This window comes from Scyliorhinus canicula, chromosome 12 (assembly GCF_902713615.1).
Source record: "Scyliorhinus canicula chromosome 12, sScyCan1.1, whole genome shotgun sequence".
In the NCBI taxonomy this organism is placed as follows: Eukaryota; Metazoa; Chordata; class Chondrichthyes; order Carcharhiniformes; family Scyliorhinidae; genus Scyliorhinus; species Scyliorhinus canicula.
Genome location: NC_052157.1, coordinates 74,754,823 through 74,826,911, shown reverse-complemented (window position 1 = coordinate 74,826,911; position 72,089 = coordinate 74,754,823). Strand labels below are relative to the sequence as shown.

The window sequence follows — 72,089 nt, the reverse complement described above, 5'->3', positions numbered from 1 at the left end:
CCTGTGGAACCCACCTCCCACCAAGCACTGGGTGGCAAGCCTTGCGCCCCATCTCTTTGCCTGTGAGCAAAGATTACTACCCACCTCCTCGGTTCCCCACATAAGCACTTCTGCCAGGTTCATTTTTCTGAAAAGGACTATTAATCGGCTCCAGCGTGAGTACTTGCTGGAGAGGCCATTGAATGATGGGAGTACGTTGGATATGGGGTCGATCTCGTTAATTGTATGGAAATGAGGCTTAAGTGCTGATAATTGTTTTCTCGCCACGCTACAGCGAGATCCCGATTTCACCGACGGGAGCGGGCCAGTTGCATCGCAAACTGTTTGGCATTTGGCGTGAATCTCATTTTTGGCCTCTCCCGCTATTCACCAGCCTCGTTACGCATGAGCGAGAGCATAACGAGGCCAGAGAATCAAGCTCTTTATCTCACATTTCCACTATCTCACCCTGTCTCTCTGTCAACTGTCTCTATCTCATGCTTCCTCGATTTCATCCTCTCGCTGTTGCACTCTCTATCTCGCCCTGTATCGATCTCATTATCTCAACCTATCTCTATCTGAATCCCTCTATTTCGGCCTGTCCCTATCTCACCCTCTATCTATCTCGCCTGCTTCCTAACTCAGCCTCTTTCCATCACTCCCTCTAGCTCCTTCTCACCCTCTCTGTATCACGTCCGTTTTCGATCTCGCCTTCACTCTATCACGCCCTCGCTCTATCTTGCCTTCTCTCTATTTTTTCCCTATTTATCTTGCCTTCTCTCTAACTCGTCACCTCTCCAACTTGCCCTCTCTCACTCAGTTTCTAACTCACCCTCTTTTTTACCGCACATTATCTCATCCTCTCTCTCTCTCTATCTCACCCTCTCTCTATCTCACCACTAGCTTGCCCACTATCTATCACGCCCCTTCTGTAACTCGCCCCCCTCCCCCCCCCTGCATTTCATCTGGTCTCTAACTCAGCAGCTCTCCATGTTACTCTCTCTCTATCTCAACTGCTCTCTTTCTCAGCTGCTCGTTATCTTACCCACCCTCTATCTCACCTGCTTTTTTTCTCACGCTCTATCTCACCTTCTTGTTTCCTCACCCTCTCTTTTCCTCACCTTCTCTCTTCCTTGCCCTCTCTCTATTTCAACCCCTTACATCTTACCGTTTCTCTCCTGCTTCCTTATTTGACCACTCCCTATCACTTTCCCTCAACCTTGCCTGCTCCCTTTCTTGCCTTGACTGACTCCCTCTATTGCTCTCTCATGCACTATAATGCCATATCTTCAACCCAATATCTTCATATCTCACCCACTCTATCTCACCTGTTCTGTATCTCACCTGCTCTCGAACTCACCCACTCTCTATTTTGCCCGCTTTCTATCTCATGCCCGCTCTGTCTCGCCTGCGCTCTATCCCTCTATCTATTTGCCCTCTTTCTATCCTGCACCCTCTCTATCTCACACTCTATATACCTCTCTAAATCACATTCTCTCAATTCCCCCCCCCCCTCCATCCCACCCTCTCTCTCTCCTGCTCTCTTTTTGCTCTTTATCACACCCCCACTATCTCGCCTGCTCTCTATCTTGCATTGTCTCTCTCTCACCCTCGCTCTCTTAAACTGTCTCTATCTTGTCTTCTCTGTCTCACCTACTACCCCTTTTCTTACCCTCTCTCTATATCGCCGGCTCTCTAACAAGCCCTAATCATGCCATTTTGCTCCGTCTCTATCCTGCCATCTCTCACTCTCTCTGTCTCTTATGTTCTCTCTCTATCACACCCATTCTCTATATCTGATGTGGAGATGCCAGTGTTGGACTGGGCTGGGCACATTAAGAAGTCTTATAACACCAGGTTAAAGTCCAAGAGGTTTTGTTTCAAATCACTAGCTTTCGGAGCACAGCTCCTTCTTCAGTTGAGTCTCATCACCCAATGAAGGAGCTGTGCTCCGAAAGATTATGATTCAAAACAAACCTGTTGGACTTTAATCTGGTGCTGTAAGACTTCTTACTGATTCTCGATCTCATCCTCTCTTTCACCCTTGTTCTCTCTCGCCATCTCTCTATCTCACCCTATCCCTATTCTACCCTCTCTCTCTTGCTCCCCATCATCTTCTCTTTTTCTCCCCCTCACCCTCTCTCTTGCCCTCTATCTCACCCGCTCACCATCACACCCTCTCTCACTTTTGCCCTTGCTCTCTATCACCCTTCCTCTCTCTTGCCCACTCACTATCTCACCCTCTCTCACTCACTCTCTCTTCCCATCTATTTATTTCTCCATCTCTCTATCTTGCCCTCACCCTATCTCACCCACTTTCTTGCTCACTCTCTCGTTTGCCCTCTCTGCCCTATCTCTTTCGTTCTCTATCTCACCCTCTCTCTATCTCAGCCCCTCTCTATCTCACCCTCTCACTCTCTATCTATCATGTCCCCTCTGCATCTTGCCCCCTCTCTAGTTTGACCGGTCTCTATCTGGAACATAGAACATAGAGCGATACAGCGCAATACAGGCCCTTCGGCCCATGATGTTGCACCGACATGGGAAGTCAAAAACTAAAGGTCATCTAACCTACACTATGCCATTATCATCCATATGCTTATCCAATAAACTTTTAAATGCCCTCAATGTTGGCGAGTTCACTACTGTTGCAGGTAGGACATTCCACGGCCTCACCACTCTTTGTGTAAAAAACCTACCTCTGACCTCTGTCCTATATCTATTACCCCTCAATTTAAAGCTATGTCCCCTCGTGCTAGCCACCTCCATCCGTGGGAGAAGGCTCTCACTGTCCACCCTATCTAACCCTCTGATCATTTTGTATGCCTCTATTAAGTTATCTCTTAACCTTCTTCTCTCTAACGAAAACAACCTCAAGTCCATCAGCCTTTCCTCATAAGATTTTCCCTCCATACCAGGCAACATCCTGGTAAATCTCCTCTGCACCCGTTCCAAAGCTTCCACGTCCTTCCTATAATGAGGCGACCAGAACTGTACGCAATACTCCAAATGCGGCCGTACCAGAGTTTTGTACAGCTGCAACATGACCTCATGGCTCCGGAACTCAATCCCTCTACCAATAAAGGCCAACACACCATAGGCCTTCTTCACAACCCTATCAACCTGGGTGGCAACTTTCAGGGATCTATGTACATGGACACAGAGATCCCTCTGCTCATCCACACTGCCAAGAATTTTACCATTAGCCAAATATTCCGCATTCCTGTTATTCTTTCCAAAGTGAATCACCTCACACTTCTCTACATTAAACTCCATTTGCCACCTCTCAGCCCAGCTCTGCAGCTTATCTATGTCCCTCTGTAACCTGCAACATCCTTCCACACTGTCTACAACTCCACCGACTTTAGTGTCGTCTGCAAATTTACTCACCCAACCTTCTGTGCCCTCCTCTAGTTCATTTATAAAAATGACAAACAGCAACGGCCCCAGAACAGATCCTTGTGGTACGCCACTCGTAACTGAACTCCATTCTGAACATTTGCCATCAACCACCACCCTCTGTCTTCTTTCAACTAGCCAATTTCTGATCCACATCTCTAAATCACCCTCAATCCCCAGCCTCCGTATTTTCTGCAATAGCCGACCATGGGGAACCTTACCAAACGCTTTACTGAAATCCATATACACCACATCAACTGCTCTACCCTCGTCTACCTGTTCAGTCACCTTCTCAAAGAACTCGATAAGGTTTGTGAGGCATGACCTACCCTTCACAAAACCATGCTGACTATCCCTAATCATATTATTCCTATCTAGATGATTATAAATCGTATCTCTTATAATCCTCTCCAAGACTTTACCCACAACAGACGTGAGGCTCACCGGCCTATAGTTACCGGGGTTATCTCTACTCCCCTTCTTGAACAAAGGGACCACATTTGCTACCCTCCAGTCCTCTGGCACTATTCCTGTAGCCAATGATGACATAAAAATCAAAGCCAAAGGCTCAGCAATCTCTTCCCTGGCTTCCCAGAGAATCCTAGGATAAATCCCATCAGGTTTATCTATTTTCGCCTTGTCCAGAATTGCCAACGCTTCTTCCCTACGCACCTCAATGTCATCTATTCTAATAGCCTGGGTCTCAGCATTCTCCTCCACAACATTATCTTTTTCCTGAGTGAATACTGACAAAAAGTATTCATTTAGTATCTCGCTTATCTCCTCAGCCTCCACACACAACTTCCCACCACTGTCCTTGACTGGCCCTACTCTTACCCTAGTCATTCTTTTATTCCTGACATACCGATAGAAAGCTTTTGGGTTTTCCTTGATCCTACCTGCCAAAGACTTTTCATGTCCCCTCCTTGCTCGTTTTAGCTCTCTCTTTAGATCCTTCCTCGCTTCCTTGTAACTATTAAGCGCCCCAACTGAAACTTCATGCCTCATCTTCACATAGGCCTCCTTCTTCCTCTTAACAAGAGATTCCACTTCTTTGGTAAACCACGGTTCCCTCGCTCTACCCCTTCCTCCCTGCCTGACTGGTACGTACTTATCAAGAACACGCAATAGCTGTTCCTTGAACAAGCTCCACATATCCAGTGTGCCCAACCCTTGCAGCCTACTTCTCCAACCTACACATCCTAAGTCATGTCTAATGGCATCATAATTGCCCTTCCCCCAGCTATAACTCTTGCCCTGCGGGGTATACTTATCCCTTTCCATCACTAACGTAAAGGTCACCGAATTGTGGTCACTGTTTCCAAAGTGCTCACCTACCTCCAGATCTAACACCTGGCCTGGTTCATTACCCAAAACCAAATCCAATGTGGCCTCGCCTCTTGTTGGCCTGTCAACATATTGTGTCAGGAAACCCTGCTGCACACATTGTACAAAGAACGACCCATCCAATGTACTCGAACTATATCTTTTCCAGTCAATATTTGGAAAGTTAAAGTCTCCCATAACAACTACCCTGTTACTTTCGCTCTTTTCCAGAATCATCTTTGCCATCCTTTCCTCTACGTCCCTAGAACTATTAGGTGGCCTATAGAAAACTCCCAACAGGGTGACCTCTCCTTTCCTGTTTCTAACCTCAGCCCATACTACCTTGGAAGAAGAGTCCCCATCTAGCATCCTTTCCGCCATCGTAATACTGTCCTTGACTAGCAGCGCCACACCTCCCCCATCTTTTGCCCCCTTCTCTGAGCTTACTAAAACACGTAAACCCCGGAACCTACAACAACCATTCCTGTCCCTGCTCTATCCATGTCTCTGAAATGGCCACAACATCGAAGTCCCAGGTACCAACCCATGCTGCCAGTTCCCCTACCTTATTTCGTATACTCCTGGCATTGAAGTAGACACACTTCAAACCACCTACCTGAACACTGGCACCCTCCTGCGAAGTCAAATCTGTGCTCCTGACCTCTATACTCTCAATCTCCCATACCCCAAAACTACATTCCAGGTTCCCATGCCCCTGCTGAATTAGTTTAAACCCCCCCAAAGAGCACTAACAAATCTCCCCCCCAGGATATTGGTGCCCCTCAGGTTCAGATGTAGACCATCCTGTCTATAGATGTCCCACCTTCCCCCAGAAAAAGCCCCAGTTATCCAGAAATCTGAATCCCTCCCGCCTGCACCATCCCTGTAGCCACGTGTTTAATTGCTCTCTCTCCCTATTCCTCGTCTCACTATCACGTGGCACGGGGAACAACCCAGAGATAACAACTCTGTTTGTTCTCGCTCTGAGCTTCCATCCTAGCTCCCTAAAGGCCTGCCTGACATCCTTGTCCCCTTTCCTAACTATGTCGTTAGTGCCAATGTGGACTACGACTTGGGGCTGCTCCCCCTCCCCCTTAAGGACCCGGAAAACACGATCTGAGACATCACGTACCCTTGCACCTGGGAGGCAACATACCAAATGTGAGTCTCTCTCGCTCCCACAAAATCTCCTATCTGTGCCCCTGACTATTGAGTCCCCAATTACTAATGCTCTGCTCCTCTCTTCCCCCCTTCCCTTCTGAGCAACAGGGACAGACTCCGTGCCAGAGTCCCGTACCCCATGGCTTACCCCTGGTAAGTCGTCCCCCCCACAAGTATCCAAAACGGTATACTTGTTACTCAGGGGAACGACCTCAGGGGATCCCTGCACTGACTGCTTCTTCCCAGTCCCTCTTACAGTTACCCATCTATCTCCAGTCTTTGGTGTAACTACGTCCCTGAAGCTCCTATCTATGACCCCCTCTGCCTCCCGAATGATCCGAAGTTCATCCAGCTCAAGCTCCAGGTCCCTAACACGGTTTTTGAGGAGCTGGAGTTGGGTGCACTTCCCACTGATGAAATCAGCAGGGACACTGACGGCGTCCCTCACCTCAAACATTCTCCCACTATCTAACATGGCCCCTCTGTATCTTGCCCCCCTCTATATCCCACCTGTTCACTAGCTCACCTACTCTCTATCTCACTCATTTTCTAACTCACCCTCTCTTTTCCTCATCTCCTAGATTATTTTCCTGTTCTGTATTTAACCTCTCTTCATATTGCCGTCTGTCCTAATCTCCATCTTGACCTCTCTTTATCGCATCCCTTCTATCTCACCCTCTCTCTATCTCACCCACACTGTAGCCTGCCCTGTGTCTCTCATTCCTCCTCTCCCTTGCCCTATCTCTCTTGCCCTCTCTTTATCTCGCCCACTCTCTCTGACTCCCTCATTGACTCCCTCATGTGCAGAAGTGATCTCAGCTCAGCTCACCCTCTGACATCACTTCAGTAATATAAACTGCTCCATTTCTTGAAGGTACATTGCTTAAACATCCATTTCTTAAAGGTTCTCTCACATGACACCTCCCCCCACGAAAAAATAATAAACCATCAACTTCAAGATAGTTTCATTTTTCACTTTTGCACCATCCACCAAGAAATGTACACAGTAAATGTACTTTCTCATTTCACAAAAAAACAACACATGCAAACAGACAAGTCCATCTTTCCCTTACTCCTTCCTCCAACCAAAATCCTTCCATTTATCACATTCATGACAAAGCATCGGCTATCACATTTTCCCGTCATGCCACATGCACTATTTTAAAATGAAATGGCTGTAACAACAAACTCCAGCGAAACAGCCTTGAATTGTTATTCTGGAATCCCTCCAAAAACATCAAAGGATTATGATCAGCATATATAATGGTGTCAGATGGATTGCTGGTCACATAAATGTGAAAATGTTGCAAAGCCAGCACCAAACTCAAAGTCTCCTTCTCAATCGTCGAATACTTTTTCTGGTGAGAATTCAATTTCTTTGAAAAATAACCAACAGGCCACTCTTGGCCTTAGTCGTCGTCTTGCAGAAGCACCGCACCTACGCCCACATCACTTGCATCAACATCCACTTTGAATGGTTTGGTATAATTTGGGATGACTAATGCAGGATCAGTGGTTAACAGAGCGTTCAGGCCGTCAAATGCCTGCTGACACTCTGGAACTGGAATTTGTTACGCTTCTTGAGCAAGTCCGTCAGTGGAGCGAGCACACTGCCAAAATCTGGTGCAAATTTCCGGTAAAATCCACTCATACCAAGAAACCGCACTATTTCTCGTTGTGTCAAGGGTATCGGAAACTTCCCAATAACTTTCGTTTTCACATCTCGTGTGACCATTCGACCCTGTCCGATTGTATGGCCAAGGAAAGTGACTTGGGCTTTTCCAAATTCACTTTTGGTTAGCTTTATCACCAAACCCGCCTCCTGAAGTCGATCAAATAACTCCGTCAGATGTTTTAAATGTTCTTTCCATGTCTGGCTGAACACGACCAGATTGTCGATCTATACCGCACAATTGGGTAATCCTGAAACAACTGTATTAGTTAACCGTTGAAATGTTGCTGGGGCGTTTTTCATGCCAAATAGCATAACTTTGAATGGGTATATGCCATCTGGAGTCAGAAAAGCTGAAATTTCCTTCGCCCTTTCAGATAAAGGCTGAAAGTATCCTTTCAGTAAATCCAGTTTGGAAATAAAAGCGGATTGTCCCACTTTCTCAATGCAATCCTCCAAATGTGGGATAGGATAAGAGTCCTTTTTGTAACTGCATTCACCTTTCGATAGTCCACACACAACCGTTGGGTACCGTCTGGTTTAGGTACCATCACTTTGGATGAGCTCCATTGACTGCAACCCACTTCAATTATGCCATTTTTCAGCATACTCTCAATCTCTCTGTTAACCTGTGCCAATTTTAAAGGATTAAGTCTATATGGATGTTGTTTGATAGGAACAGCATTTCCCACATCTACATCATGTATAGCCATTTTAGTACGTCCCAATTTATCTCTACAAACTTGCCCATGTAATATCAATAACTCTTTCAGGTCAGTTCATTTTTCCTCTGGAAGGTAACTTAACAATTCATCCCAATTTTTAAGAATATCCTCATTTTCCAATTTAATTTGAGGTATGCCAAATTCACAGTCATCTCGATTTGGTTCGTCACTTTGAGTTAGAATCATTAAAACTTCATTTTTCTCTCCTTCTCTTTCAAAGTACCTTTTAAGCATATTCACATGACACGCTCAGTGAGTCTTCCTTCTGTCTGGTGTTTTTACCACATAATTCACCTCACTTAATTTCCTTTCAATCTGATATGGTCCACAAAACCTAGCTTTTAAAGGCTCACCTACCACTGGTAACAGCACTAAAACTTTATCCTCACTGACAAAACTATGAACTTTGGATTTCTTGTCCGTGTAGCCACCTGGGATGGCCACGTCCCGATTACAAAATGGACACTTTGCAAAGAATGCAGGGAAAATGGATAATATTAAGAAAGCAAGCAGGTGCAAGGTTTGTCTGTTGATTGGAGTTGTAGCTCCCAGACAAGACTGATCCTGCAAAGCCATTACCATACTAATGAGCAATCTCCAGGGACAAAAGAGTAACATTTAGGTAACCAATACTAAGGCAGACATCCCGGCGCCAGAGGAGACTAGAAAAAAGCAGGCCAATGGCCACCGAGGACACGCCGAGCAATCAGGGCACCCACACCTTTATTGGAGGAAATCGATAGAAATGATCAAGATGTGGTCCAATTAATTGGGGCCAAGTTCAAGGCCCACCCAAAAGCGCGCAAAGCCCCTTTTGGATAGAAGAAGGATCTCCCCAAGAGAAAATCACTCTTTTGGCCTTGGCTATCAGTGAGGAGAGACCTGCCTAGCAGCTGCACCAGAACAAGTAAGTCCAAAGTCAACACACGCTACGAGATAGACGCTGCTAGCTACTATTCCGTAGCAGCTCGACCCCAGCAGCCTCAGAACCGGACAATGTCCATTGTTCCTCTGACTCAGTGGGCACCCAAAGCTAAGCATAGGCTTTATTAGTAGTGATAGATTAGTTGGTTTAGTTTTGTGCATGAGTATATTTGACTGTGTGGAAATAAATGAGCATTGATTTCAAACTTATTAACTAGTGTATCGAGTCATTGATCAGTATTCGGTTTTGAACCTTGTGGCGATATCGAAAGATACCTGGTGACTCTTGAGCAAACGTAATTAGAATTAAGGAAGGCGATCATATTAACCGCCATAAACAGAACCAATTAAAGAGAGAACACAACGAGCAACATTTACTGGCGACATCTGGTGGGACCCGATTTAGAAGTGGCCTTACCACTCCGAGAGAACCCAAATTTGAACTGAGAATCCAATTAGAAACAGAAAAATCACAAGCATTAGAACAATACTGCTCAAGCCTCCGAGATTTGGAAGTGTGTTAATGCATGCGTACTGACAGGGATATAAGGTAAACCTGAGAGATTTTGTTTCGTAAAACTGTCGGGCGTTTTGTAGGTGGGAAAATAGCATAAGCCGTACCCGTGTTCACAGTACCACTTTATCACCCCCTGTTCCAAATTCAGTAGAGAACCTAGATAGAGAAGATGGCAATGAAGGCAATGGAACGCCTTATGAACCCCCAGGAATTCGAAGTTGCAGCGACCAGTAGATTAGGTCAGTGTGCCGTATGGGAAGATGAGATCAGGAAATATCTCAAAGGGAAAGGATGGCCCCTTTGGAGTGAATTCTGCGCCAATGCAGAAACAGGTCCCGGGAGTATAGGACGTACTTGGTGGGAGAACCTGTCAGAGATCCACAAGAAGAGCTCAGGGAAAGCACGCAAGCCGATGGCAATTGTGTCCTGCTTGGCACAATTGTGAGGCACAGAGGAGGTCGTTAGGATGCTCTGTAAAGAGATTGAGGAGAGATACAGAAATAGTGAGATAGATGTGAGCGAATTTGAGAAGGAGAATAAGGATTTAAGAGAGAAGTTAGCAGCGAGGGACAGAGAGGTAGATGATGCCAAGAGGGCACACCAGTCTTGTCTCGCGCATTTGAGTAGTTTGCCGACCAAGTATGATAAGGCCTACCAGGACACGCAACATGCAGGTCTACAATATAAGCGATTGCTGCCAGTTCTGCTGCCTGTGACCCTAAGTGTCCTGGCAACTTTAGTGAAATGTCAACTAGGGCGCGTCCCTGCACGTCCTCTACATAAAAAACCTTGCACCTGCTTGCTTTCTCAGTATTGTCCATTTTCCCTGCATTCTTTGCAAAGTGTCCATTTTGTAATCGGGATGTGGCCATCCCAGATGGCTGCACTCCCTCCTTGTGATCCTCAACGCGAAGCGTGAAGGATCACATTACGGCGTCGTCTTTGTTCTTGGACCAAGCAAGCTCTACACTGCTCGATCCTATGAAACACAATTTTACCTAAAATCATTTGAAATACATACATTATTATAAAACTCTATGGGGCACTATGACATTCAGTCATGCATTACAAAGTTAAAAAAACTGGAACCTTTAACTATCCTTAATAAACTATCCTCACTCAAACTCTATAACATCTTAAACTGTACAAATAGCAGCACAGAAATTTCTCTGGCTTGGAAGTCAAGCACAGAGTTTACATTTCTTTGGTGTATTGAGTCTTCGATCAGTATTCGGTTTTGAACCTAGTGGCGGTATCGAATGATACCTGCCAACTCTTGAGCAAACGTAATTAGAATTAAGGAAGGCGATCATATTATCCACCATAAACAGAGCCAATTAAAGAGCGAACACAATGGGCAACAGCCGCTACCCGTTACATCATATTTTGTGCAACTTTCAAATGTTGTCTAGCCAATTCACCTGCTCTATTTAATCGTTCCCTAAATTTTGACACGTAATCCAATAATGTAATTTCCGATTTCTCACCCACCATTTGTTCCTTAATCAATTTAAATGGTCCTCTTATCTCATGACCAAAAATTAGTTCAAAAGGACTAAATTTGGTAGACTCATTAGGTGCATCCCTAATTGGAAACAATACGAATGGAATTCCTTTATCCCAATCCTCTGGATAATCTTGACAATACGCCCTCAACATTGTCTTTAATGTCTGATGCCACCTTTCTAATGCTCCCTGCGATTCTGGATGATACACAGTTGATTTAAATTGTTATATTCCTAAACTATCCATAACTTCTTTGAATAACTTTGAAGTAAAATTTGATCCTTGATCCGATTGAATTTCTGTGGGTAGTCCATGTCTAGTAAAGAATTTAAATAACTCCTCCACAATCCGTTCAGCTGTAATATTACGGACTGGAGTGGCCTCTGGAAACTTAGTAGACATATACATTATAGTCAAAAGATATTGATTCACACTTTTTGTTTTAGGAAGCGGTCCGACACAATCAATTAGGACCCTCCTAAAAGGTTCCTCAAATGCTGGAATGGGGATTAAGGGTGCTGATTGTATCACATGTTTGACGTTTACCTATCACTTGACATCTATGAAATGATTGACAAAATCTGACTGCATATTTTTGTAGTCCAGGCCAATAAAAATGTTTCTGGATTTTAGCTTGAGTTTTCCTGATTCCCAAATGACCTCCCACTGGTACCTCATGTGCAGCTCACAACACCTCCTTTCTATACCCCACCGGCAATACTACTTGATGAACTTCTGCCCACTTTTCATCTGTCTGCATATGTACAAGTCTCCATATTCTCATCAAGACATCACATTTACGTCAATAACACTCTGGTATACTCTCAGATCCCTCTTCTGTATTTCCTTTCTGATATATCTGTTTTATTTCTACATCTTTCTGTTGTAACTCCGCCAATTTTCTTGAACTAAAATTATCCGTCTCATCCTCCACCTGTTCTTGTTCTTTTTCAACCATCTGATCAAAAATCGTATAATTCCACTTCAATCTTTGATTTCTTCACTCTTTGATTTCTCCTCTTGTCTTAACCTGTGACTTTGCGACCGTGTAACTACACAATCCGGAAAAATCCGAGGATATTCATCCGTCAACGCTTCAGTTGTCTGATTTTCCATTGGCTTATCAACCACTGTAGGCATCACTCCCACCTGCGATCCAGCTATATCATTACCCAAGATAAACTGTATTCCTAGACAATATAGTTTCTCTATTACTCCTACTACCACTTCACCACTCTTCACTGGACTTTCCAACCTTACCTTATATAATGGAACTCTACTCCTCTCACCCTGAATTCCACATATCACCACCTTTTCTGGCAACATTCTTCCCAAACTAATTCCTCATCTCTCACTATTAAAGATTGACTAGCCCCTGTATCTCATAAAATTGTGACTTCTTTACATGCTCCTCCTGATACGCATGAGTAAACTTTACCCACACAAGTAAATTCTTAAAAAACATCTGGCACCTTCTTCACAATTACTTCTTGAACAGGCTGCACAATCGTTTGCACCTCCTTCATTTCCCTTGGGCTTTCCTTTACCACTCGAACAAATCCCACTGTCTTATCCTGTTTTACCACATCAGTCTTCCAGTGCTTTTCCTCAACCACCAACACTATGACTTTACATGGCCTAGTTTATTACAGTGAAAACATTTGAAACTTTTCATCTCTTTTCCACCCTCCTGGATTTCTCTTTTAATCTGAGGTACACTCTCTTTATTGTCTCCCATCAAATCACTTTACCTTTACCACTTGAGTATTTCTCATGTCCCCAGTTTCTATCCCTCACCGGCAGAAACTGATGTCGGAAACCAATCTTTGATTCATGAACTAATTCATAATCATCTGCCATTTCTGCTGCTAATCTCGCAGTTTTAACCCTCTGTTCTTCCACATGAGTTCTCACTACATCAGGAATTGAATTTTTAAACTCCTCCAAAAGTATAATTTCTCTGAGAGCTTCATACGTTTGATATATTTTCAAAGCCCTTATCCACCTATCAAAATTACTCTGAGCCTTTCAAACTCCATGTATGTTTGACCAAATTCATTCCTTAAATTTCAAAACCTTTGTCTGTAAGCTTCAGACACTAGCTCATATGCACTTAAGATGGATTTGTTCACCTCCTCATACGTTCCAGATACCTCCTCTGGTAGTGATTCAAACACTTCACAAGCTCTACCGACCAGCTTTGTTTGAATCAGTAATATCCAAATGTCCTGTGGCCGTTTCACTTGTTTAGCTACCTTGTCAGATGAAATGAAAAAGGCTTCCACTTCCTTCTCGTCAAACTTTGGCAATGCTTGGACATATTTAAATAGATTCCCACCAAGCCTTCGACTATAACACTCCGTCTCACTATCCTCATCACTATCATCCAACTGTACGTTTCCCTTTATGTCTGCCAATTTTAATTGAATTTCATGTTTCATGGCCATTTCTGAAGTTCAAACTCCCTCTCTTTATATTTTTCCCTGATCTGTATGTCCCTCTCTTTTTCGTTTTGTTCTGCTAGGGCTATTCTTTATTTTCTCCTTTCTTCTCTCTCATTTTCTTTTTCCTCTCTCTTTTTCTCTTTCCTCTCTCTCTCTTTGTTTTTCCTCTCTTTCTCTCTCTTTCGTATATAAACCGCTTTAATTCTTTCTCATGTTCCATTTGTTTAATTTGCAACTGAATTTTTGCCACTTCCAATGAGTCAGACTCTATCTCAGGCAACTCTAAATGCTTAACCACCGTCATAATTCCCTCATCTTTTCATATTTTGTCAGGTAATGTTAACTGCAATGTTTTTGCCAAAAGTAATAGTCTACTTTTCGTCTCTGTCCATAAGGTACTGCATGTGACATTCTCCACCCCTAAAAACACCTGAGCCTCTGAAAGAGCCATTGTCCACAACACCCTCCCCACTTAAACTAAAACACCACACGGGAAAAGCAACAATCCTTCACTGTCTTCAAGTTCACAAAAGCCAATCCAATAGATAAACTTTTATCCCCCTCGAGCCCCTAATTGTTATGGGAACGGCATTTTCAGAACCTCAAAATGTATCATGGAGTTCAACCAATCACTCCCTTTAATATATTGTTGCTTTTGAAGCACACGGCTTGGACACCAGGTGTGGTGTTACAATTATGAACACATGGGTTTTTAAACACAAAACAATGTTTATTCCATGAATTCGACTTAACCTTTTGACATAAACATTGGATCCCTTAACACCTCTTACTTTAAAGATAACCCCAAAAATAATACAACACTAAATAATTCTTCATTCAAACTGCCAAAAGACTTAACAGCTTTAAACAGAAACACATCAGGTTAGAGTCATTACTCTTATGAGTTTAAATCACCCAAATGATTCAGAGATAGTCTTTGCTGGCAGAGATCACTGCAGATCCAGCTCACTGCAAAACACAGGCACACCCAAGCTCTGTTCCTCAAAACTGAAACCAAAACACTGCAAAAAGCAGAAGTGATCTCAGCTCAGCTCCCCCCTCCGACATCACTTCAGAAATATGAGCTGCTCTATTTCTTAAAGGTACATTGCTTAGACATCCATTTCTTAAAGATGCTCTCACATTACACTGTCATCTCATCGAATAAGATATCATTATCTGTAAATTAACTCCTGTCAAAACCAGGAGCCTAACCATATTGGACACTCTAGCACAGTCCAGTAACCTAAATGCCAACACAGATTGTGGAAATTCCAGGTGGTATTTGTGTATCCTTCTGTATAGTCTTCCAAATTCCATTATATAGTCCTCAATATAGGTATGCTCTGTTTTCTGGAATTTGTTGAATTCTGACCAGGCTTCATATGCACTTAACAAGTCATCCATTTGATAAATCATAAAACCGAAAAGGGTCTCCAGACCTGATTCTGAGGGGAATTGTTCCAATTCCAGTTCAGAAAACACTTTGCTTCGGATTTTAAGACCATAAGACCATAAGACATAGGAGTGGAAGTAAGGCCATTCGGCCCATCGAGTCCACTCCGCCATTCAATCATGGCTGATGGGCATTTCAACTCCACCTACCAGCATTCTCCCCGTAGCCCTTAATTCCTCGCGACATCAAGAATTTATCTATCTCTGCCTTGAAGCCATTTAGCGTCCCGGCCTCCACTGCACTCCGCGGCAATGAATTCCACAGGCCCACCACTCTCTGGCTGAAGAAATGTCTCCGCATTTCTGTTCTGAATTTACCCCCTCTAATTCTAAGGCTGTGCCCACGGGTCCTCGTCTCCTCGCCTAACGGAAACAGTTTCTTTGCGTCCACCCTTTCTAAGCCATGTATTATCTTGTAAGTTTCTATTAGATCTCCCCTTAACCTTCTAAACTCCAATGAATACAATCCCAGGATCCTCAGCCGTTCATCATATGTTAGACCCGCCATTCCAGGGATCATCCGTGTGAATCTCCGCTGGACACGCTCCAGTGCCAGTATGTCCTTCCTGAGATGTGGGGCCCAAAACTGGACACAGTACTCCAAATGGGGCCTAACCAGAGCTTTATAAAGGCTCAGTAGCACATCGCTGCTTTTATATTCCAACCCTCTTGAGATAAATGACAACATTGCATTCGCTTTCTTAATCACAGATTCAACCTGCATGTTTACCTTTAGGGAATCCTCGACTAGCACTCCCAGATCCCTTTGTACTTTGGCATTATGAATTTTCTCACCGTTTAGAAAGTAGTCTATGCTTGGATTCTATTTTCCAAAGTGCAAGACCTCATATTTTCTCACGTTGAATTGCATCAGCCATTTCCTGCACCACTCTCCCAAACTGTCTAGATTTTTCTGCAGCCTCCCCACTTCCTCAGCACTACCTGCCTGACCACCTAACTTCGTATCATCGGCAAACTTCGCTAGAATGCCCCCAGTCCCTTCATCCAGATCATTAATATATATGGTGAACAGCTGCGGCCCCAACACTGAACCCTGTGGGACACCGCTGGTCACTGGCTGCCATTCCGAAAAAGAACCTTTTATCCCAACTCTCTGCCTTCTGTCAGACAGCCAATCCTCAACCCATGCCAGTAGCTCACCTCGAACACCATGGGCCCTCACCTTACTCAGCAGACTCCTGTGTGGCACCTTATCAAAGGCCTTTTGGAAATCCAGATAGACCACGTCCACTGGGTTTCCCTGGTCTAACCTACTTGTCACCTCCTCAAAGAATTCTAACAGGTTCGTCAGGCACGACCTCCCCTTACTAAATCCATGTTGACTCATAAGGTAGAGAAAGAGCCAGTGCCAGACCCTGTTTCCTCTTTCCCAAGGCAGTTGTAGCCACCTGGGTTGGCCACTTCCTAACACAAAATGGAAGAACGCAAAGGTTACAGGGAAAAATGGACAGTGGCAAAGAGACAAGCAGTTTGCAGAATCCCCTGTATTCTAGCTGCTAAAGAAACCAGACAGCATTGCAACTGACAAGCTGCGCATATTAAGTGAGCGATTCCCGGTGATTCCCAGGCACAATGGACACAACAATTAGAAGGGAATGAAACATTCTATAGAAGGTCAGACATCCCGGCACCAGTGGAGTCTGAAACAAAGGACACAAATAAGGTGGAAAGAACTGCCCAGTGATCGAGGAACAGCTCCGTTATTGGAGAAATTCAAATCAATCGATTGGGAAGAGACCCAATCGATTGCAAGTTTATAGAGGGTCTGCCCAGAAGGGCGCGAAGCCCCTAGGACCTATAAAAGTCAGGTCCCAGGACTGATTCTTTCTTCTTGACCAGCCGGCCCTCCCAGCAGAACACCTTTGCAGCAGAAGACCTTGAGAAGGAGAGGCCTGGTCAGCAGCCGCCATCAAGTAAGTGTCATACAACGCACGCTACGAGAGTAGACACTCCTGGCCCCTTTAGTCCACACCAACTGGAAGCCTGTGGATCCAGGACAAAGCAAGAGGCCATTGTTCCCTGATCCAGCAGTTCCCTTATTCCAGATAGGTATTGGCCTGTTAGTGGTAGGAATAGGCTAGTCTTTTAGTGTTATATGCATGAGTAGTAAATAACTGTGTTTTAATAAACGTGTCTTGTTTTGAACTTACGAACTGGTGTATTGAGTCATTGGTCTGAACTTGAGCTTGAATCTTGTGGCGGTATCATAAGGATACCTGGCGACTCTAGAGCTAAGGAATAAAACAGAGCCAATTGAGTGTAAAGCACACTCACCTAGAACGAGCAACATTTAGTGGCGAACTCCGCCGGGACTCGACTAGAAGTGGCCCCCCCACTCCGAGAGAACCCAGAAATTTGAATCAGAAATCCAATTAGAAAAAGGAAAAACCACAAGTGTTCAAGTAGTTCACATCAATCCTCATAATTCGGAAGTGTGTTTTTGCATGTGTAACTAACAGGGTTATAAGGTAAAACCGAGAGATTTTTGTTGCGACAAACTGTCGGGAGTTTATAATTCGGAAAATAGCGATAGCCTTACCCGTATTTTATAACACCGCCTTAATATCCCTCGTTCCAAATTTAAAAGAGATCATAAGATAGAAGAGATGGCCATGCAGGCAATGGAATGCCTCATGAACGCAGAGCAGTTCGTGGTCGCAGTGACCAGCAGCAGTAGTGTAGGTCAGTGTCCCATTTGGGAGCTGGAACTCAGGAAGTACATCAAAGGGAAAGGATGGCCACTTTGGAGTGAGTTTTGTTCGAATGAGGAGACAGGTCCCGGGAGTATAGGGCATACTTGGTGGGAGAACCTGTCTGAAATTCATAAGAAAGGTTTGAGTAAGGCACCTAAGCCGATGGCAATTGTGTCCTGCTTGGCACAATTGCGAGGCACAGAGGAGGTCGTCAGGACGCTCCGAGCAGATTTAGAGGAGAGAAATAGAATGAACAAAGTGGATGTCAGGGACATCGAAAGAGAGAATTTAGAATTAAGGCAAAAGTTGGCAGATAAGGATAGAGAGGTGGATGATGCCAAGAGGGCATACCAGTCTTGTCTAGCCCATCTGAGCAGTTCCCAGGTACAATACGAAAAAGCCTATCAGGATGTGCAGCGTGCAGTCTTGATAAGACAAGAATCAGAGAAGCAGGTAGAGACACTGAAAAAGCAGTGTCGTGACCTGAAGGCAGCTTTAAGGGCACTCCATGCTGCCACCACTGGGCAAAGGCAAAGCACAGTGGACCATGCTAAGTGTAGGAAGCAGATTGCGGAACTGCAATCTCTGCTTTCTGTGCAGAATGGCTTCCAAGAAACCTTTGGAACGCAATTAGAGGAAGAGAATGCCCCAGATTGGCAGGGGTTAAGCGAGACAGCGCAGCGATATGTTCAGGGAACATGTGCGCTAGAATCGCAGCAGAAAAGGAAAGCGCCCCAACCCCCCACAGATCAGATAGCACCCGCACCAATGAACCCAGTCACCACCCAACGAAAAGCAACCACAGACGCGCACCCGAGATCACTTACACCACCCCCTTAACCGTGACTTAACTAAGGGACGCGTGTGAGAAAATCACCCGGTTCCTCCCCACGTCAGACCCCCACCAATTCTTTGCAAGAGTTAAACAGCAGGCGACCATGTACGGCCTTGATGCGCGAGAGCAGGTTAAGCTCACAGTTTTGAGTTTAGACTCATCAATAGTAGCAGCCCTCGTCGACCCACAGAACGTTGGAGGAGGCACCATCGAAGAAATGCATACAGCTATTTTGGGTGCGATAGTGTATAACAGAGGAGACCCAGTTGAAGGCCTAAACAAGTGTAGGCAGAAAAAGACCGAGCACCCCACAGCATTTGCAGGAAGGCTGTGGATTCACTTCACTGCAGTTTTCGGTGAATTAGACCGCGCACATTTGACCCAAGGTAACATGGTTAAATGGACCCGCACTATTATCTCCCACACCACAGAGGCAGGACAGAAAGCCTGCTCCAATTACGACCCCTCAGAAGAGGCCCATAATGAAAAATGGGTCTTGAAAAGATTGTCCCGCGCTTGGGAGCAATCTGTGCATAATAAGACAGTATTTAAGAAGCCCGAGGAGGCGCAAACCGAGGCAGTCATCCAAGCAGTAAGAGCGCACCAAAACCCCGCATGGGTAAATGAGGGACAGAACAGCCCCCCACAGAAGTCACAGGAATGTTTTAACTGCGGACAGTTAGGGCATTTTGCTAGGGAATGCAATGCACCACAGAAATCACAGAGAAGCCAACAGACAAGCACTCTGAACAGGAATAGAGCAAAGCCTGTTCACAGTATAGGGACGCAGTCAGGACAGACCAATATGGACGGAACGGACTGTCGGTGTTCAGACTCCCCCACTTGAGTCTGTGACACCCTCTGGGACAGATCCGGACAACCGGTAGTCACAGCGAAAATTTGGGGACAGCCCATAGAATTACTCTGGGACACAGGAGGGTCCCGCATGACCATTAATTCCTCCACTACACCACAGGCAAACACGTGGCCCACTACAGCCACAATAACACTCAGCGGCTTTACAGGACACTCACAGCAAGGAACCATTACAGCCCCTGTACCAATTCAGCTAGGGAATATCTCCACCAGATACCCCGTTGTTTTAGCTGATCTGCCCCGCACAGCAGAACACATACTCGGCATTGATTTTATGAATGCACACAGCCTGTCGTTCGACCCAGTCAATCAGTGTGTCTGGCGAATGGTAAGGTCTGAAAGAGCACCCGCAATGCTCACAGTAGGTGAGTATGAAAATAGGATTAGCGCAGTCGGCGACTATTGTTTTGACCCAACCACGCTCAGCACGGGCAAACAGGTTAGGGCAGTCTTAAAACATAGAACATAGAACAGTACAGCACAGAACAGGCCCTTCGGCACTCGATGTTGTGCCGAGCAATGATCACCCTACTCAAACCCACGTATCCACCCTATACCCGTAACTCAACACCCCCCCCCTCTTAACCATACTTTTTAGGACACTACGGGCAATTTAGCATAGCCAATCCACCTAACCCGCACATCTTTGGACTGTCTTACATCTGTCACATCTTAAACAAACACAGGACAGCATTTTCCAGTCACAGGCACGGCTGTGGCAGGATGACTGGACAAGTTAAGATTACAGGACCTGACCCGAGACCACAAAGACAGTATAGATTTCCCCTGGAAGCGGAGGGAGAAATCGGAAAGGTAATAGAGAGCTTATAAGAGCTGGGCGTACTAAGGACAGTAGCCTCCACTAATAATAGCCCTTTTTGGCCAGTGAGGAAGCCCGACGGATCATGGCGCCTGACCATTGATTATCGGGAACTCAACAAAGTTACCCCAGCAGCAGTCCCCACGGTAGCAACAAGTCCCGAGACCATGCTCAAGCAGGGACTCAACTCCAAGTATTTTACCATTTTGGACATTAGCAACACCTTCTGGTCAATCCCATTGGCGAAGGCGTGCCAGTACAAATTCGCATTCAGTTTTAAATGTCAGCAGTACACGTGGACATGCCTCCCACAAGGATTCCACAACTCCCCCTCCATTTTCCACCGACAGCTGGCAAATGGACTAGCAAATTTTCCCGACCCGAATGTCTGGTACAGTATGTGGACGACCTATTACTGCAGAGCACATCACGCTTCTATCTGAACTCCTGGAACTTCTGAAAACAATCGGATGTGAAGTAAACCCCAGAAAGGCCCAACTATTGGAGAATAAAGTGATGTATTTGGGTACAGTCATCACACACGGCAAACGTGAGCTCGCGTTCAAAAGAATTGACTCAATCGTCAAATTGCCCCTTCCCCAAAATGTTTCAGCCCTCCGGTCGTTTTTATGATTAGTTGGGTATTGTCAGAACCATATCGATGGTTTTGCGACAAAGGCAGCCCCACTTTCAGACCTCCTTAAGAAAGGAGCCCCTTGGGAATGGCTTCCGCAGCATACAGAGGTGTGGACGATTTAAAGAGAGCCCTTAGCGGAGCCCCTGCACTACAAGTTCCAGACCCACTTTCCCCCTATGCAATTGAGGTAGCAAGCACAGATCTGACCCTCTCGGCCGTGCTCCATCAGGAATGGCACGAGCAGCTACGACCAGTGGCTTATGCCTCCCGACTTTTAGACCCAGTAGAGCAAGGATTTTCAGCCTGCAAAAGGCACCTACTCGCAGTATTCTGGGCAGTACAGTACTTTTCGTACATTACCCGACTAAACCCCATAACGATTCTGACCGAACACACCCCCACACAGCTTCTATTGGACGGACGATTGAAGGACGGTTCAGTTAGCCAAATTAGAGCAGCTAGGTGGACACTTCTTTTACAAGGATGGAACATCACAGTTAAACGGACTAAGACACACACCTTTTTAGCAGACAACCTCCAATACCCAGGACAACCCCATGATTGCGAGATAGTAGCCCCCCTCCACAACACAGGACCTTTCATTGCAAAGACGCCCCCCAGGAAGATAGGAAATTCAACTCAAAGCCCCAGCACACAGACACGTGTGCCCCCTTGAAGATTTATGTGGATGGTTCATCCAGTGTTTTAAATGGTGAGCGCATAAACAGGATGCGGCATCTATGTAGAGGATGCGCAGGGACGCGCATTAGAAGAGATATCTTTAAAGTTACCCGGTCACTTAGGCACGCAGGCAGCAGAGCTCGTGGCCATAGCTTACATAGTGGACCACCCAGATTCGTTCCCCAGCCCAGCAGATATATATTCTGAGGTTTTGTTTCCGCAGATGGAAAGCCCCTTCCATCAGCCCCATTGCTCCGCCATATCCTAGAACAGGCAAAGGATAGGATTTACGCAATAATTAAAGTAAGAAGTCATCATCGGTCATCCCCTCCTGGAAATGTGAAAGCCGACGCACTGGCAAAAGCAGGTTCCAGGCTCGGACATTTTTGGACACCCCCAGCTAGCGCCCCTGTGAGTTCACTTCAGGTCTCACAGACAAACATTGAGGACCTAGTACAGACACAAAGACAGGACAGCAATCTCAGGGGGATTAGTAGAGGAAAGTTTTTGGCCCCATATGACAAGTTTAAACACGCTCTGACCACACACGATGGTGTGGTTCTCAAAGATAAACTGTATGTGGTTCCTGAGAAGGACAGGAATCAAATGATTGCCTTATTCCATGACAGTCATGGACATCAAGGGATAGACCCCACCACAGCCCACCTGAGACAGCTCTGTTGGTGGCCAGATTTGAGAGAGGATGTAACACATTACATCGAAAATTGTTTGATTTGTGCACAGAATAACCCGGAGAGGTATTCGAAGAAGGCACAGCTCAGTCACACTGGCCCCGTTAATGGCCCCTGGACAACCTCCAGATCGATTTTATAGGTCCATTGCCCCCTTGCAGGGATGGTTATAAATACGTTTTGGTGGTCATTGATACATTTACGAAATGGGTAGAGGCATTCCCATCTCGAACTAACACGGCCAAAACAACCGCAAAGATCCTGACCCACCACATCTTTACTAAATGGGGACTCCCCAGAAGTATTGAGTCGGACCAGGGATCTCATTTTACAGGACGGGTCATGAAGAACGTCCTGACCATATTCGGCATTAAACAAAATTTCCACATTGCGTACCACCCCCAGTCCAGCGGTATAGTGGAACGCATGAATCGGACTCTAAAATCGACCCTTAGAAAGATGGTCCAGGAAAACAATACCACTTGGGATGCTCCCATTCGCACTTATGTTTTTAAGGAATACTGTTTCAGCTTCAACAGGTTTCACCCCGCACACACTCATGACCGGATGCCCCATGAAAGGTTCTGAATTCCTTTTAGGACTCGACATGACCAGCCCAGAAGTGACGGCCCTCACACACAAGACATCAGTCAAACAATTAGTGGAAAATGTAAGATCGGCTCAGTTAACAGCCTTAGTTAAATTGGGAAAGAAAAAGAAACAGAGCAAGACTTGTTTCGACAGAACAGTACATTCCACAGAGTTTCACGTTGGACAACAGGTGATGTTGTCGGTATATAATCCCAGCACGTTTTTGGCACCAAAATTTTCAGGTCCGTACTCAATTGCGGACAAAGTCAGCCCTTCAGTATATAAAATAAAGTAGCCCAACGGGAAGACTGCCTGGTTCCATATCAACCAGTTAACGGCATATGGAACTCAGTCCAACCACGCAGACCATGTCCTGCTGGACGCAGCAGAACACCACGCCCCGCCCACTTGAGACGCCTTTCCACCCTCCCCCTCACAGACCAGCACCTCATCGGACTCGACCTCGACTCCGCCCATTGACTTCAGACCACACCCCGAAACGCCCACAAGCTGCCACAGCAGAGACAGCGACTGTGACTTTGACGACAGCCACAGCATGCCTCTCTACTGCCCTGATACACCAGACCCCACAAACACCAACTACGACCCCGACTCCAGTGATTTGGAGATCACTTACATTCAGACACCAGGCCCACACCCAGACCTACCGCCCAACTATGACGACCCCGACAACGTTCACACAAATTTGGACAAGACCACATGGCACCCAGACAACTCTTACAGGCTCGTCCGGAATGACGAGAGAGACCCTCGGTCACACAACTCACTCATAGCATGCCTGATCCATACAAGGGTATGGGATCTGGGAGAAGAGGATGACTTTAAGTCTGACTCCCGACACGGCAACCCCTTTGCGACCCTGTTCGCAGAAGATAATGATTGAGGTGTCCAGATGATGGAAAAAGAGGAACCGTTTGAGAGATAAACGGTGTCCTTTTCTGATGGAACCTACAGTATGTTTCTTTCATGTTTGTTTGTTTCATGTTTGTCTTTGGATCAGTTCAGAATGACAAGGAGGATTGGCCACAAGACTTTCAGCTGAAAAGTTTGTGACCATCTCACATTTCGTCACTGTTCTTCTGTAGTGAAGATGTTTTGTTCCCGAGACTTTCTCATACCTGCTCTTCTGTTTGGAGGACAGAAGAGACAACCCCCATGATGACTACATTCTTGCCCGTTCGTTACAGGTCGCTCAGGCAGTGGAGAAACGGCATTGAGGACCCGCCCAGTCTGAGGACCACCCCACTGGTCAACTAAACTCGGGTACAGCACAGCACGCCCTACCCAGGGATTCCACCCAAATCTTACCCGTCGCGGCCCATACGCAACTCATTTGAAAGTCTTATTTCTAAAAGGTTTGGTTTTGTTTCCTTTGTTTTAGGTAGCCCTTTGGTTGCCATTCCAGATGCTATTTACATCCAGGAACATTGGGATGGTAAATTGCAAAGCCTGCGAGACGGCTCGCAGTGGTACAGTATTTGAGTATATACCTGCTCCTAAAATTCGTTTTGAAAAAAAAATGAGGGGAGTCACAGGGAGTGACTTGACCATTCATAAAGGGGAAATTGGCACAAGAGGACAGATATACTATCATCCGAGTATTAAGCAGAACACTAACAGACACTATGTTTGATCCCATAGCTTTCGGACATTCGAAGGAGGGACCAAAGCAGGATCAGAGCAAGATCAAAGCACTAAAATAGAACAGGAAGAGAAGAGAGAAGGAAGATGACAGCGCCTATTGTATTTTTCACAGTCATGTGTACATTTTTGCGCGCGAACGCAAACCCCCTTTCACTTATGACCCCGGCCGTTAATGTTTCCCAGACACAGACCACTCAAAGCCCAGTAAACGGCAACAGTACCCCGACCTGGTGTACCAGATTTCTAACTTGGTACTCCTTGTCATATGTCGTAGAATCGCTTTTGGCACTGGCGATTGTCTGCAGCATAGTTCAGACCCTTCGGATAAGGAAATGGCGAAGGAGAGCCTACCGCTCTCACGCCTTGACAGTATATAGAATGCAATCCCCTATTTTCGGATTTCACCAGTCCCCCCCAATTCCTTGACTTGTGATAAAGGATTTATTTTTTTTGCGTTTGTTGTCTTGTAAATAAAGGAACTTTTCAATTGATTGTGACACTCTGAGCTCGACTGCCGAGCCAGAGAAATGGAATGTAATACTACTATTGGGCGAAATTCTCCGACCCCCAGCAGGGTCGGAGAATCGCCTGGGGGCGCCTAAAATCCCGCCCCCGCCGTGGCAGAGATTCTCCACCACCCGGGAAGTGGCGGGGGCAGGAATCTCACCACTCCGATCGGAGAGGCCCCTGCGGCGATTCTCCGGCCCGGATGGGCCGAAGTCCCGCCGCTGGGAGGCCTCTCCCGCCGCCGAGGTTTAAACCACCTCTGGAACGGCGGGCTCTGCGGTGCGAGCAGGCCCCCGGGGTCCTGGGGGAGGCGGGGGGCGATCGAACCCCAGGGGGGGGTGCCCCCACGGTGGCCTGGCCCGTGATCGGGCCCCCCCCTCAGAGTCCGGGCCAGTGCCCTGGCTGCTCTATTTTCTTCCGCGGCCGCCACGGCCTCCACCATGGCTGTAGCGGAAGAGAACCCCACATCGCGCATGCGCCGGCAGTGACGTCAGCGGACCGGCGAAAACCTTTCGGCCAGCCCCGCTGCCGGTATTTTGCGCCGGTCTTCTGGTGGCAACCGCTCCGGCGCGGGGCTGGCCCCCAAAGGTGGGGAGAATTCCCCACCTTTGGGGAGGCACGACCCCTGAGTGATTGGCGCCACTCCCCTACTCCGGGACCCTCCGTCACGCCGGGTAGGGGAGAATGCCGCCCATTGTTTGTAAGGTTAGAGAGTTAGAATGTTTTAAAATGTTTGAGTGAGTATAGTTTATCAAGGATAGTCAGAGGTTCCCGAGTAATGCATGTCCCCTATGACATAGCGGCAAATAGAGATTGTAGGTAAAAACAATTCTGCATAGTTGAGGAAAGTGCAGAGGCCATGAAACTCGCTGAGGTCAGGGAACACAGACACCGTACTTAGGTGATCCTTCACGCTTTCGCGTTAGGCTCACAAGGAGGGAGTGTAGCCACCTGGGTTGGCCAGTTACTCACACAAAATAGAAGAACGCAAAGGTTACAGGAAAAAATGGACAGTGGTAAAGAGACAAGCAGTTTGCAGAATCCCCTGTATTCTAGCTGCTAAAGAAACCAGACAGCATTGTAACTAACGAGCTGCGCATATGAAGTGAGCGATTCCCGGTGATTCCCATGCACAATGGACACATTCTATAGAAGGTCAGACATCCCGGCGCCAGTGGAGTCTGAAACAAAGGACACAAATAAGGTGGAAAGAACCGCCCAGTGATCGAGGAACAGCCCCGTTATTGGGGATATTCAAATCAATCGATTGGGAAGAGACCCAATCGATTGCAAGTTTATAGAGGGTCCACCCAGAAGGGCGCGAAGCCCCTAGGACCTATAAAAGTCAGGTCCCAGGACTGATTCTTTCTTCTTGACCAGCCGGCCCTCCCAGCAGAACACCTTTGCAGCAGAAGACCTTGAGAAGGAGAGGCCTGGTCAGCAGCCGCCATCAAGTAAGTGTCATACAACGCACGCTACGAGAGTAGACACTCCTGACCCCTTTAGTCCACACCAACTGGAAGCCTGCGGATCCAGGACAAAGCAAGAGGCCATTGTTCCCTGATCCGGCAGTTCCCTTATTCCAGATCGGTATTGGCCTGTTAGTGGTAGGAATAGGCTAGTCTTTTAGTGCTATATGCATGAGTAGTAAATAACTGTGTTTTAATAAACGTGTCTTGTTTTGAACTTACTAACTGGTGTACTGAGTCATTGGTCTGAACTTGAGCTTGAATCTTGTGGCGGTATCATAAGGATACCTGGCGACTCTAGAGCTAAGGAATAAAACAGAGCCAATTGAGTGTAAAGAACACTCACCCAGAATGAGCAACATAGTTACCTTAGCTCACATAACAAATGACTTCTCCATCGGTCGTTGTTGGAAGGCATTTTGTTGTACTGGACTATGATACAAATTATAGCTGGCCCTGCAACTACATTTGTGCTCCTATGTTACTTTTGAATAGTTCTGATGAAACAAAAGGTAATCAATGGCTTAGATGCCTGTTTAGAAGAGGCAATTTGTAGAAATAGATAGTGTATACACAATGCTGTTAATATCAGAAAAGACACAAAATGGCTGTTAGCTATTTTGTGATATTAATGACACAAAATGGCTGAACAAGCCACATTCCCTGTAAATTGTCTCATGAGACCCAAGCGTGGGTATGTATAGAGAGTGTCCCAACAGATGCTGATAACAGCTTCACAGAACAAGACATGCAATGCATCCTTGATAAGCTCAAGGTATATAGCTGTAGACGGGATACATCATTACATAAGAACATAAGAACTAGGAGCAGGAGTAGGCCATCTGGCCCCTCGAGCCTGCTCCGCCATTCAATTAGATCATGGCTGATCTTTTGTGGACTCAGCTCCACTTTCTGGCCCGAACACCATAACCCTTAATCCCTATATTCTTCAAAAAACTATCTATCTTTACCTTAAAAACATGTAATGAAGGAGCCTCAACTGCTTCACTGGGCAAGGAATTCCATAGATTCACAACCCTTTGGGTGAAGAAGTTCCTCCTAAACTCAGTTCTAAATCTACTTCCCCTTATTTTGAGGCTATGCCCCCTAGTTCTGCTGTCACCCGCCAGTGGAAACAACCTGCCCGCATCTATCCTATCTATTCCCTTCATAATTTTAAATGTTTCTATAAGATCCCCCCTCATCCTTCTAAATTCCAACGAGTACAGTCCCAGTCTACTCAACCTCTCCTCATAATCCAACCCCTTCAGCTCTGGGATTAACCTAGTGAATCTCCTCTGCACACCCTCCAGCGCCAGTACATCCTTTCTCAAGTAAGGAGACCAAAACTGAACACAATACTCCAGGTGTGGCCGCACTAACACCTTATACAATTGCAACATAACCTCCCTAGTCTTAAACTCCATCCCTCTAGCAATGAAGGACAAAATTCCATTTGCCTTCTTAATCACCTGTTGCACTTGTAAACCAACCTTCTGTGACTCATGCACTAGCACACCCAAGTCTCTCTGAACAGCGGCATGCTTTAATATTTTATCGTTTAAATAATAATCCCGTTTGCTGTTATTCCTACCAAAATGGATAACCTCACATTTTTCAACATTGTATTCCATCTGCCAGACCCGAGCCCATTCACTTAACCTATCCAAATCCCTCTGCAGACTTCCAGTATCCTCTGCACTTTTCGCTTTACCACTCATCTTAGTGTCATCTGCAAACTTGGACACATTGCCCTTGGTCCCCAACTCCAAATCATCAATGTAAATTGTGAACAATTGTGGGCCCAACACGGATCCCTGAGGGACACCACTAGCCACTGACTGCCAACCAGAGAAACACCCATTTATCCCAACTCTTTGCTTCCTTTTAATTAACCAATCCTCTATCCATGCTACTACTTTACCCTTAATGCCATGCATCTTTATCTTATGCAGCAACCTTTTGTGTGGCACCTTGTCAAAGGCTTTCTGGAAATCCAGATATACCACATCCATCGGCTCCCCGTTATCTACTGCACTGGTAATGTCCTCAAAAAATTCCACTAAATTAGTTAGGCATGACCTGCCTTTTACGAACCCATGCTGTGTCTGCCCAATAGGACAATTTCTATCCAGATGCCTCGCAATTTCTTCCTTGATGATAGATTCCAGCATCTTCCCTATTACCGAAGTTAAACTCACTGGCCTATAATTTCCTGCTTTCTGCCTACCTCCTTTTTTAAACAGTGGCGTCACGTTTGCTAATTTCCAATCCACCGGGACCACCCCAGAGTCTAGTGAATTTCGGTAAATTATCACTAGTGCATCTGCAATTTCCCTAGCCATCTCTTTTAGCACTCTGGGATGCATTCCATCAGGGCCAGGAGACTTGTCTACCTTTAGCCCCATTAGCTTGCCCATCACTCCCTCCTTAGTGATAACAATCCTCTCAAGGTCCTCACCTGTCATAGCCTCATTTCTATCAGTCGCTGGCATGTTATTTGTGTCTTCCACTGTGAAGACCGACCCAAAAAACCTGTTCAGTTCCTCAGCCATTTCCTCATTTCCCATTATTAAAACTCCCTTCTCATCCTCTAATGGACCGATATTTACCTTAGCCACTCTTTTTTGTCTTATATATTTGTAAATACTTTTAATGTCTGTTTTTATATTCTGAGCAAGTTTACTCTCATACTCTATCTTACTCTTCTTTATAGCTTTTTTAGTAGCTTTCTGTTGCCCCTTAAATATTTCCCAGTCCTCTAATCTCCCAGCAATCTTTGCCACTTTATATGCTTTTTCCTTCAATTTGATACTCTCCCTTATTTCCTTAGATATCCACGGTCGATTTTCCCTCTTTCTTCCGTCCTTCCTTTTTGTTGGTATAAACCTTTGCTGAGCACTGTGAAAAATCGCTTGGAAGGTTCTCCACTGTTCCTCAACTGTTCCACCATAAAGTCTTAGCTCCCAGTCTACCTTAGCTAGTTCTTCTCTCATCCCCTTGTAATCTCCTTTGTTTAAACACAAAACACTAGTATTTGATTTTACTTTCTCACCCTCCATCTGTATTTTAAATTCCACCATATTGTGATCGCTCCTTCCGAGAGGATCCCTAACTATGAGATCATGAATCAATCCTGTCTCATTACACAGGACAAGATCTAGGACCGCTTGTTCCCTCGTAGGTTCCATTACATACTGTTCTAGGAAACTATCGCGGATACATTCTATAAACTCCTCCTCACGGTTGCCTTGACCGACCTGGTTAAGCCAATCGACATGTACATTAAAATCCCCCATGATAACTGCTGTACCATTTCTACATGCATCAGTTATTTCTTTGTTTATTGCCTGCCCCACCATCTCGTTACTATTTGGTGGCCGATAGACTACTCCTATCAGTGACTTTTTCGCCTTACTATTCCTGATTTCCACCCAAATGGATTCAACCTTATCCTCCATAGCACCGATGTCATCCCTTACTATTGCCCGGATGTCATCCTTAAATAACAGAGCAACACCACCTCCCTTACCATCCACTCTGTCATTCCGAATAGTTTGATACCCTCGGATATTTAACTCCCAGTCGTGACCATCCTTTAACCATGTTTCAGTAATGGCCACTAAATCATAGTCATTTACGATGATTTGTGCCACCAACTCATTTACTTTATTCCGAATACTACGAGCATTCAGGTAAAGTACACTTATGTTGGTTTTTTTACCTCTGTTTTGTTATGTTATGTTAGTTTTGAATGACTTCTGTATGAAGTGAGGGGCGGGTAAGACAACACCCACTTTAACCATATATGTGACACGAATATAGTTGATTGATTGTCTGTAAATGAAAATACAAACTAATTCCGCCCCTTGAATCTGTATATTAACCCGTGTGAGCTTTAGCTCAAGTGAGAGAAGGTGCTGTCAAAGGCTGCGTAGTCTGACCTCCTCTCCTAGAATTCTGACATAATAAACTGCTATTTTTTACTCATACTCAGGCCTTCGCATGAATCTTTTCACCCCTAACATTTGGCATAGTCTGGCGGGATGTTGCTGAGCCGGATGCCGCTCGAGCCGGTGGATGAGGCGAGTAGTCAAACCTTTGACAGCCAGAAATTAGAGTCACTCAGCGAGGCAGACGGACGGTGAGGTAATATCCAACGAATCTGGTATCAAGGCCAAGTGAGTAAAAGACTCAGATTAAAAATTTATTTTTTTTGGTTTTGTTTTGTTTGTCCGCTACACCATTTTCTTTAGTACTAATTGGCTGCTCGAGGACCCATGCTGAGCCTGAATTAAGGGGGCAATTGAGCTCTCACGTGACGGCCAGAGATAGTTGGGAATTCGAGACGCACAGACTGTTGAGTGAATAACGGGTTGCAAAATTTATCGTGACACAGTGCCAAGCAGGACCATCACCCTACGGGAGTGGCCGATAGGTAAAGCCTCTGAGCACAGTTTCCTAGGCATACCGGATACATGGGTGATAGAGGTGACACGGTTAACACATCATGGAAAAGAAAAGAGGGGCACAAGGCCACTTTTCTGGGATCCCCCGGGGATCCATGAGTCTGGCGTTCGGGTAAGAGCAAAATACTGTGGTTATAAAAAAACAATGATCAAAGGTGGGTGGGATCCCGACGCAGCCCCCTGTAGAACAGAGAAAATGGTGAGATACACAGAAGTGACAAATAAAGCAGGAGTCATCTTAGTTCACCAGTTAGAAGAACAAATGACTGAAATTAAGCCTTCACACCGTTTGGAAAACAGGCTAGTTTCAAGGAATTGAGCTCACACTCCTTTAAGCTTAGCAATAAAGCAAGTAAAGACAGGGGCAGTACAGATTGTGCAAACTGGCTGCCAACAATTCCAGCTAAGGACTGTCCTGGAATGTCTCAAGGAGAGTGAAAAGAAATAGGCTCCCTGGAAATGGACATTTTAAATCAACTGGAAGTTCAGACATGTCCAAAGGACAGGAAAGAAAAAAAATCAAATAAAGTCCAAAAGATCAGAAAGGGGCTGAAACGTTCAATTAGTTTTATTCATAAATATCTGAGGATGACAAATCCCCCTCCCAAAACAAGGTAAAATATGGGGAGTAAAGTCAATACAAGATTACGGTAGAAACTTAACAATGGATTCTTGTCTAAAATAACTTCAGATCGTTTCTAGCCGTACAGATAAACTCGGCAGTAATTCAATTCATTTGAAGCAAAAAATAAATAAAAAATAACCATCCAGTAATCTCTCTCTAACACTGGTTCAATAGCGAACGTTGAAAATTGAATTCAGTTTGCAGAACAAGAAAGAAATTTGTGTAACATTAAAGGAAAGAATAAATAATGGTTGAAATCACGTAAAGACGCAAATGGCATCATTCCAAGTTCTCCGCCTGCTTTGATTCTGTACAAAAATTTAACCATTTCAGCAAGAAGGTCATCTGCACAAAGAAATGTAGGTCTCTAAGAATAGCTAATGCCTATAAAATTAATCAGTGGAAATTGACTTAAATGGAATAACACAGACAGTTTTATGATGAAGGAGAATGGACAATTTTGTTCAGTATTTTAATTAAACGATTGTGAAATTGCTATCTCTTTACTCTGATATTTGCGACCTGTGAGAATGTGTGTTTGGTCTGTGAATGTTCATATCTCTCTGCTAAGATTTATCTTTTGAGAAAGTAACCTTGGGTTTATAATCTGGAATTTTAGAATAGGCTCCCGAAGGATTTTTACCTAACTTATTTTGATGTGTCATCTGACATTGTGATTTAAAGATCATAGTTTGAGTGTAGTTCACAAATTTTTCTTTTCAAAGGCTATCATTGACATTTTCCAGGGTAATTTTGATTCACAAGGAATTTTAATCAGGGTACAAATCATGAATGTAAGAATAAGAACATATTAGTTTTATGGTGTTCATTGGAAGTTAGGATAGTTGAAATACACATGACCAAGCTGGTGTTTCATTAGTTCAGGGTTAAAACTTCCCTGACACAACGCAGATGTTTTAATTCTGAGATTGCAGAATTAAGTGTAAAGGACAGATGGGTAAATAAAATATGTCCATGATCGTGTTCCTTGTTCAAACAAAAGTAGGGTGGTGACAACATGACGTCTGGTAGAGAACCACGATACAGCGCAAAATTGGTTCAGTCATATATTCAATAACTTATTGTGTTTGATATTTTAAAATAAATGTTTAAAATTAGCTTGGAAATTAAAACTTCAGACAATGTGTGAAGCTGTTTTTTAAAAATGAAAAACACATAACTCTGATTGAAAGCAAATTTATATTCCAAAAAACTCATTGTTCTCAGACATTTGATAACAGGAACTTGGCAGTAATCCAACACTCATGTGCTGGGATTCTGATAAAGTAATAAAAAGACGAAACAGCTGAAGATGTATTTTTTATTGGAACTTACAAATCATAAGTTTTGAATTGTCAGAAATATTCAGATTAGTTAACCCACTCTGTCCCATGCAGAATGGATCTTTGGTGTTAGAACATAGAACATACAGTGCAGAACTTTACAAGTACAAGTGCCATGATATTTGCAGTAGCTTCAGGAATTTAAGACAGTTGAGTTATTATAAACTGGCTAATTAACCAGACAAAAGCACGTCAAGGTTGGGTTCAAACGCAATACAATTAGGAAAATAGATATGAAAGGGTTGGAATATATATATATATATAAGAACTATTAACCCCTGCATAACACACGTGTTTGGCCCATACAGGAAAAGCTTTATAAGGACAACATCTAACACCTGGTGACGACCAGGACACTTTTCCACTTTTCCTTTACATTTTTAGGTTGAACATTCAAGAAAGGCTGGCATGGCAGTAGCAGCTGTGGGAACTCGTGATGGCTCTTCAGATCTCAGAACAACTACAAGCACTTCACTTCACAACGTACACAGGATGCAAGTAGCTAGATGAACTATGGTGCTTTATATAATTTTATTGACGGGATGTGCATCCCAGCAGCCAGAGACTGGACCAATGATACAGCTTATTTTAATGCTTGGCTGCAGCTACATTCGGGGAAAGACATCGGATGTGTATACAACTTGCGTCTGTACTTCTTGCATGTTCCAGTACTATAATATGAATTAAATAGTGTTTTAAGTAAGGTTGTTATGAAGCAGGCTGCCAATGACACGGGTGCCACTAGATTCTGAGGGCATGACAACCTACACAGGGTTAGAAGAGGCATAATCAATGATGCAGTGACTTGACTTAACACAGAAACTTCTATGGTAAAGTCACTAGACAAACAAAGGTTAAATGCGAAGGTAGAACTACTTACAGGAATAAGGAAGAGGATATTAGGGAAAGCAGAGAAAGGTCTAGCCAGCTTGGGGAAGAGGGTCTGGATATAGAGTTGAATGGGACAACAGTGTTAGGTACACACACTAAGACATTCAACATTAATTAACAAACTCAACGACCAAGAAAGGGAGACAGCCGGAAGGCTCTGGCAGGAGCAGCTAAGACACAACCTTGATCTGATCTAAAGGGGGGGGGGGAGGTGCCTGATTGAATAGACAGCCTGCAACTGGCTAAGCTAGCCAAATATAGAACTTAGAACATACAGTGCAGAAGGAGACCATTCGGCCCATCGAGTCTGCACCGAACCACTTAAGCCCTCACTTCCACCCTCTGCCTGTAACCCAATAACTCCTCCTAACCTCTTTGGTCACCAAGGGCAATTTATCATGGCCAATCCACCTAACCTGCACATCTTTGGACTGTGGGAGGAAACCGGAGCACCCGGAGGAAACCCATGCAAATACTGGGAGAACATGCAGACTCCACACAGACAGTGACCCAGCGGGGAATCAAACCTGGGACCCTGGCACTGTGAAGCCACAGTGCTATCCACTTGTGCTACCATGCTACCCAATGACAAGGGACGCTGGACAATCGTACTCTGAAGGGAGTAACCAGAGTATACTCAGCAATGCCCGACTGTAAAATAGACGAGATAATGGGGGTACAGATGGTCCTGATGATCCCTATCAGCCATACCCTCACAACCAACTGGAGGGCTTTGGAATAGTACAGGCTAATACCTCCCACAGGTACGATCTCATTGAGACCTATGCTATACACAGAGATAATATATAGGATCTTCCTCACGTTGCCACCGCCCGGTGGGACAGGGAGAGTTGGATAAATGTGGGTTAATCAGAACTCATGGCTGTGTCTTAGAGATTACACCTGACCTCATGCATTTTAAGTTTATGGAAGAAAAGGAAAATACCGTAACTATCGCTATAACTTTTGTACCCCTTAGGCCCACCACTACAGACCTAGCAAGGATCATAGAGTTAGGAGAATAAATAGCCAGAGATGGTCCACATCTTGCAGAATCTCTGAGGGAACGAAAACTCAAGGTCAGTCAATCAGTTAAGCTTTACCACCAGTTAACGGAAAATAAAAATCCACGCTTTGAAAAATAAATACACAAAGGATCTACTTCAGAGTGACAGTTAGTGGCAGCGGGTATAGGACTGTTAGATGAGCTTACTTGAAAACTGCTATGAAAAACATAATTTAATGACAGACAGCCCTCGAAACTCGAAACGTTAGCTCTTTTCTCTCCCTACAAATTCTGAGATTTTCCAGCATTTTCTCTTTCGTTTCATGTCAGTTTGTCCCCGTGTTGCAAACGGACTACTATTGTCCTGTAATTCGTTGTGCTCCTCCTCAGTATTGATTCCAAACTGCAGCGCGTTCCAACTTGGTGTCAGCCGCAAATTTAGAAATTATGGCGCGATTCTCCGATGCCGGTTGGGAGAATCGCGGGCCGCGCCAGTTTTTCACATGACGCCGGTCCGATGCACTCCCGCAATTCTCCCAACAGGCAAAATCGGTCCCGCAAGCCGGAGAATCGCCCGAGGCACCCAAAGTCGCGATTCTCCGGTACCCCCGCTATTCTCCGGGCCGGATGGGCCGAAGTCCCAACGACGTGACCCTAATTCACGTGCTAGAAGACGTTGAGCGCTGAGGAGGTGAGTGGACTGTCCCGGAGTCTCCGCAGACTGGGGAAGGCTTCCCTGCGAACGCTGCAGCCAACGAGGGGTGGGGGGGGGCGTGGGAGGGAGTGAGGTGGGAGGGGGGGACAGAGTGGGGTGGGAGGGGGGAGAGGGAGGCAGTGGAGGTGGGAGGGGGGAGAGGGAGGGAGTGGAGGTGGGAGGGGGAGAGGGAGGGAGTGGAGGTGGGAGGGGGGAGAGGGAGGGAATGGAGGTGGGAGGGGGAGAGGGAGGGAGTGGAGGTGGGAGTGGGAGTGGGAGGGAGTGGTGGGTGGGAGAGGGAGGGAGTGGAGGTGGGAGGGGGAGGGAGGGAATGGAGGTGGGAGGGGGAGAGGGAGGGAGTAGAGGTGGGAGTGGGAGGAAGTGGAGGTGGGTGGGAGAGGGAGGGAGTGGAGGTGGGGGGAGAGGGTGTGAGTGGAGGTGGGAGAGTGGAGAGGGAGGAAGTGGAGGTGGGAGGGGGGAGAGGGAGTGGAAGGGGTCGTCCATCCGCGGATGCCACATGTCAGCCACCCTTCCATGGCAGGACGGTGACGAGGACACGCCCGCAGGTTGTCGTGTGGCTGATGGGCAGATCCCACTGATGCACCGGTGAGGAGGACGTTGTTAACTGACTGTTGGACGCAGACAGTGACCAGGGGTTAGGCTGGCCGTTTGTCAGCAGCGCGACCAGGCCACCGGGGCACACAGGTATCCCATGGCAGCTGGCTGCTGAGGTGTCGAAGAACCTCCGTGTAACATGTCATTTATCTGCCCCCCATGACCCTTCTGTAGGTCACCATGTATGCCAACCAGACAGCGATGTTCACCGCAGTAGTTGGGGCCGCTGCACTGCAGTTGGCCATCCAGCAGCATCGAAAGCGACAGCCCACAGTGGATGCAGATGCAGGGGCTGCTGCTGCAGCAGAGGGGACGGCCGCGGAGTGGCCCGTCATTGCCGCGCAGGCCGCAGGCGCTCATGGCCGGTATGCTCAGGGGGATGCTGAGGGGAACATTGAAACCCAAACGCTGAGGAAGGCACAGGATGTGGGCACTGATGTCGAAGTGGCTGGGGGGTAGGGGGAGGGGGGGAGGACGAGGAGGAGCCACTGATGGTGGAGCCAGGGAGCCACAGGCGGCCATCAAAGCTTTGGGTGTACCGTGACTGAATGTTGTTCGAAGCCCTACCGGACCTCGCATGCAGGAGGAGACAACCGTTCAGCAGGGAGACGGTCGCACATATCTGTCACCTCGTGGCGCATCTCGCCCCACGTGGAACGGGAGGAGGACACGCTATACCGGTTACCGTCAAGGTGACGGTGGCCCTGAACTTCTACACTACCGGTTCCTTCCAGGCTCCGAGCGGGGACCTATCTGGGATATCACAGGCATCGGTCCACAGTGCATCCGGGACGTGACCGAAGCCCTGTTCGCCATCGCGGACCGTTACATTACATTCCCCGAGGACCGAGCACATCAGGAAACACGTGCCCGTAGATTCGCCAAGGTGGCCGGGATACCGATGGTCCAGGGAGTGATCGATGGTGTTCACGTCCCCATGCGCCCGCCTGCAGGCAACAGGGAAGTGTTCATTAACAGGAAGGTCGGTGGTCGCTGCGTTCGTCAGGGACACTCCATGAACATCCAGGGGGTTTGCGGCCCCCACATGAGTATCATGCATGTGTGCGCAAGGTTCCCCAGAAGTGTGCATGACGCCTACATTCTTGCGCAGTCGTTCATCCCCGCAATGTTCGAGGGACGCCCCCCCCGGTTGAGGGGCTGGTTGCTGGGCGACAGGAGTTATCCGTTGAGGTCATGGCTGATGACGCCGATACGGAGGCCTCAGACCAACGCAGAGACCCTATATAACGAGGCCTATACAGCAACCAGGGGTGTGTTGGAGCGGTGCTTCGGCCTGCTGAAGATGAGATTCAGATGCCTGGACTGCTCCAGAAGGGCCCTGCAGTACCGGCCCGACAGGGTCGGTCGCATAGTTGTGGTATGCTGTGCGCTGCACAACATTGTTATGCAGAGGGGAGATTCCCTGGTGGAGGAGTCGGAGGGTGAAGCCGATGGCAGCGGTGCTACCGCTAATGAAGAGTAGGACGATGAGTAGTAGGAGGATTGCATGAAGCATGGTGGGGCATGGGGCGCAGGACACAGACACGACCCGGTTGCTGGTAATGTCCAGGAGGCTGCACAACGGCAGCCGTCGAGGACAGCGGGCACGCAACGCGTTGGTGTCCGCAAGGTTCGCGCATCGGGTGGGAGGGGATCGCTGAACAGTACCACTTGCATCGTCAGTCGTGCACACGGACAGCACACAACCCCCACCAACACCCTCCCCGCCCCCGCATCCCCGCTCCGCGTGCACTGCTCCAATTCAACATCACCTTACCACTGCGGCACTACGGTATAGCACTCCATTGATGACTGTGTCAGCGGGTATGATCAGTGCCATGTTGAATGATGACAGCCCGATCTGCGATGAGGTGTGGGCTCAGAATCGTTAGGCAAAGTCTGACTCATGGCAATAGCTGAACCATCCATTTCGGTGGTCGCTGCGTTCGTCAGGGACACTCCATCACGTGCCCATGTGGGGTAGCTGGCGTCGGAGTGCCGAGGACTATGGTGTCCGACTGTGGGAGGTGGTGGGGTGAAAGGGACTGCACACCCGGCACCGACGTTTAACCGCTCGTCAACCCCAGCGAGAGTCGGTCACCATCAGGAGTCCCATGGCACCGGACATAGCACAGAGTCTTACAAGTTAGGTGCAACAGTGAGTTTAATAGTGAAGGTTATATACAGATGCCCTAGCCCCCACAACTAAACTGTGCCCTACACCCGTGCCAACTTACTATGTGTCCAACTTCCTTGCCTTACGGGCCCTACCACTACGTCTAGGTGAATCCCCCGATTGTACAGCGGGAGTGGAGGCGGACTGCTGAGAATCACGCCCCGCGGCATGGTTCCCCGTCGGAACTCGTCTCCTGGGCCGACCCGGCCTTGATGAGCCAGGCTGCTCGGCGGGCGTGTTGGTCTCAGAATAAACAGATAAAGAAGTTTTTACTCGGAAGCAGTCAGCTGTGTGCAGGAAATTATTAAGGGTCTTGGCAGACAGCAGCGACTGACGAGGAACCCCAACATGATAAATGACAATCGTTTAAGAATTGTTGTAGCTTGATGCCACGGCGGGAAAATTGTTACCAATGCAGCAAACAAATATTGCATTGAAGAGCTGTAATAGTATTAAAGATGAAATGTCATGTAAATTGGTAGGGGCTGCTATATATGATAATGGGGGTATGTGTGCTATTCAATAACTTGATCAGCATTTCTAAGATGTGTGAATGTTTTAATAGAGGGGAAATAGTGGTAGTTTAGTGTGTTTTCTTGATTTAACTGCATAGAACACCACAAATAATGTTGATGTTGTTTATACGCCATATTTAGTATGTAATGACTATTGGTCCCACAGCCACAAAGGGATGTGTCGATATTGTACATTATTTTTAGTAATTGAAATTGTGATAACAGTTGCAAATATGTGAAGTTGTAACACACGGTCTATTTGTGTGGTTAGGTGATGAGTAATGTGTTAGGATAAGACTTAATTTTTTTTTGTATATTTAACAACAGGGAGAATTTATTTGGAAAAAGAAACAGTTCGATGTGGTTTTGCAAATGTTATAATGGAAAATATACACTTTCATGTTGTAGTGGGAAATGATAACAGACAAAAAGGATTTGAAGAAAATTTGTCAGAAAGATATTCTCTCATGTAAACCAGGGGTTGGCAGACATATACATGGTTCAGGACAATGTTAGACATTAATGTGGAGAAGTCAGAGATAGAAGCAGGTTCAATTGAACCTTTTAAATTAATGAAGCAATGGAATCAGTGGGTGGTACATGATATCATAATTTACCATTCCAATCAGAAACGGAAAGCAATTTGGATGACGGAAAAATGGGACACATAACAGCCAGTGATGGACAAAATATCTTTTTGGTTACTGATGGACTGAGTTGTGTGCTGTTTCTAAGGGACATGGGGAAGCTTTTATGGTGCTGCTACCCCAAGGAAGTAAAATGCTTTGTAGGTAGTGGAACACACGGGATAGCGATTGTGTTACCTTCCTGAGCGGCTGCAGCTATGGTTCATGTAATTGGACAAAGACTCTTATCGACACTGGTTTGTGATATAGATACATTTATAAATTGATTTCAGTGCACAATTTACAATCACAACATACATACAAATGACAAAGATCGGGGAAAAATTTTAGTCAGTACAATTAGATGGGGGATAATTAACCAAATGATATAGTTACGTTTCAAATGTCAAGACAGGGTGTTGTTGAAAATACAGAAAAATGTGTCATTTGAAACATGGAAGTCTGGCAATATGTGGTCTGAGATAAATCTGAGAGGATACAGGGAAAGATCCCACGAAGGGTTAATAGCAGCTGCAAAGAGCAGGATTATAAAATGCAGATTCTTTCTCTCAAGCAGGCTTAGCAAACACACAGGATTCTTGTATTAAGCTAAAACAATGGCTCACACCTTCATTGAAAGTAACTATCTTAGTAAGCATTTGGAAAAGCATGGATGTGGGTTTCAGTTGAATTAAGTGACAAATGTTTAAAACAGGCAGGTCTTTCAAGTCATAACTAAGTGGATTTTAGCATACAGCTAAAAGCAATGTTTCACACCTTCATTGAAATTAACTCTCTTAGTAAACAGCTGGAAAGGAAAAGATGAGGTTCAGTTGTATTAGGTGTCAATTCTAAGTGTGAAATTCTACTAATATCAAGTAAATGAAAGAAAATTGGAGACAACCTGTCTACGAGAAACATAATTTAAAGTCAAAATCAAAGGCAAAGTTATGAGCTGGGGACAATTGGAAAATTAAACTATAGAAATCACAGGAATTAAAAGTAACACCTCTTGAAACCAAAGCATTTTGAATATCACAAAGGAACTTTGAACATCACAAAGGACAATGTAATCAGATCTGAGAGGTGAGGTTATGCCCAAAATGAATACTTAGTTGTATTAGAATGTTTAGATCAAAGATACTTTTTAACAAAGTGAAATAAGTTAATTGACAATAAGGTAATAAAAACTTAATAATTATTAGAAAGAGAATATAAACCCAGGGAGCAGAAGCAGAAGCATAGGAGAATTCAGAGATAGAAGAGAGGAGAGAAGCATATTCAGCTTTCACAGCTCAGTCATGGGAAAGACAAGACAAGCAGCCGAGCTTAAACAGCTATACATCTAAGGAAGACTAGAATTTAGTCAGAGTCAGCTGAGAGATAGCTAGCAGAGCCAGCTCTCATAGCTCAGTAAATGGATCGACAAGACACAGCAACCAAGCTAACCAGCGAATACATCTCAAGAAGACCAGACTTTAAAGAAGATTGATTGTCAAGGTGGGCCTGAAGGTCCCTTCAACTAACCAGCAGGATCCAGAAGCAAGATCGTTTGACCTTTCTGCAAAGAAAGTATTGCAACTTTTAAAAGAAAAAATATAATACTAAAATAACTTAATTTACCTGAAATAGTGGTTATTCCTAAAGTCTACTTTACTTACTTAGCAATGCAGGACCTAGGACATCGATGCTACTAAGTGGTAAGTAGATAAAATCTTCGGTGAAGGTATGGGTTATACAGGGGAATAACTTGAAAATATAGTTTGACCTGAATAGCACCCACCGAAGCCTGCATCAGAGTCAGGGAGTGAGAATCCCTGTTCACCATTTAGAATGTCGGCCCTTTTTTGGTATAGGGGGAATTCTAAGAATAATGGTGGGTTTTCAAAAATAAGCAGGTGAGTCCGTTGACTGCGTGGCTGTCCTCTGTGCGTCTAGGTCCACAGACCCCGTCCTGTCCCTGTCACGACCTTCGGCAACGCACATCCATGATAGTCGTCGCTGTCCGTCCTCTGTACGTCCCCCTCCAGAGTCCAGGATTTAGAGGATGGCCCTCCTGGCCGACCTCCTGCCACCCTCTGGCGTGCGACCCTAGGTGCGGGTGTCGTTGCGGATGGTCGGCTCTATGTGGCACAAGACGGCCCTGGACGTTCGTCAGCTGGCCCTGGGGATACGGGGTTAGTTAGACACGCTCGGCCGGGTGTACAGTGGTCCAGTGGGCAGAGTGTGAGGGGAGAGAGGATGGGTAGTGCAGTGGGCAGAGTGTGAGGGGAGAGAGGATGGGTGGTCCAGTGGGCAGAGTATGAGGGGAGAGAGGATGAGTGATCCAGTGGGCAGAGTGTGAGGGGAGAGAGGATGGGTGGTCCAGTGGGCAGAGTGTGAGGGTAGAGAGGATGGGCTGGGGGGGGGGGGGGGGATGCAGGGTTGTCTCACTTGCTTCTGCGCCTCCAACCTCGCATTGTGCAACCTCCCGGGTGGTGGATCCCCAGCGAGGTCCAGTGCCCTCTGCTCAAAGACTGTTAGGGGGTGCAGCACGGGCGAACCCCCTCCGGTTCTATTACGCTCCCGGTTGTTGTGCGCAGTCTTGTCCTGTTTGGGGGGGGGGGCATGGATAGAGGATCACAATTAGGCGGGTATCATGAGGGCGTTCAGATATAGGCTACATTAATGCTGGGTGGGAGGTGCATTTTACGACACGCCTCCCGTGTTCCGCACGGCCCCGATGCTAGCCCATTCCCAGGGCCAGAATCGGTCGCGATCGGGGCCGTTTTGTGGCGTCGTGAAACTCGACGGAGTTCACGACGGCGAGGTTGCTCCGGCGCGGCATCGGAGAATCGCGCCCTATGTTTACAATTCCAAAGTCCACATCTTTAATGTAAACTGTGAACAGCTGATCCTAGGACTGATCCTGTGGAACACCATTTTCCACCTACTCCCATCCTGAATAACTACCCTTTACCCACTTTCCGTCTCGTAACCAGCTCACAATCCATTCTTCCGCTTGTCCTGAGTCCACATTCTCTTAACTCATGCATGGCGGCTGAGCAGCAACATCCATAATAGGCCTTTTGAAGTACAGAGCCTCTTCTAGGATGCTGTGCTGTTGCTCTCCTGTTTCTCCTTGGTCTGATCTGGCCAAACAGGTGACAGTTTTCTTTTGGAGGTTTGAAAGCAGAAATTTGAAAGGGGAAGATTTAATGAGGTGAGTGGAGTGGGTGGGAAAGCAATCTTTGGGTGCATCATCTGCATCTTGAACATCAGGCTAGAGAGGAGGATGAGGATGAGCTGTGAGTTCACATGAGACAGAAGGCAGGCACAAGCTGACAAAAGCAAATTACTGCAGATGCTGGAATCCAAAATAAAAACAGAAAATACTGGACAACCTCAGCATCTGTGGAGAGAAAAGAGAGCTAATGTTTCAAGTCTGGATGACTTTGTCAAAGTTTTGGCAAACTTGAAATGTTAGCGCCCTTTTCCCTCCAAAGATGCTGTCAGACCAGCTGAAGTTGTCCAGTATTTTCTGTTTTTGTGGCAGGAACATGCTGTCAGTCTCAGTGATAATATTGTCGCTACTTCCTTGGAGCTGAGTGTTCGCCACGACCAGGAGGAGGTTCAGCTTCCTTCTCTTCAATCTCTTGTATCCAACATTGTTCTTCAAGAGCGCAAGATTTCAAGGGAGATTGACAGATGAATGTGTTGCATTGTGTTTGTTTGATGTGTGTTGATGGTTGTGGTGCAGACCCAGAGGGGAGCCCATTTGCTCCCACCCCCTACGTCAGGCCAGTTGCAACCTTGGGGAATCCAGGGTTCAGAGGTCCCGGCTGGTGGATCCACAATGTCCGCCAATGGCCAGTGGAGGAGGCGATAAAATTCCCACTTTAACCGCATTAAAGAGCACAAAAAAACACAAAATATCAGCCGCAAATAGCACAAAAACCATGCGGTAACCTTCGAAAAGACAGCAAGATTAGGGTCACGTGATGGGGAGGCTGGAATTAGTGACGTCAGGTCCATGGTCTCTCGCGGAAGTCCAACTAGGTGAACGTGACGTTGCGTCTGTGGAGTGGGGGCGGGGTTAGTTACTCGACGCCATGGACTGGGCGGAACCTCAGCTGGGTGACGGACAGAATAGGCGGAATGACGTCAGGGAACAGGCGTTACACGGGTGGAGCGACGTAACGAGGAGGTGGAGCCCAGAAAGGAGTGACAGAACGAGATGACGAGAGTACTGGCCGGAAGTAGCTTCCCTCCCTCCGTTGGAGAGGAACTGGCGGTGGAAGACTGGATCCTGGAGTGGCTGAGGGTAATGGAGGGTCGCGGGGCGGAGGAAGTGAAGAGATTCGAGGGGGTTTTCGAGGTGGTTGCTCGGGTCGGGAGGGTTTCAGAGCGTCGGCCGCAGAGATACTGTCGTGACTGGGTGAAAGTGGAAAGGCTGGGGTAGTTTTCCTGAGAGCAGACAAGGTTGAGTTTGAGCCCGAGCCCGATCAAACTGAGTATCAGCGAGCTCATTGACCAGAGAACCCGGGCTGCTCCCTCAGGTGGGTGTGAAAGATCCCTATGTGTGGAAGGAGGGGGTGTGTGGTGGTATTCAATTCTCTGATATTCAGTCCCCCTCAACCCAAATACAAGGAAAGATTTGGGTTTATCGGGCACTGTGTGGGCGGGATTTTCATTTGAAATCCAGTCACCATCATAACGTGGGAGTCAATTTGGCCAGAGTAAGATCCTGCAAACATCCATGTGAAAATGGCCCAGAGCATCTGAGTTTTTATTGTGTAACAATTCAAGAGTAGCATATGTGCCAGGATTTCAGGAGGGTAGAAGAGGGGTGGTAACCTGTGGTGTCTTCCGAACAGGCAAAATGGCAGCTTGGTTTAACTTTGTGTCTGAAAGGTTGTGCCTCCGATGAGGACAGTGCTTACTAAACCGCCCCCCCCCCCCCCCCCCCCCCAGTGCCAAGACCTGTTTTGTGACCTTGAGTCGTGGAGTTGGACCCCAAGCAGTGGTTCTGGGACAAGTATGCGCCCCCACCTCGGGCAAGGGTGCGCCCCCACCTCTCGGGCAAGGGTGTGCGCCCCCACCTCTTGGGCAAGGGTGCGCCCCCACCTCTTGGGCAAGGGTGCGCCCCCACCTCTCGGGCAAGGGTGCGCCCCCACCTCTCTGGCAAGGGTGCGCCCCCACCTCTCGGGCAAGGGTGCGCCCCCACCTCTCGGGCAAGGGTGCGCCCCCACCTCTCGGGCAAGGGTGCGCCCCCACCTCTCGGGCAAGGGTGCGCCCCCACCTCTCGGGCAAGGGTGCGCCCCCACCTCTCGGGCAAGGGTGCGCCCCCACCTCTCGGGCAAGGGTGCGCCCCCACCTCTCGGGCAAGGGTGCGCCCCCCCACCTCTCGGGCAAGGGCGTGAGCCCCCACCTCGCGGGCAAGGGAGTGAGCCCCCACCTCGCGGGCAAGGGAGTGAGCCCCCACCTCGCGGGCAAGGGCGCGAGCCCCCACCTCGTGGGCAAGGGCGCGAGCCCCCACCTCGTGGGCAAGGGCGCGAGCCCCCACCTCGTGGGCAAGGGCGCGAGCCCCCACCTCGTGGGCAAGGGCGCGAGCTCCCACCTCGTGGGCAAGGGCGCGAGCCCCCACCTCGTGGGCAAGGGCGCGAGCCCCCACCTCGTGGGCAAGGGCGCGAGCCCCCACCTCGTGGGCAAGGGCGCGAGCCCCCACCTCGTGGGCAAGGGCGCGAGCCCCCACCTCGTGGGCAAGGGCGCGAGCCCCCACCTCGTGGGCAAGGGCGCGAGCCCCCACCTCGTGGGCAAGGGCGCGAGCCCCCACCTCGTGGGCAAGGGCGCGAGCCCCCACCTCGTGGGCAAGGGCGCGCCCCCACCTCTCGGGCAAGGGCGCGCCCCCACCTCTCGGGCAAGGGTGCGCCCCCCCACCTCTCGGGCAAGGGCGTGAGCCCCCACCTCGCGGGCAAGGGAGTGAGCCCCCACCTCGCGGGCAAGGGAGTGAGCCCCCACCTCGCGGGCAAGGGCGCGAGCCCCCACCTCGTGGGCAAGGGCGCGAGCCCCCACCTCGTGGGCAAGGGCGCGAGCCCCCACCTCGTGGGCAAGGGCGCGAGCCCCCACCTCGTGGGCAAGGGCGCGAGCTCCCACCTCGTGGGCAAGGGCGCGAGCCCCCACCTCGTGGGCAAGGGCGCGAGCCCCCACCTCGTGGGCAAGGGCGCGAGCCCCCACCTCGTGGGCAAGGGCGCGAGCCCCCACCTCGTGGGCAAGGCCGCGAGCCCCCACCTCGTGGGCAAGGGCGCGAGCCCCCACCTCGTGGGCAAGGGCGCGAGCCCCCACCTCGTGGGCAAGGGCGCGAGCCCCCACCTCGTGGGCAAGGGCGCGAGCCCCCACCTCGTGGGCAAGGGCGCGAGCCCCCACCTCGTGGGCAAGGGCGCGAGCCCCCACCTCGTGGGCAAGGGCGCGAGCCCCCACCTCGTGGGCAAGGGCGCGAGCCCCCACCTCGTGGGCAAGGGCGCGAGCCCCACCTCGTGGGCAAGGGCGCGAGCCCCCACCTCGTGGGCAAGGGCGCGAGCCCCCACCTCGTGGGCAAGGGCCGCGAGCCCCCACCTCGTGGGCAAGGGCGCGAGCCCCCACCTCGTGGGCAAGGGCGCGAGCCCCACCTCGTGGGCAAGGGCGCGAGCCCCCACCTCGTGGGCAAGGGCGCGAGCCCCCACCTCGTGGGCAAGGGCGCGAGCCCCCACCTCGTGGGCAAGGGCGCGAGCCCCCACCTCGTGGGCAAGGGCGCGAGCCCCCACCTCGTGGGCAAGGGCGCGAGCCCCCACCTCGTGGGCAAGGGCGCGAGCCCCCACCTCGTGGGCAAGGGCGCGAGCCCCCACCTCGTGGGCAAGGGCGCGAGCCCCCACCTCGTGGGCAAGGGCGCGAGCCCCCACCTTGTGGGCAAGGGCGCGAGCCCCCACCTCGTGGGCAAGGGCGCGAGCCCCCACCTCGTGGGCAAGGGCGCGAGCCCCCACCTCGTGGGCAAGGGCGCGAGCCCCCACCTCTCGGGCAAGGGCCGAGTTGGGCTTCTGTCAACAGCAAGGAAACTGCTGTAAACAGCAGCCAATTTGTACACAAGGGTCTATTGAATCTTGCAGCAACAACCTGCATCGCAAGGCTTCACCAGAGCATTATAAACACCATATGACGCCGAAGCAAAGGAGTTCAGTTGACCAAAATGTTGGTCAAAGAGGAAGCTTATGAAAAGTTTCTTGAAGGAGGAAAGTGAGTCAGGAAGGTGTCGGGATAAAATTATCCAGTTTTGTGCCCAGGCTGCTGACTGCACAGCTGCCAGCAGTGGGGCAATTACAATTTAATCAGAACAAGTGGTCAAAGATAGACTGCCAAGATCGCCGGAGGGCCGTGCACCTGGAGACAATGCGATAGGGAGACGGAAACGACGGAGAGATTGCAAACGAGGATGAAAATGTTTTAGTCGAAACATTGCTTGATCAGGAGCCAATGTCCATCATCGAGCAAAGGGACTGAGCGGGGAACAGGACTTGCTGCAAGTTATGATGCTGCGCAGCAGAGGTTTGGATGATCTCGAGATAGAATGTGGGAGACCAGACAGGAGCGTGTTAACTGTCAAGTCTACTACAGAGGACTGGAAGCTGGGTGGTTAAGTATGTTCAAGGCTGAGGTAGATAGATTTTTAATCACTGAGGGAACCAAGGGTTATCGAGCGAGGTTGAGAAAGTGGAGCTGAGAATTAAATATCAGATCCCTCATGATCTCATTCAATGGCGGAGCAGACTCGATGGGCCAAATGACCTACTTCTGCACTTGCGTCATCATGGTCTAGAGGTAGATAAGGCATGGATGACAGTCTCAGCAGCAATGAGCTGAAACAGGGATGAAGTTTGGCACTAACATGGTGGTGGAAGTAGGAGGTCTTTGTCATGGCATGAACATATCGATGGAAGCTTATTGTAGGATTGATGTGACTCCAAGGTTGCAAACAGACTGGCTTAATCTCAGATTTACCCAGGGAGAGGGATGGACACCTTTTGAACTGAAGGACTTAATTGATTGTAGAGTGTTTTGGAACAGCAAGGCATGATAGAAATGGGAGTGTCAGCCTCCACATGTGTCCCTCAAGCCCACTTGTCCCCGTCCGCCTCTGTCTGCCTTTAGCCTGCCTTCTGTCTCTGTCCCTATCCACTGCAACCCTTTCCTCTTTTATCTGGAATTGGTGCATTTTCTCGTCAGCATCAGGATGGGGCTTCAAGTTGCAGCAGGAATTGAGTGCAGCTGGGTACCTTGTTCAAAGAACTAACTGACCCCAATGCATGTTGGGAGAGACTGACTGATGCAATTTGTTAATTGGGCTGTGTATTGAGGGGGAAAGAGAGATGCAGATGAGCTAATTAGGTCAACTGTTGACAGTGGTGGGCTTCCGCTCTATAGTATGGGATAAATGGGACAGATTGTGGGAGGTGGTCAGGGAACGGATAGGTGCAATGAGGAAGTGATTGTGCTCTGCATGGGCCTTTCTCTGTTTCACTGCCCATTCCCATTACCTTAGCTGCATTTGCAAACACAGCTGCCTCTCTCGCATTGCCTGTTGTGCATTCCCTATCTATCCAGTTTGCACAGTTTGGGGTCTCTGTCCTCTGCTTACTCACTATTTTGTTTGTTCTATCTATCTTACTTTCAAAGTTAATTGGGGGTGCCTATTTGCAAGCAAGGGGACAGCAGGTAAGTGGGAATCTTTCAAAAGTATTCACTGGGGTTCAAGGTGAGCACGTTTCTCTTCGAGTGAAGGGTAAGGCTCATAGAAGGAGCTCACCTTGGATGACCCGGGATATTCAGGCCAGGGTGTTGCTATGTTTACTCGCTATAAATATGGCAGTCAATAAGGTTCCCTTATTTTGTCTGGATATTGATATTATATGGCTTTCAGAGTCGCCAGGTATCAAATGGTACGACCACAAGGTTCAACCGGATATCGATCAAAGACCCAACAACCAGTTAGTTAGTTCAAGTTGAATAATACTTTATTTACACACATGATTAACTTATACATGCAGCATAAACACTATGTGCTAAATTACACTAAACACTGCCGGGTACCCTTAAGGACCCTTAATCAAGGACTGGTTCTATACTACTCTGTCCAATGGATTGGAACATTTACCTAAGTTTTTAATACATCACACATCTATGAAAATTCTAAGGGGGCAATATAATATTCAATCATTCATTTAACTTCTTTACACAAAGGGGAACCTCTAACTGTCCTTACCTAAACTACACAATGCTGCTAGCTAATAACCAAAAGAACTTGTATTACAGTATAAAAATTTAAACAATAGCAGCATCACATTTCTTCTTAAACTTATCACATTTTCAGAAAATGTAACTTTTATTGAAAACTGCGGAATTTATTTGTCAGAAAAACGTTTCAAAATGAGTGTGGGATCTCTTGAAGTCTGAGAAAAGGGGCTCTGAGTGTATATATTGGGGAGCGGGAGGCTCTCCTTTGCCATTTCCAAAGTCTAAGTGTCTGAATGACACTGCGCAGTATTGCAATAACTAATAGGGTTTCTACCGTGTATGAGAGGGAATACCATTTTATTTTATCGCACCATGTCTCGGTATCAATGTTTATTTCCATGTGAGGTGTGGTGTCCGGGCTCGGGGTATCGTGTGGTATGGTTGTATTTGGGGCCAATGTGGTGTGGATTACGGGGGTTGTCGACGCGCGCAACTGGGGTGATCCAACGATGGTCATGATGGAGGTCATCAGTTCTGTCTTCATGTTGCCTTTTATTCTTTGTATCCTCGTATATTCCTGGGGGTGCAAGCATAATATCTATTATTACCTTTGATTAATATCTCATTTGTCTGTCCGTTTCTCTTTGATATCAATTTCCCATCAGAATTGTCACCATGTGTGACTCCCTCATTTGTTTTTTCAACCAACCATTTTGGAGACAAGTCATCAAGAGAAAAAAAAAATTCTGTCACAGTGCAAGCAGTTTCGCAGCCTGTGGTCAATGTGTTGAGTGTGCGGACAATTTTTCCGTCCAGTGTTAAGGTAGTTTCCCATATCAGCAGATTTTGTTTCAATCAAGTGTGCTGAATATGTAAACAGCAGTTGAGGGTAGCGACCGAAGGGTCGCCGGAAAGCAAAAAAACTGTGGCAAAGTGTATTCTGTAAACCACACCTAAAAGAACGCGAAAAAAGTTTTGAAAAGAACTTTCCAAATCGATGGGAGATGGGGTGTGTATGAGCCGCGGCAGGGCAAGAATGGGTGGAATCCCGGGGTAGGGTGGTGATCAGTTCCGTTGCTCCACTACCCAAATTTTGCTGACCAAATAGATGGGGGTCCTCAGGCAGGGCGGGGATTAGTGCTGTTACTCCACTGCCTGGTTGACCTTAGAAGAACGGAAAGAATTTGAATATCCAAGGACTTCATAGATCATAGAATTTACAGTGCAGAAGGAGGCCACTCGGCCCATCGAGTCTGCACCTGCTCTTGGAAAGAGCACCCTACCCGCGGTCAACACCTCCACCCTATCCACATAACCCAGTAACCCCACCCAACACTGACGGCAATTTTGGACACTAAGGGCAATTTATCATGGCCAATCCACCTAACCTGCACATCTTTCGACTGTGGGAGGAAACCGGAGCACCCGGAGGAAACCCACGCACACACGGGGAGGATGTGCAGACTCCGCACAGACAGTGACCCAAGCCGGAATCGAACCTGGGACCCTGGAGCTGTGAAGCCATTGTGCTAGCCACAATGCTACCGTGATGCCCCTATATAGAAATATAGATTTCATTATAAAATCTCGCCAGTCTAACTATCTAAATAAACATAGCCCTAGCAGCAAAATTTGCGGTCCAAAGTAACAAAATAGGTCGCTCTAAATAAATTAATTTACATTTACATTTAACTAGAAACATGAGGAATAACTAGCAAGGAATAACATCAATCAAGCAGACAACAGCATTCCATGCATCAGATCCGGATACAGGGCAGCAGTTAAAATGCCTCGAAACTTAAAACTGTTTTTGCAATGTTATTAAAGATTTAGGAACCAAGAGACAGAGAGAGTGTGACCCAAGCCGGAATCGAACCTGGGACCCTGGAGCTGTGAAGCAATTGTGCTATCCACAATGCTAGCGTGCTGCCCTTCCGACAAACTTGTTCCTTTAACTACCGTTTTGGCATCAAAAAAGTAGTTATGACTGCATCAAGAAATTTAGCAGGAGACCTAAAGAAGAAACTGTATCAAAAAATTTAGTGAGAGGTCAACACAAATAGTCATACAAAAAACAAACGTTCAACATTTAATAATAAATTAAAGAAAAGTGGGCAGGCTTCATGAAAGAATAGGACACCGTAAATCTCAATTGGTTCCTTTCGAACATCATCTGGACACCTCCGGGTTCCATTCCAAAAAGGGTCGTAAAGGGGTTACCATGGTGGGAGTCCGACTCTGAGTCATCACCATCTCCCGGTTGCCAAACTCATGCTTGCCGTTTCTGTGCCATGGCCGCGTGGGCTGTCGTGGGATCCATTTCATAATTTGTCAACTGTCGAGAGTTATCGCAGTGCCATTGTTTCTTGGCAAAGGGGGAGTTTCTTGGCAAAGGGGGGAGTTGTATTGTCGGGCGACGGGTCTGGTTCTGGTTGAGGCAAATAAATGGTATCTGAGGGGCCAAACATATCTTGGTCGGTGTTACTGGGGCTGTAGTGACTGGGGCCTGGTCTTTTTTGCCATTGGTCGGGGATCTCCAGTAAGTCCGTGGTGTTGTTGCTATTGCCATCGGTCGAATCAATTCCGAGGTGGAAACCTGCCCCTGGGGGCGGAGTCAGTCGTGGCTGTGGACGTGCTGTCCAGGCTGGGGGAGGGTTGGTTTAGGTTGCCAGTGGGTGGGTTGTAATTGTCTGCTATTGCCAGTGAAATATGGTGTGAATGGCTGCACTGAGTTCCATAAACCTTATGTTTTGTATGAAACCATTCTGATTTTCCATTTGGATATGTAATTTTATATACTGAGGGGCTTACTTTATCAGAAATGGAGTATGGTCCTGCAAATTTGGGGGAGAGGAATGAACTCAGATTATATAGGGAGACCATCACCTGCTGTCCGACTGTATGTTCTACAGGGTGTACTGTTTTATCAAAGCAGGCCTTCCTCTGCTTTTTCCTGGCGCCTCGTCGAACAGCTGCAGCGAGCTGTGCTGCTTTAATATTTTCCATTCCTTGTTGGGCAGCTTTTTCGTGGGTCAGGGCGGTGACTGTGGGGCTGGCCAAATCAAGTCCAAACAAATACTCTGTACCCTTGGGTGGTCCGGTCATGAGGGTGTAGGGTGTGTAGCCTGTTGAACTCGACACAGTCTAATAAACATCAGTACAATTGGGAGAACTGTGCCCCATGTTGTATTGCGCTTTTGCACCATTTTCCTAATCGTTTTTAGGGTTCCGTTCATGCGTTTCACAGTGCTGCTGGATTGTGGGTGATAGGCAATATGAAACTTTTGTTTAATGCCGAAAATTGTTAGAACATTTTTCATAACTCTTGATGTAAAATGTGATCCTTGGTCCGATTCAATACTATGGGGGAGTCCCCATCTTGTAAATATTTGTTGAGTTAGAATTCTTGCTGTCGCTTTAGCCATGTTTGTCCTGGAAGGAAATGGTTCCACCCATTTTGTGAAGGTATTGATCACTACCAAAACATATTTAAAACCATTTCTGCAGGGGGAAAGGGGACCACTGTAACCCTGTTGTAAATTCGTCCATGGGTCATTAACAGGGCGGGTGTATCTTAGCTGACCTTTCTTTGCGTATCATGTCTGGGTTGTTCTGAGCGCAAATTAAACAGTTTCCAATGCAATGGTGACATCTGTTTTTTAAATCGGGCCACCAGCAGAGATGTCTTAGGTGGGCAAGGGTGGTTTCTATCCCTTGACATCCGTGTTCATTATGAAATTGACAAATAATCTGGTTCCTGTCATGGGTGGGGACCACGTGAATACCATTCTTTAATATCATTCCATCCTGAATCGTAAAAGTGTCTTTGAATTTGTCGTAGGATGCTGGGTAATCACCTTTTAAAATTTCCTTAAGCGTGTTGTCTGCTTTTTTGCACCTGTGCTAAATCTTCAATATTGGTCTGTGAGACCTGGACGGCGTGTACTGGGGCACACTCGGGGGGGGTTTGCCAAAAGTGACCATGTTGTGATCCAATTTTGCTAGGGCATCTGCTTTTACGTTACCAGGTGGGGAGGAACGATGATGGCTTCTAACCTTTATGATGCCATATTTGCGAACTTTAGCTTCTTTGAGAATGTGCTTTAGTAATGGCACTGAGGCTAGGGGTTTACCGCTGGCGGATATAAATCCTCTAGATTCACACAGGGGCAGGAATTCCGTCAAACTGTTGCAGACACATAGACTGTCCGAATATATATCTGCGGGGGTCGGGAATGAATTTGGATGCTGCACGATGTATGCGATGGCTGCTAACTTGGCTGCATGCGAACCTAAATGTACTGGTAATTTTAGTGAAATTTCCTCTAATGCACGTCTTCTACATATATGCCACATCCTGTAATGCTTTTCCCATTATCAATGGCGGAGGAGCCATCTACATAATTTTTTAGAGATTTATCTGTGGGCTGGGTTCTCTGTGGTCTGATGCCTGCTTTTATTGGTAACGATTTAGGAATAAAGGGTCCTGTGTTGTGCCTGGCTGCAATGATTCCACACTTGTGTTGAGTTCCTGCATACTGTAAATTATCTGCCAAAAGCGTGTGTGTCTTTGTCTTTTTCACTGTGATGTTGCGTGCTTGTAGGAGTAGGGTCCAGTGCGCTGTTCTAATTTGGCAAACTGTGCCGTCCTTCAGCCTGCCGTCTAACAGTAGCTGTGTTGGGGTGTGCTTGGTGTTGAGTCCTGTTATGTTCGCGAAGTACTGAACAGCCTAAAAAATTGCGAGCAAGTGCCTTTCGCAGGTTGAAAATCCTTGCTCTACCAGATCTAAAACTCTTGAGGCATAGGCTACAGGTCCTAAACAATTGAGTCTTTCCTGGAGAAGTACGGCCGAAATGTTCGGTCGGTGGTCGCTACCTCTATTGCGTATGGGGAGTGTAGGTCTGGTGCCTGCAAAGCGGGAGCTGTACTTGGGGCGCGTTTTAGTGCATCAATGGCATCTGTGTGCTGTGCATGCCATTTCCATGGGGCCTGTTTCTTCAGGAGCTCAGAAAGTGGGGCTGTCTTTGTGGCAAAACCATCTATGTGGTTCCTGCAATAACCAAAAAGTCCTAAAAATGACCGGAGTGCTGTAACATTATGGGGCAAGGGCAATTTAACAATTGAATCAATACGCTTTTTCTCTATCTCACGTTTGCCATGCGTTAAAACTGTTCCTAAATAGATTACCCTTTTCTTGGAGAATTTGGGCTTTTTTGGGGTTGACTTTCCATCCAGTTTCTTTCAGGAGACCTAATAGTTTGGAAATAAGTGAAATGTGCTTATTTCACAGGGGCTGCAGGGTAGCATGGTGGTTAGCATAAATGCTTCACAGCTCCAGGGTCCCAGGTTCGATTCCCGGCTGGGTCACTGTCTGTGTGGAGTCTGCACGTCCTCCCCTGTGTGCGTGGGTTTCCTCCGGGTGCTCCGGTTTCCTCCCACAGTCCAAAGATGTGCGGGTTAGGTGGATTGGCCATGCTAAATTGCCCGTAGTGTCCTAATAAAAGTAAGGTTAAGGGGGGGTTGTTGGGTTACGGGTATAGGGTGGATACGTGGGTTTGAGTAGGGTGATCATGGCTCGGCACAACATTGAGGGCCGAAGGGCCTGTTCTGTGCTGTACTGTTCTATGTTCTATGCTCTTCCTTGGTGTCAGTCTGTCGGAGCAAGTCGTCCACGTACTGAATGAGGCATTCGGAGCAGGAAAATTTTGGTAACCCATTGGCCAATTGTCTGTGAAAAATGGAGGGGGAGTTGTGGAAACCTTGTGGAAGGCATGGCGACGTGTATTGCTGTCCCTGGAAGGTGAACGCAAATTTATACTGGCAATTTTTACCCAATGGAATGGACCAAAAGCCATTGCTAATGTCCAGAACCGTAAAATATTTAGACTGAAGTTCCTGCTTTAACGTTGTCTCGTGACTCGTGGCAACAGTGGGGGCTACTAATGGAGTTACTTTATTGAGTTCTCTGTAGTCGATGGTCAGTCTCCATGAAATATTTGGTTTTCTTGTGGGTCAAATCGGGGCATTGTTTGTTGAGGCTACGGGCGGAATTGCACCTTGATCCAATAAACTTTGAATTAACTTGGCTATTTCTCCCTCAGCTTGCTGTGGAAAACTGTATTGTTTCTGGGGCTTAGGACCGGGACCTGCAATGGTGACGATTAATGGAATTTTACCGCAATTGTGATTGTGCTGGGCAAAAGATGCTTTGTGTTTCTTTAAGACTCCCCTAATTGTTTTCTCTGTGGTAATGGTTTGTGGATCAAACCAGTAATCTCCCACTGAGCTAATCCTTTGTTCGTAGTCTTCTATTGTGAGCGTGGCAGGGGCTTGTGCTTGTTCTCGCCATTTTCCACGCATACTTATTCACGGGGTCAAAAGAAAGGTGTGAGCTCATGAAATCTATCCCCAAGATGTGCTCTGCTGTCTGGAGTAAATCTACTAAAACAACTTGAATGCTTGGTCCTCATGTTCCCGATCTGAATATCCACAGGGGCCGTAATGTTTCCCTGCTGGAGGTGTCCTGTAAATCCACTAAGAGTGATAGTGTCTGTAGTGGGCCATATATCTCGCTGGTACATCGTGGAGGAGTTTAACGTGGTTCGGGACCCTCCTGTGTCCCGAAGGAACTCTACGGGGTGTCCGCATACTGTGCCTGTGACTACTGGTCTTCCGCACTTGTCCCAGAGCGTGTTGCAGACCCAAGTTGGGGAGTCCGAGCACCGTCAATCGGTGCCAGTTATGGCCAAATTAACTGAACGGGCGCTAACACTGTGGATAGGCCTGGCATTGTTCCAATGTGGGGCATTTGTGTGCTGATTCCTTTGCTGGTTCAGGGGGGCATTGCATTCTCGGGCGTAATGTCCCTTCTGTCCACAATTATAGCATCCCTGTGCTTTATGGTGCTGTGTCATTTCTACCTTCATTTATCCATACGGTGTCTTGATGTGTCCTTAGTGGATTCATGTTTGCTTCTACCTTCTCCTGCTCTGCCTTTTTATGTAGGGATTGTTCCCAAGCTCTAGAGAGTCTCTTCAGAACGCACACTTCATTGTGTGTGGCGTCTGAGGGGTCATATGCTTTTTGTCCTGCATCTGTGGCGTGGGAGACTAAAATACGGGTCCATTTGGCTGTATTGTCTGCATTTAAATGGGCATGGGCTAAATCTCCAAATACTGCTGTGAAGTGTATCCAGAGGCGTCTAGCAAATGCTGTTGGATGCTCTTCTTTCTTCTGCCTACATCGGTTGAGTCCTTCTACGGGATCTCCTCTATTATAGCCAATTGCATCTAGGATAGCTGTCTTCATATCCTGGAGGCTCCCTCCTCTTACATTTTGTGGGTCGGGAAGGGCTGAACTACATTTTGTGGGTCGGGAAGGGCTGAACTAACATATGGGTCAGGGCTTATGACTGAGTTTCACTTGCTCCTATTCGTCCGTACCGTACATGACTGTCTGTTGTCTAACTCGCTCAAAGAAATGGTGTGGGTCTGATGTGGGTTGAAAATTTTCTATTTTATCATGGGCATCCCTTAACTGGGTGATGGTTAGTGGGGTGGTGTACACAAAATTGTGTTGGTCTTCTGTCAGTATTCTGCGCTGCGTGGTGACTGGATTCATAGGGTTGTGTGCTGCCTGTGCAGTCGGTGGTGCCGGTGCTTTTCTTTTCGGGGCCTGGGAGGCGCTATTTTGAATCTCTGTTCCTTTTACATATCGATGGGCAGTTTCATGAAGTTTTTGCCAATCGGGGCCATCTTCCTGGTCTAAATTTGATCCAAAGATGTCTCTGAAACCATTTTGCACTGAGAGCAGTGATTGTAATGGTGAAATTTGCTGCCTGCATTTGGTGTAGTCTACCAAACTCTGCCTTTGTTCCGTTGTGGAACTGTGGAGTGCTCGTAGGGCTGCCTTTAAGTCCTCGCATTGCTTCTTTAATTGCTCTATTGGGTGTTCCGTTTCTTCCCTTACCAAAACTGCGCATTGCGTTTCTTGGTCGGCCTTGTCATATTGTGTCTGAAAGCTGCTTGGGTGAGCTAGACAAGATTGGTGTGCCCATTTGACATCAGCATCTCCTTGTTCTTCGCTGCTAGCTGCTCTCGGAGTTGCTCATTTACTTTTTCACATTCACTAACGTTTCCCTCACTACTCTTTCTCTACAAGCTGTCTGCGGAGCGTCCACACGACCTCCTGTGTGCCTCACAATTGTGCCAAACAGGACACGATTGCCATCGGCTTACGAACTTTACCTAAATTGTTTTTATGGATCTCGGTCAGGTTATCCCACCAAGTTTGTCCTTGACTACCAGGACCTGTCTCTTCATTTGCACAAAACTCAGACCATAGGGGCCATCCTTTCCCTTTTAGGTACTTCCTAATTTCCTCTTCCCATATGCGACACTGCTCTGCTCTATTGGTCGCTGAGACCTCGGGTTCCTGTGGGTACATAAGGCGTTCCTTTGCCTTCATTGCCATTTCTATGATTATGTCTTTTCCTACAATAATATCTGTATCTCTACCGTGAATTTGGGACAGGGTGAATAAAGCGGTGATGCAAACAGCGGGTATGACTTATGCTATTTTCCAGTTCACGCAACTCCCGAAAGTTTTTCATAACAAAATCTAATGAGTTGATATTATTTCCCTGTTAGTATGTATGCAAATTACTACACACTTCCGAATCTTGGGAGGTTTGATCGATACTGGTCTTACACTTATGGTTTCTTTCACTTTTCCAATTGGGTTTCTAATTCAAACGTTTTGTGGGTTCTCTCGGAGTGACAAAATCACTTCTGGGTCGAGTCCCGTCAGAGGTCGCCAATAATGTTGCTATATTTACTCGCTATAAATACGGCAGTCGATAAGGTTGTCCTTCTTTTGTCTAGATATTGATGATATATTGCTTTCAGAGTCACCAGGTACCAAATGATACCACCACAAGGTTCAACCAGATATCAATCAAAGACCCAACAACCAGTTAGTTAGTTCAAGTTCAATAATACTTTATTTACACACAAGGTTAACTTATACATGCAACATAAACACTACACCTAACACTATGACAACCTGTACTTAACTTCAGGCACCCGGCTTAGGTCAGAGGAACAGTGGCCTTTGTTCGAATCTGGACCTGCTGGGTCTGGAGAAGTAACTGCGGTTCAGCTGGGCTCATCCGTCTGACAGCGAACGTTGAACTTGGACTTGCTTCTGGTCGTGGTGCTGCAGTTGGAGATGGACGTTGCCAGAGCGCCAGGTCCAAAGAGATCGAACACATGGCAGTGTCTCTCTTTATCCTTGGGGGTTTTGCACTCTTTTGGGCGGTCCTTAGGTTTGGACCCAATAATTTGACAGACTTCGATCGCTGCCTTCAATCTGAGCCAACAACGGGTCGGGTGCCTTGATGACTGGGCGTGTCCTAAGCGGCCACTGACCTTGCTGTTTATGCTTCCTGAGTAAAGGGAGTGGTGCCGATGTGTCTGGAATTGTATCGGATACCTGAGTACCAGTCCTTTGTCTTAGGGAAATGGGTCATTAGAATGCAATTCGGCTGGGGTTTCGATACTGTCTGGTTCTCTGTTTACAAATATACATTTAGGCTCTGAGCCTGCCTGAATCTTGTATTGGCCATATTTCCTTTGAGTCTTTGCAAATGTCCATGTTTCTTTGTAAGTGGCCATCCTAGATGGCTACAATGGTCAAAATGAAGAAAGCGGCATATGACACGCATAGGCAGCTGGGATCAAATGGATCCCTTTAAGAGTATAGGGCTTGTCGGAGTAGAGTTGAGTGAGAAATCAGGAGGGCAAAAAGGGGACATGAGATTGTCTGGGCAGATAAGGCAAAGGAAAAACCAAAGAGGTTTTACAGATACATCAAGGGTGACTAGGGAGAGGGTAGGGCCTCTTAAGGATAACCAAGGTCACCTATGCGCAGATCCAGAAGGGATGGGTTAGGTGTAAATGAATATTTCTCCTCAGTATTTACTGTACAGGAAGGCACGAATGTTGCGGAAATTGGGGGGAATAAAAGTGATGTCTTGAGGAGTGTACATAATACAAAGGAGGAGATGCTGGAGGTGTTATAGCGCATCAAGATAGATAAATCCCCGAGACCTATGCAGTGTATCCCAGGTCGTTGTGGAGACTAGAGACAAAATTGCTGGCCCCCTCGCTGAGATGTTTGAATCAGCGACAGGAGAGGTGCCTGAAGATTGGAGGGTAGCAAATGTGCCCTTGGGCTGTAGGGATTAAGCCTGGGAACTACAGACCGGTGAGCCTTACTTCTATAGTGGGTAATTTGTTCGAAGGTAGAGAAGGTCCTCCCACTTGGAAACAAGTGGACACATTCGTGAGAGGCAGTACGGTTTTGTGAAGGGGAGGTCGTGTCTACTAACTTGATAGAGGTTTTTGAGGAGGTCGCAAAGATGATTGATGCAAGTCGGGCAGTGGATATTGTCTATATGGACTTCAGTAAGGACTTTGACAAGGTCCTTCAATGCAGACTGGTACAAAAGGTGAAGTCACAAGGGATCAGAGGTGAGCTGGCAAGATGGATACAGAACTGGCTAGGTCATAGATAGCAGAGAGTAGCAATGGAAGGGTGCTTTTCTAATTGGAGGGCTGTGACTAGTGTTGTTCCGCAGGGATCAGTACTGGGACCTTTGCTGTTCATAGTTTCTATAAATGATTTGGAGGAAAATGTAACTGGTCTGATTAGTAAGTTTGCAGACAACACAAAGGAAGGTGGAATTGCGGATAGCGATGAGGACTGTCAGAGGATACAGCAGGATTTAGATCGTTTGGAGACTTGGGCGGAGAGAATATACAGTGAATGGTAGAACCCTCAAGAGTATTTACAGTCAGAGGTCCACAGGTGACTGAAAAGGGTGGCATTGAGTATAAAAATTGGTAAGTCATGTTGCAATTGTATAGAACCTTAGTTAGGTCACACTTGAAGTATAGTGTTCAATTCTGGTCGCCACACTACCAGAAGGATGTGCAGGCTTTAGAGAGGGTGCAGAAGAGATTTACCAGGATGCTGCCTGGTATGGAGGGCCTTAGCTATGTGGAGAGGTTGAATAAACTTAGTTTGTTCTCACTGGAACGAAGGACAGTAAGAAGTCTTACAACACCAGGTTTTAAAGTCCAACAGGTTTGTTTCAAACACGAGCTTTCGGAGCACAGCTCCTTCCTCGGGTGAATGGCGAGGTATGTTCCAGAAACATTTATATAGACAAAGTCAGAGATGCTGGACAATGCTTGGAATGCGAGCATTTGCAGGTAATCAAATCATTACAGATCCAGGGAGGGGGATAATCACAGGTTAAAGAGGTGTTCTGGCTTGAGACCTCAATGGGGGCTCAATGGGGAAAGTCAGTATGACTTTAGAAAGGGAAAGTCATGTCCAGCAATTTGATTGAGTTTTTTGAAGGGTTGACCAAGAAGGTAGATCAGATCAGTGCAGTCAACGTTGTCTACCTGGACTTCAGAAAGGTCTTTGACAAGGTACCGCATGGTAGGTTGTTGCATAAGGTTAAATCTCACGGAATCCATGGTGAGGTAGCCAATTGGATACAAAATTGGCTTGGCAACAGAAGCGAAATGGTACTTGTGCAGGGTTGTTTTTAAAACTGGAGGTCTGTGACCAGCGGTGTGCCTCAGGGATCGGTGCTGGGTCCACTGTTATTTGTTATAAATATTAATGATTGGATGTGAATTTAGGAGACATGGTTAGTAAGTTTGCAGATGACACCAAGATTGGTGGCACAGTGGATAGTGAAGAAGGTTTATAATATTGCACCAGGATCTTGACCAATTGGGCCAGTGGGCCGATGAATGGCAGATGGAAATAAATGTGAGGTGATGCAATTTGGTCGATCAAATCAGGGCAGGACCTACTCAGTTAATGGTCGGGAGCTGGGGAGAGTTAAAGAACAAAGACATCTAGGGGTACATGTTCATAGCTCCTTGAAGGTGGAGTCGCAGGTGGGCCGGGTGTTAAAGAAGGCATTCGGCATCCTAAGTTTTATTGGTCAGAATATTGAATACAGTAGTTGGGACGTCATGTTGAAGTTGTACAAGACATTAGTCAGACCACATGTGGAATACGGTTTTTAGTTCTGGTCACCCTATTATAGGAAGGATATTGTTAAACTAGGAAGAGTGCAGAAGAGATTTACGAGGATGCTACCAGGCCTTAATGGTCTGAGCTATCAGGATAGGCTGGGACTTTTTTCCCTGGCGCATAGAAGGCTGAGGGATGATCTTAAAGATTTATAAAATAATGACGGGCACAGATAAGGTAGATAGTCAACATATTTTCCCAAAGGTAGAGGAGTCTAGAACTCGAGGCCATAGGTTTTAAGGTGAGAGCGGAGAGATACAAAAGAGACCAGAGGGGAAATGTCTTCACACAGAGGGTGGTGAGCATCTGGAATGAGCTGCCAGAGTCTGTGGTAGAGGCGGGTGCAATTTGTTCTTTTAAAAAACAGTTACATGGGCAGAGTGGGTACAGACGGATATTTGCCAAATGCAGGTAAGTGGGAGTAGCTTTGTGATAGAAACTGGGCGGCATGGGCAAGCTGGGGCAAAGGGCCTGTCTCCATGCTGTAAACATCTATGACTCTACTCATTTACGTTCTTGCGTTCCCCTCAGCCACTCGCTATTGATCTTATTTGTGTCTTATCTTCCATCTTTTTCACACGCATTCTCGTTGGCTGTCCTGAGTCTGTGTCCACTTCCTGTATCTCATTTCCTCCTTGCTGCAACCCCCGCCTCTCCTCTTCACTCCTCCTCCGCAGCCCCCTCCTCTTCCCCCTCTCCCTTTACTCTCTCAACTCTTCACTCCCTTTGTACTAATCTCATGTCATTCTTTCCACAAGCTGAATTGCTGATGCTATGGTGGATAACCGCTTTGCCACTGCGCTGGTAATTGGCAGTGTCTTGGCCCTGATCTCAGTAGTGTACATCGCTGCGGCCATTGGCACTGATCACTGGTATGAGTACCGGAGCCCATTCAGAGTCTCTGAGACGAATGATACGAATCTGCACTCAACGAACCCACCCAGCGAGGAGTTTAAGAGTGAGGACAGCGACGAATATATGTACTCCCGGGCACTCTACAAGTACAATGGCACCATCGGCCTGTGGAGGAGATGCATTAGTGTCCCTGAGGAGGGGTACTGGTTCAAACCCCCACCACAAGGTTTGTACACTCTTTCTGCTTGCTCTGTCTGCACCTCTCTCGGCATGATCATTCCCTTTGTCTCCCTCAGTCACCCCCACCCCACCCGCCTCCAACACAGCCATAGCACTGTCACCTCTGGCCCCCCACTATACCATATGAAGTTTGCAACACAAAATGCAATATATTTTGCCCATTGTGTCTTGACAGTCATCTCGGTAATATCCAACTGTCTGTTGTCAGGCTCTTTAACTAGACACGAGTTATTTATAAATGAGGCAGAATCTTTGAACTCCACATCCCAGCTTGAATCCTTTTCCAAATCTGTGCACCCTGGTTTTTCCACTAGTTTGCTGAGGTAAATAGGTAATCTCCATTACTCTGTCTCGGCATTCATCGTTTTACTGACCTCAATTCAATCTCTGCCTTCTCTCTTCCGAAGAAAACAATCCGAGAAAATCAAATCTATCTTTGTTGCTAAGATTATCCAGTATTGGAAGGTTCCCTGTAAATCTCTGCTGTATCCCTCTCTCGTGTGCCCCTGCCCCCTCCATATTGCAATACATAGAACTGGACACTAACTGTAGTCTAACTAGTGTTTATTATACAGCTCTAACGTAATCCTCTTGTATACCATGTCTCAGTCATGAAACATGCCATGTACTTCTCAACCACATCAATGACCTGGTCTGCTAACTTCATTTTTTAAAAATACAATATTGGCATCACAGGCCAGCACAGCGTTTTGAGGGGTGGGAAGGCCACAAAGTGATGGGGTGGTTGGATAGGAGAGGGAGGAGCAGACAGAGCAGAGCTTAGCGGCTTGCCAGATCATTTCCGTGAACAGCTTAGAGTCTGGCAAGTTAATGTGGCTCTGCAGTCACATTGGGCAGACCAGGTAGGGCGACTGATTTCCTTTTCCAATGGGCATTAGTGAACCAGATGGATTTTACAAGAATCTTGAGAATGGTCATGGTCACCATTACTGAGACTGGCTTTTAATTTCAGATTTATTAATTGAGTTGAAATTCCTCCAACGGTGGGATTTGAACCCGTGGCTCCTGAACCCTCGCGTGCGTCTGGATTACAAATCCAGTGAAGTTTGCACTGCATGATTGTCTCCCCCCAGAACCATGGGCATGCACTCCTGAGTGCTAATAATACCAACTGTTAGTATATGATGGAGGAGAAATACAACAGCTTGTCTTTTGCCTTCAGGTTTATTGTGCTTCTTAGTCAGCAGAGATACAAACTCGATACAAGATCCCTGCCACAACTGTCCACCTGGTGTTCATTTGGAGGTTAAGCCAATAATAATACATTGACAAAGTTCTTCTGATCCTTAAGAGTCAATATCCTCCCATTTACTATGTATTCCCTTGCCTTGTTCCACCTCCCGAAACAGGTTGCCTCGTGTGTCCTTGTTACATCTCCCAAAGCACGTTGCCTCATGTGTCCTTGTTACACCTGCCAAAGCACGTTGCCTCTGATTTAATTCCATGTTCCAATTTTATCCCTGATCTCTTTCAGTAATAATTCTGGAAGCAAAAACAAATCTCAGCAATGGGATCTATCATCGATCGTTGGAAGAAAAAATATCCCAGGTTACTAAGGGAGGCAAGAGAGGAAATAGCTGGGGCCTTAACAGATACCTTTGCATTATCTTTGACCACAGGCGAAGTTCCAGAGAACTGAAGAATAGCCAATGTTGTCCCTTTGTTGAAAGGGAAGCAGGGATAATCCAGGTAATTATAGGCCGGTGAGCCTGACGTCAATGGTGAGGAAGCTGTTGGAGGGACAGGATTTATTCTCATTTGGCAGTAAATGGACTTGTTAGTGCGGTTTTCCCCGCACATGGTTTTGTGCGGGGAAGGTCATGTCTTATCAACTAGATAGAGTTTGAGAAGGTGAGAAAATTAATTGATGAGGGAAAGGCTGTGGATGTTGTCGACATGGACTTTAGTGAGGTCCCTCATGGCAGACTGGTACAAAAGGTAAAGTGCATGGGATTCGGGTTGTGCAGCTAGATGGATAAAGAATGGGCTTGGCAACAGAAAGCAGAGAGTACCAGTGAAAGGGAGTTTGTGATGCATTTTGGAAGGTCAAATTTAGGTGTGAATTATCCAGTAAATAGCAGGACCTTTGGGAGTATTGACAAACAGGGATCTAGGCATTCAGGTCCATAATTCCATGAATGTGGCAATACTGGTGGATAAGGTGGTCAAGAAGGCATATATAGCAGGCTTGCTTTCATTGACTGGCATTCAGTACAGGAATTGGGAGGTCATGTTACAATTGTATAAAACTTTAGGCCACATTTGGACTATTGCATGCAGTATTTTGGATTGTTTTCATTGGAAAGGCGGAGGCTAAGTGGAGACCTGATTGAGGTCTAAAATGATACGAGAGGATAGACAGAGTGAATAGTCGGAAGCTTTTTCCCAGGTTGGAAGACTCGATTACAAGGGGGCACAGGTTCAAGGAGAGGGGGAATGTTTAGGGGAGATGTGTGAGGCAATATTTCGTGCAAAGAGTGGTGGGTGCCTGGAACGCATCGTCAGTGGAGGTGGTGGAGGCAGATAACAAAGTTTACGATCTATCTTAATAGAAACATAATGGGCGGGGAATGGAGGAATGCAGATCGTTTCAGCAATAAGTAGGTCTAAATAAAGAATCTGGATTGGGACAGGCTTGGTGGGCCAAAGGGCTGTTCCTGGGCTGTAATGTTCTTGGTTCTTTGATTGCCTGGACAATTAATGCCCCATATAGTAACTCAAATGCTGGGTGTCTTATTGTGTTTTTTCCTATTAAGTGTGGGCGGTAGACTGGCTTCACCCGTGTCATTGTAACTCAAATAATTGTGAACAAACAAAATTTGACCAGTTGCTATGTCATTAATGTAATTTGTTACTTCTTATGTGGATTATATGTCATTTCGACTTGAGTTACATATAATACGGTTCCAGGACTGGATCTTACTCCTTCACCCCTTATCTCATTATTATTCTTGATCACTTTCTTTCTCCAGCCCTTGAAGGGGCGATCAATGCAGGGAGAAAATTCACTTATTTGTTTTTAGTTCCCTCTTCACATAACTTGTGTTAAATTCCATTTTATTCCATAATCTGCTGTGACTTGAAGGCGATTTCTGAATAATTAGATTGATAGCCCCTTCTCCGTGACACTCCCCCTTGCAGATAATATCGCCCAATATCATCCAAAATAACATCATGCATGGACCTAAAGTATTCATAGATCGTAGAATTTACAGTGCAGTAGGAGGCCATTTGGCCCATTGAGTCTGCACCAGACCTTGGAAAGAGCACCATACTTAAGCCCATTCAACACCATCTCTGTAACCCAGTAACCCAACCTCAACTTTTGGACACTAAGAGGCACTTTAGCATGAACGTTCCATCTAGCTTGCACATCTTTGGACTGTGGGAGGAAACCGGAGCACCCGGAGGAAACCCATGTAGATACAGGTGAGAGTGCAAACTCCACACAGATGGTCACCCGAGGCCGGAATTGAACCCGCGACCCTGGAGCTGTGAGGCAACAGTGCTAACCACTGCCACCGTGCCGCCCTCCAGCTCTCCATTAATCTGTATCCATATTGTGGATACTTCTCATCCGGTTTACTTCATACCCGGCCCTTAATTGTTCATATCCAAATAATTTATCCGTGCACTTTAATTCTGCTGATTTTGACAGGTATCAGTGTGTTTGATTATATCCCAATTGTTTGAAAGATCAGTTTCTCTAGAAAGCATGTTTCATGTCTTGATCACATGGTGCTGTTTCACTCTATTGGCCATTTAATCATTTCATGCCAAGTTGTTTGTCAAGTAGTGTGCATGCATGAGACCTGCTCTTCAATGCATAATGGCAAGGACTTTCAAACCCTTAAGAGGGCTTATTTTGAACTGATTTCCTTCCTATTAACTTGGCATCTTATCTGCACACATAATAATAATCACTTATTGTCACAGGTAGGCTTCAATGAAGTTACTGTGAAAAGCCCCTCATCGCCACATTCCGGCACCTGTTTGTGGAGGCCAGTATGGGGATTCAACCCGTGCTGCTGGCCTTGTACCGCATTACAAGCCAGCTGTTTAGCCAATTGTACTAAACGAGCCCCTGACGCCCATGCTCCAAATGCCACACATTCTTGAACCCTTTGTGATCTTATCCAAAGATCTCAAAGTTGTTACTTATCTCTCCTCACATGGCCCAGATGCCTTTGGCGGTGGCCAGAGTACCAAACTCTGTTGTCTTAAATCAAGTAAGAAGTCTTACAACACCAGGTTAAAGTCCAACAGGTTTGTTTCAAACACTAGCTTTCGGAGCACTGGTCCTTCCTCATGTGGAGCAGTGCTCCAAAAGCTAGTGTTTGAAACAAACCTGTTGGACTTTAACCTGATGTTGTAAGACTTCTTGCTGTGCTCACCCCAGTCCAAAGCCGGCATCTCCACATCACTCTTAAATCAAAACATCGAAAAGGTCACAAACATTACCAAGAGAACCTTTATCAATTTACTATGACAATCCTGATTCTTTTGCTGTCAGTCTGGTCTCAATAAAATTTGAGACGGATTTGCAGGTATCAGTTACTGTTTATTTTAACCCGCTAGCTGGGTGACTCACTATTGCGAGAGCAGGACACAACCATGTCTCCTGGATCTTCAACAGCGAGTGAACAAAGGGACATAACATTTCTGTACAGATGCATTCAAGTTGCATCAAATTTCACATACATACAACCAATTAAGGCTACAGTAATGAATGCAAAATTCCCATAGGCTATCCCTATACACTTCTTGACCTGGCCATATATCCTGATTGGCTCATTTCACGTTCCTCAGCCCTGGGCTCACTTCACATTCTTCAGCCCTTGGGGGGACCCCTTTCACTTAGCATTCTCATCCTAGCAACTGCCCCTCCCCCCTTCCTGGCCATGCTTTGCTCAGTTACTTAGTTCCGGCTCCTATACCTGGGTATACTCTACATTATCCTAACTAATTATCCCATTTTGTATCACATTCCTTTGTTCAATTCCTCAACTGCCTTCTCTGGACTTTCCCCCTCATTAATGACAAGACTGAAATATTGCATTGAATTGCACCCAATATTCCAATTCCCATTTGCTGTTTTGCTTTCCTGTCCATGTTCCAGCTCGATTACTTAATCCTGTCTCAATCACGGAGCCCTGGAGAAATCTTGCAGTCCAATAAAATATCTTCATTTTTAAAAAAAGCAGCCAAGCATTTCTATTTGATTCCAGGCAGTCGCATTTTTAATTGCTTGTTCTTTGTCTTAAATTTTAAAAATTTGCAGGCAACTTGCTAAATTATGTTGCCTTTTCACACCCCAGATTCAAACAACAGTGTTGGCTTTTGGATGTTCCGTAATGTCTAGTTCATCTCTTCAAAAGAGGTTTTGTCCTTGTGATTTTTGTTTCAATTGTCTTCTTAAAATCCCATTGAATGTCATCTTCATCATTGTCATTCTCATTACCTGTCACATAGATTCCACTTTTCAATTCGTGCCACCTTATTCAACAATTGCCATCCTGATTTTGGCTATTCACTCCGCAATATTCTGTCGGCCAACAGGGTCATCAGGGCCGCCTCTAATCTTTTAACGCATAACCTTATTAATTTTCTCAACTCCAATCTACACGTCATATACATATTCCTTTCCTCAATGTTCCTACATCCCACTTGGTTGTTCCTCTCATCCTTAACTACTTTAACCCACCTATTTAAGTAACAGACACTCCCGTTGAGCCCTTCTAGCATCCATGATCATTTTCAATCTTCCCATGTTGCGAATCCATAGTGTTCTCTATAGATTTTCTATCTCCAGCAGCAACTGCTCATTGCTTGTTGGAGTAATAGACTACAGGTCACATATAATCTCTATATTGTTGGCTCAGTAAGGCAATTTAGTCAGGTGTGTATTCCAGTTTAAGTAAGGGAGTGCGTTGTAGACAATGGCCCTTTCGGAGGGTGGAGAAGGTCACACGCAGTACCTGACAAACAGAAACTTTAAAAAAGGCTTTTAGACAAAAAACATTGCAGTTAACATTGCCTGACAAAATACAAAAAGAAGAGATAATTGCGGTGGTAGCTGAGCATTTAAAATTGCCTGAGACACAGTTAGAATCATTAGAAATGGCAAGAATTCAATTACTTGAACATGAAAAAGAATAAAAGTAGCTTGAAGATGAAGAATGGGACAAAGAAAGAAGAGCCCAAATAGAACAAAAAGCGAGAGAAAAGGATGTACAGATCGGGGAAAAAAAGAGAGACATTGAACTTCAGAAAATGGCCACGAGACCTGACAGTCAGTTAAAATTGGCGGATGTGAAGAGAAACGTACAGTTTGAGGATGGTGAGAAAGAGCGTCATTGTCGAAGGCTTGGTGGGGATCTATTTAAATATGTCCAAGCATTGCCAAGGTTGAGAAGGAGGTAGAAGCCTTTTTCATTTCATTTGAAATGGTAGCTAAACAAATGAAATGATCGCAGGACTGATTCAAACAAAGTTGGTAGGTCGAGCTACTGAAGTGTTTGCATCACTATCAGAGGAGGTATCTGGGACGTATGAGGAGGTGAAAAAATCCTACAGACAAAGCTTTAGACATTTAAGGAAAGAGCCTGGTCAAACATACATGGAGTTTGAAAGAATCAAACAGTAATTTTGATAGGTGGATAAGGCCTTTGAAAATAGACCAAACATATGAAGCTCTTGGAGAAATTATAATTTTGGAGGATAATTCAAATTCAATTCCTGATGTAGTGAGAACTCTTGTGGAAGACCACAGGGTTAAAACTGCAAGATTAGCAGCAGAAATTGCAGATGATTATGAATTAGTTCATGAATCAAAGTTTGGTTTCCAACATCAGTTTCAGCCGGTGAGGGATAGAAACTGGGGAAAAGAGAAATAATCAAGTGGGAAAGGGGATCTGATAGGAGATCAGATGTGTAACTCAGATTTTTTTTTAAATCCAGGAGCGTGGAAGATAAATGAAAAGTTTCATGTGATTTTACTGTAATAAACAAGACCATGTAATGCCACAGGGTTGAAGAAAAGCACTAGGAAGGCTGATGTGGCGAAACAGGATAAGCCAGTCCATTTGTTACAGTGGTAAAGGAAAGCCCAATTGAAGAGAAGGAGGTGCAAAAGATTGTGCAGCCTGATCAAGAGATGATTGATAAGCAGCTGGCTTGTAATGCAGAACAAGGCCAGCAGGGCGGGTTCAATTCCCGTACTGGCCTCCCCAAGCAGGCGCCGGAATGTGGCGACTAAGGGCTTTTCACAGTTACTTCATTGAAGCTTACTTGTGCCAATAAACGATTATTATTATTATTATTAAGAAGGTGCTGGATCTCTTTTAAAAATGTACTTGTGTGGGTAAAGTTTTCGCGTGTACCACTAAGTAGGTAAAGAAGTCATAATTTTAAGGGATACAGGCGCTAGTCAATCTTTGATGGTAAGAGATGCGGAGTTATGTAGTTTGGGAGGAATATTGTCAGAAAAAGTGGTAATATGTAGAATTCAGGGTGAGTCCAACCCCCCCCTCCCAGCGCCCCCCTATGGTCTGCCCCCGCCTCCCAGCGGCCCCCTGTGGTCTGCCCCCCCTCCCAGCGGCCCCCTGTGGTCTGCCCCCCTCCCAGCGGCCCCCTGTGGCCTGCCCTCCTCCCACCAGCCCGCTGTAGTCCGCCCCCCCCCCCGTCCCAGCGGCCCCTCATGGTCCACCCCCCCTTCCCAGCAGCCCCCGTGGTCCACCCTCCTCCCAGCGCCCTCCTATGGTCCACCCCCTCCCACCAGCCCCCTGTGGTCCGCCACCGCGCCGCCCCCCCCCCCCCCCCCCCCCCCCCCCCACCGACCGCCGCACACGACCTCCTGTGGTCCTTCTCCTCCCCTCTTTTTCCCACCCCCCTCCCTGGCACCCTGTGGTACTTCTCCTCTCCACCCCCTCCGGCACCCAGTGGTCCGTCAGCATTACTGTCCTGATTGGTGACTTGAATTTCCTCTGCCTCCTATTCCAGATGTGAAACAGGACACATTGTGTGTCCGCTTCTCTCTTAAAGACCTATTCACACCGAAGTACGCACAGATTGGGAACCACAACAGCGGAGTTGATTATGTGAGAACCTGTGAGTTTGCTTTTCTCTTCCTCCATGTGTTTCTTCTCTGAATGATTCTCCTTTGTCACCGGCCCAGATATCCTAATTATCATGGAGAAGCTCCCATGTGTTCACACTTTCCTGCCCCAGCACAGCTGTTGGGCATCGACCAGCCTCTCGACCCATTACACAGGAACAAGTGTTAGGCCATTCATCCCACCGGATCATTACATACGAAGAGGAAAAGTCAATTCAGCCCTCTTGGAACTGTTGCACTGGATCAGATGAGGCTATTCAGCTCCACAGGCCCATTGCACAGGAACACGATGAGGCCATTCAGCCATCGGGCATATTATACAGGAACAGGCGGAGCGCAAGCAGCCAGCCCCTCTCAATACTCTTAAGGGAAGAGGCCTGTCAGCCTCCATTACCCATAACACAGGAAGAGGCAATACAGCCGATTGCCCCTGCAGCACAGGGAGAGGAGGCCAATTTGATTTTCCGCCTTGGACAGCATGAAAACGTTGGATTGTGATGTGAATTTACCTTATTCCGTGAATGAAGTGATACCACATTCTTTGTCTCTTTTCCCCACCCCCCCCCCACTCTGTCTCTTCACCCCTCGCTCTCTGTCTCTTCTCCCCCCCACCCACCCCGCTCTCCGTCTCTCTTCCCCCCCCGCTCTCTGTCTCTTCCCCCCCCCCTCTGTCTCTTCCCCTCCCCCGCTCTCTGTTTCTTCCCCCCCCGCTCTCTGTTTCTTCCCCCCCCGCTCTCTGTCTCTTACCCCCCCGCTCTCTGTCTCTTCCCCCCCCCCCGCTCTCTGTCTCTTCCCCCCCCGCTCTCTGTCTCTTCCCCCCCCCCCCCGCTCTCTGTCTCTTCCCCCCCCCCGCTCTCTGTCTCTTCCCCCCCGCTCTCTGTCTCTTCCCCCCCCCCGCTCTCTGTCTCTTCCCCCCCCCGCTCTCTGTCTCTTCCCCCCCCCGCTCTCTGTCTCTTCCCCCCCCCGCTCTCTGTCTCTTCCCCCCCGCTCTCTGTCTCTTCCCCCCCGCTCTCTGTCTCTTCCCCCCCCCCCGCACCCTGTCTAATTCCCCCCCCCGCTCCCTGTCTAATTCCCCCCCCACTTCCGTCTCTTCTCCCCCTCCGCTCTCCGTCTCTCTTCCCCCCCCGCTCTCTGTCTCTTCCCCCCCCCGCTCTCTGTCTCTTCCCCCCCCCGCTCTCTGTCTCTTCCCCCCCCGCTCTCTGTCTCTTCCCCCCCCCGCTCCCTGTCTAATTCCCCCCCCGCTCCCTGTCTAATTCCCCCCCCCCACTCCGTCTCTTCTCCCCCTCCGCTCTCCGTCTCTCTTCCCCCCCCCGCTCTCTGTCTCTTCCCCCCCCGCTCTCTGTCTCTTCCCCCCCCCCGCTCTCTGTCTCTTCCTCCCCCCCGCTCTCTGTCTCTTCCTCCCCCCGCTCTCTGTCTCTTCCTCCCCCCGCTCTCTGTCTCTTCCTCCCCCCGCTCTCTGTCTCTGCCTCCTCCCGCTCTCTGTCTCTGCCTCCCCCCGCTCTCTGTCTCTTCCTCCCCCCGCTCTCTGTCTCTTCCTCCCCCCGCTCTCTGTCTCTTCCTCCCTCCCCTGCTCTCTGTCTCTTCCTCCCTCCCCCGCTCTCTGTCTCTTCCTCCCTCCCCCGCTCTCTGTCTCTTCCTCCCTCCCCCCGCTCTCTGTCTCTTCCTCCCTCCCCCGCTCTCTGTCTCCTCTTTGCCCCCGCTCTCTGTCTCCTCTTCCCCCCCCGCTCTCTGTCTCTTCCTCCCCCCCCGCTCTCTGTCTCCTCCCACTCCTGCTCTCTGTCTCTTCCTCCCCCCGCTCTCTGTCTCTTCCTCTCCCCCCCCCGCTCTCTGTCTCTTCTCCCTCCCCCGCTCTCTGTCTCTTCTTCCCCCCGCTCTCTGTCTCTTCTTTTCCCCCGCTCTCTGTCTCTCTCTTCCCCCCGCTCTCTGTCTCTTCTTTCC

At 47.1% G+C, this 72,089-nt stretch overlaps 1 protein-coding gene across 2 annotated transcripts; it reads left to right on the top strand.

Annotated features, from left to right (window-relative positions):
* The first annotated feature begins 43,727 nt into the window (after positions 1 to 43,727).
* Positions 43,728 to 70,672, top strand: LOC119974614 (claudin domain-containing protein 1-like). 2 transcript variants are annotated; one of them, XM_038813646.1, is made up of 3 exons: positions 43,728 to 43,858; positions 61,678 to 62,000; positions 70,037 to 70,668. In XM_038813646.1, exons 2-3 carry the CDS (start codon positions 61,694 to 61,696, stop codon positions 70,183 to 70,185), a joined length of 456 nt encoding a protein of 151 aa, XP_038669574.1. In that variant the 5' UTR covers positions 43,728 to 43,858; positions 61,678 to 61,693; the 3' UTR covers positions 70,186 to 70,668. The 2 variants fall into 2 exon arrangements, with proteins under 2 accessions (XP_038669574.1, XP_038669575.1); XM_038813647.1 differs by lacking the exon at positions 43,728 to 43,858 and adding an exon at positions 43,884 to 44,093 and having other exon boundaries at positions 70,037 to 70,672.
* The last annotated feature ends 1,417 nt before the right edge of the window (positions 70,673 to 72,089 follow it).

Excerpts from the sequence above, each read along its gene's own strand:
- LOC119974614 (XM_038813647.1), top strand. The coding sequence starts at position 61,694 with ATGGTGGATAACCGCTTTGCCACTGCGCTGGTAATTGGCAGTGTCTTG. Across the intron at positions 62,001-70,036 it reads GTTCAAACCCCCACCACAAG|ATGTGAAACAGGACACATTG; the intron begins GTTTGTACACTC and ends CTCCTATTCCAG.